Raw genomic sequence first — 72,089 nt, forward strand, 5'->3', positions numbered from 1 at the left:
CCACTATCATCTCGCACTTTGTGTACAGGAGCACTTCTATTTCTAGGCTTACCAGACCTGCAAGCCTTCTTGATATGTCCCTTTTTATTACACGCGTGACAAATCGCGTCCTTGAAGTGACAATCATCTGCTTTGTGTGCACCCTTACAACGGTAACACTCTGTCCCATTATTTTTATGAACAAATGGTTTCCGTGCAGTCTGTGGCTTACTTTTTTATTTTATGAACAGGGACCTTCACGTGCTGTTTCTGTAGCTCTACCGCATCCCTTGTTCCTGTTTCCATGGCGATAGCAACCTCTAACGCCTTCTGGTATGTTAAATCAGACTCGGTTAACAACTTTTTTTGTATGTGTTCTGCCTTCAGTCCACAAACTAACCGGTCCCTCAGAGCATCATTGAGGTTATCCCCAAACGCACAAGTTTTCTCAGGGCTGCGTTGTAATCCCTAATATTCTCCCCATCCCGCTGGTCCCGTTTGTGAAATCTGAACCTTTCTGCTATCACTAGCGGTTTTGGAGAATAATGTTCTTGTAATACCTTGGTCAACACGGCGTATGTTTTGGTGGCTGGGAGCTCAGGGGCGGTCAAATCACGCAACAACCCATATGTCCTTAAGCTGAGGAGCGCTGGGACTTTTTTGTCTCCTTCAATAGAGTTTACAATGAAATATTGGTCTAGCCGCTCCTTATATGCATCCCACCTTTCAATACCCTCGTCAAAAGTGTCACTTCTTCCCACTTTACCTGCCATACTGGTGTAATTTAATGTTGGGGAAATTCACAAAATCCCGCACCGACACGTGGTCCGACAAATGAAATCTACCTCAAACAGAAAATACCTTAAACCAGAGGTATCCGGCAATAATGGAATGTCTGTACTCAGCGGTAACTTCGCTCACACATTTCCTGAACGATTTCCGCCATCCTCGTCGCCAATTTGTCGTGTCTTGACCCAAAACGGTTTTTCACAGAACATATCACACATCATGGCGGTACAAACTACTTTTTTTATTATTGCGCTGGGCGGGACTATTTTCAGGAGCCGGACAAGGAAATTCTGGATTTACATGCATGATATAGTAAAATACATCACAATAATACTCCTATTTTATCAAACCATGTTACTCACGTCTCACACACAAACACACACGAAATAGTATACATTACACAAGTCTGATCTTTTATAAGGGTATCGAAGTATGTATTCGTTTGTTTTTAAAGATAACTCTATTGCAGTATAAAACAACGCTTTCAGTATGTGTTTACATTTTTCGTGATTTACGTATAATCGTTACAAAAGCCATGAATTATTTTTGGACCACGCATTATATAAAATGTCCACTCAGTTAACTGTTTTCAAGACAATTGGTTCAATTATTTTTATCGCCATCATCATCATCATCATCATCATCATCATCATCACATCGCAATGGTCAAAGTAAGTGCCGATGAATTCACAATATCTAATCTTTGTGAAATAACAAATATGTGATGCATATTCCAAATATTCAGTTACATGTACATAATTTCAGTTTCATCTTTGTAACTCTTACTTTTTTAATAAAAATTGATGTTTGAACTCTTTATTTTGTAACATTTACAGCATATCTAGCATTCACATCAATCACAATAAAGATATATTTCTGTCGTTTTGTCCTCAGTTTTACAATAATTTGTATTTCACTGTATGTTATCGATCTGGACGAAGGGAGATAACTCCCAGACTCATTGTTAACTCTATATTCTGTAAACGGAATATGGACTCATCAAGTCCCCAGGCAGCGGCTTTTCGCCTACATCTATGAGGACTTGCCCTTAGTGGTCTGGAATATTTTCAATATCAATATATGATTTCAAAAGGAATATTGGTGCCAGTATATCCCCATCGTAGTGGCAGAGAGCCACATTCCAGAAAAAAATGGATACAACTGTCCTAGGTTTTCTCCGTCTGTGGCGAAATTCGTGGTTGTGATGTTACTTTTGTTCTGACGCATCACTCAAGAATTCTAGGGAGTGCTGTAGATACAATATCTTTACACCGTGGACGCTACAAGCAACCTCACTTGGCCGAATATTTTCTAGATTTTACAGACAAATAACAAAAGGGAAACTTGACGATGATGCTTTGTATTTTGCTGTTCATTATCATTATTACAAGATGACTGATAAATTCTGGCTAAGTGTCGCAAATGACACATTTTTCGGCAAGATCACGATAGAGTACGAAGATTTATCAACAAAACAAATACGAAGTTCAAAAACAATCCAAGAAATAAATGAATTATTTGGTATTCTTCAGTTTGACAGTAAAAAAATGCAATAGATTCGAGGAAAAAGTCGGTAGATAAAAATGAAACAAAATGATAACAACAAACGAATATGAAGTGTCCCATATAAGCTTCGAACCCTCAGCAATAACAAAGTTTATTGTTTAAAACTATACAGCTGAGGTTCCGTACTCGCTACTTAAGGAAAAAGTAACCGATAAATTTCTGGAGTAACTTCCGAGTCGTTTAAAAGCTTTGCATTACTGATTCTTTCAAATCGCGCATATGATCTAGTGCATGGTGTAGGATTTTACAGTAGACATTGAAATTTAATAGCGAATATTTCGGCAAGTAAACCTTGTACAAAGTCCTCGAGTGGTCAGATCATCTAATTTTGTCAATAAGTGCCCGGATCAGGTGGTGTTTAGTCGCTAAGATCATTAACATGAAAAAGTATTTTGATATAATTAATTATTAGTTACTAAAACGAATTATAAATCAGACGCAAAGACTGACCTTTTCAGATCTTCGGGTACCAGCATGGCTACCAAGGAGCGTCGTGGAACATACAGTGCCGTATCAAAGTCTGTCACCTTCTGTTGATTTACTGTATATTCTTTGTATATCTAACTTTTTATCAATTGATTTTCCTGACTTCGTTCATGGATCGTATCCTGTTTCATCTCATATTATTTCCATTGTTTCCATTGTGTATTACCAAGGAAATAAAAAATTATTTGCAACATGCGATTTTCGGGATGCCGTTTTGATGTCATTTTGGTAAGCGTACATAGGAAAATGATGTCACATGGAAATTAGCAGTTTAGATGATTTTGTATCACTCGTTGAATAAAAATGGAACATTAAATGCATATTCTGAGAAGAAGATCTGGATATTGGTGTATAAGATGACTAAATATTGTCAAATCCTTTGCTAAATTTTATCAAGAAAATTCAAGGAAAGAAGTTAGAAATATGATGAAGATATAAATAAAATAGAAAAGAAAAGAAAAAAACAAGGAAAACGTGAAAGAAGAAACGATGCATTTGTAAGTGATCATGACATCTAATTAAACCAAGACAAGTCTTTACATTATGTTAGATTTTCAGCTTATATGACGCAATGACAGCTGTAATTTACGGAAGCCTGCTAGCGTCGCCAGTGAAATATTTTGTGTGGTGCCCGTCACTTATTTCTCTGGTGGCTGCCACAACATTATCCGGCTGTGGCACATACTTATCTATCGGCTGAAACACAACATAATTATCTAACGGTCGCCACTTCACTTGCTATTAGCCATCACATGATTATCTTGCGGTCCCCAGATAATTATGTGTCGGCCGCCAGATATATATTACGTTATTTTCCTGTCGATATTCGGCAACTATAATGCAAGCGCATATTGCCATGGATCAGCCAGAACGCATGCTTATTTCCATACCTTTCAAACATTTAATTGATTGTTCACTCATCGTCAATTCTTGTGATGTGTCGATAAAAAGGCGTTGAGTCACTTAAACAAAGTATTGCACACGTAAAAAAGTCTGTTTACCTTGATTATATTGGCGGATTTGCATATAATGTTATGCGTTAAAAAACATTTTTTATTGTCTTGTCAATAGCACAGTGTGTAGTGATTGGTTGGTTCCTGCAGCTGACGTAGCAGATGTACTGTAAACATGTAAAACGTAAACGTGGGGACACGGAAAAATCTGAAACGTGCACGTGTTGAATAATACGGAAAGGCTCGACAAAAGACAAATTGTTTTCATAAAATTGTATCATGAATATAAACTATTTAAAACGTGAACTTTCTAGAAATATTGATTATTATAAGGCGTCTGCTGAAAAAATACCATAAATACATTTTAGGTACTTCATTAGTAATTTGGAAACTGTCAGTCATATTATTGAAACTTGTTAAGAGGCTGGTATGCCTATTGCAAAATTTCGAAATTTTGAGTAATTGAAATAATAAATCTTTGGTAAATAAAATCCGAAAGTTCTGACAGCGATAGTGTTGTGATCATGTCACCTGTCAAATGTGTGTTGATTCCGACTGTACGCATTAATTACTTATACTTTACCATAAAAATATAAATTATTCCAATAAAAAGAATTACGCTTGAAAAATGAAAATTACACAAAAACTGTAAAACTTCCCCAACATGTGTTTATTGACGACTTACTCCAGGTCAGTGGTATCGAGATACACGTATATAACCTATATCACGTGTGCAAATAACTTCTTGAGAGGTGACAGGTGACATCCTTATTGTAATTATCCTTAACCTGCGGTCATTGCTTCCAGATGTACATGCACCAGGTCCTCCGTTACGTAATAGCTATACAGGTAAGTCACCCGCCATGTAAACCTTGGTCAATCCAAGTAAGTAATGCCACGTTCTCAAATGAGAACAAGGTATACAACAACGAAACCAACAGGCAAACTAACGAGCATCAAACACGTCCAGCTTCACATCACACAAAGAATTAGAATATTTGTCAATAACGTCACTTATTTAATTATCATTCGAAAGTGCAATATGCATACATCAGAGGATGGGCATCTGGATGCACCAGTACTTAAAAAATTCGTTTTATTTTCTTTTGGAGTTGAGAGTTGGCATAAAATCTCCATATCATATATATATATATATACACACAAACACAAACACATACATACATATATATTTAATACTAATTGATGTAGTGATGGACAGCTTTGGAATTCTACATGAGGATTTGGTCCTTTCCGGTAAAAAATATGTTTATGTGTATTTTATCAACTTTTGCTAAACATTCATGACAGATATTGCTGTTAAGAAATTAATACAATATCCTTTTTATCACCCACGCGAACCAGTATCTAATATTTCTGTGCTTTCTGAAGCTGTCCTACTTGTGTGAAGGGAAGTAACTCGTCCAATCTTATAAATATAGATTTCTTTTTTTCACTAAAGCGGGGTAACTCTACTTACTTTATGGCACGAGATAAATTATGTAATTCGATAAATTATATGATATATAGTTAAAATTCCAGTGATCAGTGATACATAATGGTATCAATACACTCCTGTTCAAGCCAAAACCCAAGCACCACATCATGATATATCGGGAAGTACAATACCTGACATTATATGTTTCCCAAGCTGTGTTTCATTTGAAGCAATTTTATTCTGACGTGAATATAATTTTGCTTTTAGAAAAAGAACTGTGTCAATTGTGTGTTAAGTGTTATCACCTAACACCCGACCATGAGTCAATGTTTTAGATCTAAACAACACAAATATACGTGATATTTTACCTATAACGATTTCGCAACTACCATCCCACACGTTTTCACTGACTTGTCTGTGACTCAGTCAACACAAGACTGACACCACATTTCGAGTGACAGGTTATTTATACCATACCAAATATAGACAACTCATTTGCATGACATTAATTCCATAAGGGGATGGATTACGTGTACTTTCAGCCAATCACCTTATTCGATACGTACAACTCTCATTGCTTGTACGGTCAATGAACATTCCGAGGATTTTTCTTCTTGAAACGAGGAATATGATTGGTTAGTACAGTATATCTTATGCCCTGTAAACAACATATCCTGCAAGCGTGTGTTCGACCCTGTTTCCCGAAACTGAAATCGCTATCTTGCCTGAATGAAGAAGGTTTTTGACGTGAATCGTTTGGATGTTTTGCAGCAGTGTTTGACCAACGTGCGTGACACCGCTAAATAGTGTCCGTCAGCACGACGATAGAGACCTAGGCAGAACACATAATATTGCAAACATGGACGTTTTACCTAGTGGAAATATATTTCGGGAATTACAAGTGGTCCATGATACCGGGTACTTCTCGGCTCAACCTTCTCTGGAGGACCGATGGCAACAGGTATGTCCATCATATAAAACTCGTTAACAATTTAGTAACTAATAGGATGTTGATGGTGTCGTCTTTTATGCATATTATCACAAATACATAACTTAGTTTAAACAGAGGCCGATACGTGAAGAGTTCCCCCTGGCTCACCCAATAAATAGACTAATAAAGCCTTGACATCTGTCAAATACCCAACAAATTTATTTACATGCCCAAGGCAGTCTGTAACACATATGTAGAGCTCGTGAACAAGCAGTTCGATTTTGACGCTGTATGTGTTGCACTGTGCGTACAGGATATCCGTTGGTTGACAGAATGACATCACGTTTGGTTTCCTGTACTGTGTACTACACATGTAGAAATATATTCAGGAAATAATGTTTCAATAGTGAAGCATACCGTATACATCAAATGTTGTTGCATCATTTATAGACAGGGTGTCTAAATATCAACCAAATTGTATTGATTTTATTATGCATTGTTGCCTATAAATATCCATACACAAACTCACATTATGACAAAATCAAAACCTGCACACAAACACTACAAACTAGAATTGACAATGTTGTACAGTCAACAAGCCATTACAGCCCTTTGTAATGTATCTGCGGAAAGGAGTACCATTCTACTCTCAGTTAATCAGATAGTTGTGACTGATCAAGGCTTGATACAAAAAAAAAAACAGCGTAATGTAATGGACAGCTAAAAATGTCACTAAGATGGAGAATGATGTCAGACATTTGATGTCAGACAGTTGACAGTAAATAAAGCCAGACATTGATGTAGAAAGGAGATGGACGAAACTGATGTCAGACATTTAATGTAGACTAAAGATGACACTGATCAGGAGAATGATGTCAGACATTTAATGTAGACTAAAGATGACACTGAACAGGAGAATGATGTCAGACATTTGATGTCAGACAGTTGACAGTAAACACTAGAATAAATCCAGACATTGATGTAGACAGGAGATGGACGAAACTGATGTCAGACATTTAATGTCGACTAAAGATGACACTGAACAGGAGAATGATGTCAGATATTGGTGTAAACAAGAGATGATGCTGAAGATGAGAATGATGACAGACAGTTTCATGTCGATAGAAGATGATGATGATGAACATGAGAATGATGTCAGATTTTGACAGTAAACACTAGAATAAAGCCAGACATTGATGTAGACAGGAGATGAAACTGGGCATGAGAATGCATTCAGTATAGACTAAAGATGACACTGAACAAGAGAATGATGTCTGATATTGGTATAAACAGGAGATGATGCTGAAGATGAGAATGATGACAGACAGTTTCATGTCGACAGATGATGATGAACATAAGAAATGATGTCAGACATTTGATTTAGACAAAATGACACTGAACAGGAGAATGATGTCAGACATTTGTGTAAAAAGAAGATGATGCTGAAGACGAGAAGGATGACAGACAGTTTCATGTTTACAGAAGATGAACCATGAGAGTGATGTCAGACATTTGATGTAGACAGTAGATGATGTGGAACATGAGAATGACATCACTCAGACATCAATGCAGACAGAAGATGGCTGAACATGAGAATGATGTCAGACAATTGATGTAGACAGAAGATGACACTTAGATGAGAATGATGTCAGACATTTAATGTAGACAGAAGATGACACTTAGATGAGAATGGTGTCAGACAGTTGATGTAGACAGAAGATGACACTGAGCATGAGAATGATGTTAGACATTTGATGTAGACAGACGATGACACTTAGATGAGAATGATGTCGGATATTTAATGTAGACAGATGACACTGAACATGAGAATGATGTCAGACATTTGATGTAGACAGAAGATGACACTGAACATGAGAATGATGCCACACATTTGATGTAGACAGAAGATGACACTGTTCATAGATGTAATAATATCATATATATGTTTTTGTCATTATTTGAGTAGATTTAATTTATTATCGAAGCTAGGAATTATAAAAACCTGATTAAGTAGGGCTTCTGCTGATATAAGCCACTTGATTGCTCTCTGCCCTTATACCTTATTTGGTTTTCCTGCCAGGTATATATCCTTTTGACATTTCCAGAATTGTTATTCGAGAATGAATGTTTTGTAAACACTCTAATAAGATATTTCTTGCCATTCAATTGGAACAATGAAATGTATTTCTCTAGCTTTTGTTGTCCCGAATTCCTTTCAACAATCGAGATCAGAGATAATTTGAAATTCGAAACTTGCTCTGTTGAAAAGGTTTAGCTGAGTGATTAGCTAGGAGCATATATTTCTGTGAACAAAGAGGCCCATTATTAGGGTATTTTGAATGTTTGATGAAGTCATATGAAAAAAAAGCTGTTTTGCTCGAAGAAGAACTCATGAAATATACAATATGTTTATATATTTCTGACTTAGCAAATTCTTTTATCTTTGTTAGTTTCACACTTGCATATCAAAGAAAGATCTTCAGAGAAGTAAAGGACTGGCTAGAGATGCACTGGATATATACTGGCAAACTGTCAATGTTTTCATCAGCCTATGTACTATGTAGTGGCTGGCAGACAGTGATACAGTTGCAGGCTTCTGGCCAGTAATATCAGCAGTATGTAAACCTGAGTATGTCCATGTAACTATTATAAAATCATAGAAATTATCAAAGACCAGGAAAAAAAGTATGATTGGGAGACCCATTCAGACATTTTCACTATTATGTATTTTAAATGCCATTGATGATTTGTAAAAGATAAAAACACAAAAGAGTTTCCTACATTTTTGTTTGCATAATATAAATAAACTGTTGTTAGCAGAGTGAAAGGCCATTTCAGCTCATTTTCAGGAGTGACCAGGCAGTGTTTCCATAGTGATTCTTCCCAGATCTGTAGGTATTGATAGACACGACAGGTTATAGAATAGCAAAATCCTGGTGACATTGCAAAGTTAGCTTGTATATTTGTTGCCATGGCAATGGCTATGACAGTATTTGTATTTATGACCAGAGTGTCTCTCTCTCTCTCTATATATATATGGTGCATTTTGTTGATCGATGTGATGCACTTGTGTGTGAGATTGTGTACATGAATGCTTGTGAGAACCAGAGTGTAAGTAAAATACACTTCCTTCCACCCCATCAAGTAGATTGTTTTGAGAACATATACCTCACTACCTATGGCAGAGGTATGCTCTGTATTACAAAGCTAACAACAGATATGACTAAAGAGTATCCTAGCAGTTATTTATTATGTGGGATCTCTGCATTAATTGGGGTATAATTGTCCTTCAAAATTCACTTAACCTTGGAATGAATAACCTTCAGTACGAAAGTCAAAATTGATGACAGGAAAACTGAGTAGATTTTCTATGCAAATTATTTACCATTCTTTTTACATCAATTTTTCATCTGTCAAAAATCATAAAATATTAAAAAAAAGTAACTCAGTATTATAAATATAAGATAATGGGATTTTGTGAAAAAAGGGAGCTGTATAGTTCTTGTAGAATTTACAAAAGAGATGCATTGTATAGAAACCATAGAAGAAATTGTTTGTATAGTACAATATAATAATAGTTAAAGAGAAGTTTTAAAGTATTAACTTTGAAGGATGACAGTAATTTTGATCCGTCAGATTTGTAATTTTTCTGTGAAATGTTTGTATAGTTTAAGGAATATATGAACTAAACAGGCTAGTATGAATTTTTTGAATAAACATTACTTTTTCATTTGAAATTACCATCTATTAGAGCAGAAAAAAGTATTTGTTGTAAAATGTTTCAGGGCAGATGCAGTTATGCGTGTATATATAGACAGTTTATGTCATTACAGTAGAAACTTATCCAGTGTCCATATTTGGTATTGTGCTAGTGTTAAGCATGCCCTTTAAAAATGATCACTGTAGATTTGGCAGGAGGCCAAGTTTCCCATGAATTATTGTAATACATCATTCAATTCATAGACAGGAGCCATAAAAATGTTGATAAACATAATGATATGTTAAGTTTTGTATTTAAAGTTGTTGTGAAGAGCAAAGGTTTATGTGAAATTGTTTAATTTAGATTTTGTATGAAATTCCTTAATGATATGTACATGTATATGGTTTTGTAAGATTTAGAATGATGTTTGGATTTGTAAGAAGTTGTACAATGTCTGGTTTTGAAAGATTTTGTATGATTTTGTAAGAAGTTGTACAATGGTTGGATTTGTAAGAAGTTGTACAATGTTTGGATTTGTAAGAAGTTGTACAATGTTTGGATTTGTAAGAAGTTGTACAATGTTTGGATTTGTAAGAAGTTGTACAATGTTTGGATTTGTAAGAAGTTGTACAATGTTTGGATTTGTAAGAAGTTGTACAATGTTTGGATTTGTAAGAAGTTGTACAATGTTTGGATTTGTAAGAAGTTGTACAATGTTTGGATTTGTAAGAAGTTGTACAATGTTTGGATTTGTAAGATTTTATATGATTTTGTAAGAAGTTGTACAATGGTTGGATTTGTAAGAAGTTGTACAATGTTTGGATTTGTAAGAAGTTGTACAATGGTTGGATTTGTAAGATTTTATATGATTTTGTAAGAAGTTGTACAATGGTTGGATTTGTAAGAAGTTGTACAATGTTTGGATTTGAAAGAAGTTGCATGATGTTTAGATTTGTAAGTGGGAGTTTTAGGATGTTTTGCTCTTTATAAGGTTTTAGATAAATGTACCCAGCTTTGTATACATGTACCGTACAGAGCTAGAATATTTAATCCAGACACACCTGAAGGTTTTACTGTTGATGTAATTTTGAAACACAAATGTACTGATTAGAATGTGTATGCCTATCCATTAGAGCAATTTTTCTTACAATGATTTGTGTTCTATACCTTTCAGACCATTCTGTAGAAAACTTACTGATGTAAACAGGCAGTTCTGCATTATTAGTTATAATTATCGTTGTTGATGTGTAGAAGATGGTTGTAGAGTCCAGAATGATGTTTTAAAGTGTAGCAAAGATACTTTTCTCTACCATGGGCCAAAATATTTATTAACAGAGAAATCCATGGCAGAAACATTCAAATTAAAATTAGGGTCAGTGGAGATAATTGTCCATCAATAGTTAGGATTCTGTGCATAATGACCAGTACACAGATACCTTATCTACAGCCAGGGAAGTGATATATGATGCACACAGCCAAGTGTGCAATGACCTTGACTGATTATCATTGACCCTACATTACAACACTATGACTCATTCAACAACATCAAAATAGAAAGAGCTAGTAAAGTTCCTCCGATAGGTTTCATTAATTGGTAAACAAAAATGGAATGTTGAGGATTTGATTTTGGAAATATAGAAAATGATCTAGGTTTGCCTGACATCTGTGTTGTGTGTAGTATCAGTGCCCTGCAGGTCAAACATAGTACACACCAGGAATGTAGCTATCCAATACACATCAGGCAGACCCAGCTGTAGTAGCTACACATCGAGCCCAACCAGCTGTAGTAACTCCTATACATAGAGTTATGTCTGCAGTTAGGATCTGCGAGAAAAAAAATTTCTTTGATACACAAACTCATCACTTTGTTGCAAATATAAAATTACTGCTGATAATAACTTAATAAACAGCATGCACGATAACTCAAAACTGAAAATAAAACATCAAAACGTAGAAAATTTTGCCCAACGTGAGTGTACCCAATCGAGAAAGGATCAGAAAAATATGCAGTCTATGCTTAGTGGATAAAGGTTTGTGTGGCTACCCTCTGTCCTCATCATTTTTCAGCATTTACACATGTTTTTAATAATGTGAATCAAATGTTAATGTTTGTCATTTATCATTTGATATTGAAGAACCTTGTGTAGTCTATGTGTATATATTTATGTAATATGTACATACAGAAAAATGAAAAAAAAATGAATGATAAACTGATATGAAGCAGCTTTATTTAGAGTATGTGAATTACATTTCCCTGACCTTTACTGATGATCCTGGCTTATTTCTCAACCTTCATCAATCCTGGCTTATTTCTCAACTTTCACCAATCCTGGCTTATTTCTCAACCTTCATCAATCCTGGCCAATTTCTCAACCTTCATCAATCCTGTCTTATTTCTCAACCTTTACCAATCCTGGCTTATTTCTCAACCTTCATCAATCCTGGCTTATTTCTTAACCTTCATCAATCCTGGCCAATTTCTCAACCTTCATCAATCCTGGATTATTTCTCAACCTTCATCAATCCTGGCTTATTTCTCAACCTTAATCAATCCTGACCTATTTTTCAACCTTCATCAATCCTGACCTATTTCTCAACCTTAATCAATCCTGGCCTATTTCTCAACCTTCATTAATCCTAGCCTATTTCTCAACCTTCATCAATCCTTGCCTATTTTTCAACCTTCATCAATCCTGGTCTATAATCCACTACATATTTTCACATTCCTAACCTTTACAAATTGTGACCTATTTTCCTGACCTTCATCAGTCCTAACCTATAATCCACCACCTTTGTGTACTACATTTTCCTGACCTTCATCAATCCTGACCTATAATCCACCACCTTTGTGTACTACATTTTCCTGACCTTTATCAATCCTTTGTGACCTATAATCCACCACCTTTGTGTACTACATTTTCCTGACCTTCATCAATCCTGACCTATAATCCACCACCTTTGTGTACTACATTTTCCTGACCTTCATCAATCCTGACCTATAATCCACCACCTATGTGTACTACATTTTCCTGACCTTCATCAATCCTGACCTATAATCCACCACCTTTGTGTACTACATTTTCCTGACCTTCATCAATCCTGACCTATAATCCACCACCTTTGTGTACTACATTTTCCTGACCTTCATCAATCCTGACCTATAATCCACCACCTTTGTGTACTACATTTTCCTGACCTTCATCAATCCTGACCTATAATCCACCACCTATGTGTACTACATTTTCCTGACCTTCATCAATCCTGACCTATAATCCACCACCTTTGTGTACTACATTTTCCTGACCTTCATCAATCCTGACCTATAATCCACCACCTTTGTGTACTACATTTTCCTGACCTTCATCAATCCTGACCTATAATCCACCACCTATGTGTACTATATTTTCCTGACCTTCATCAATCCTGACCTATAACCCACTAAATATTTTTATTACACATTCCTAACCTTTACAAATCGTGACCTATTTTCCTGACCTTTACCCAGACCCTGGGGTCTGATTCATTACTTGGAGCTACAGGATCCATTTTCATTCAACAAGTCAATTTGACATCATGAAAGTGATAGAGATGTTTGATACATAATGAAATAATTAGAAAACACAAAACTGAAAATTAGCTTGGCTTTTGTTTCAAGAAGCCTATGTGTAGTGATGTATTTGATAATTATCTCAAACAACCCTGAAAGCATCCCAGTTTTAATAACATATGGCAAAAAAACTCTTATTTTTCTGGATGAATTGTCAATGGCTTATAAATAACTCGCAAGGCACTGAAACATTTATTTTATGGCCATTAAGAAGATCAGTGAAGCATCACATCAGACTCCAACCTGACAAAAGACTGATTTGAAAAGAATTATGAACCAAAACAAGTTAACTGTGGGAAAATGTCCTCTATGAGGGATCCGGAATGTTTGGATCGCTACTGCTCTGAATAGAAAATGCTGAGGTAGTGAAAAATCTAGAAAGTATAATTTTATGAGCCATGAATCAATTAGACTGTAGGTATAGAAATGGTATAATTTACATCAAAATTTAACATTGCATAGTGGAATTAGTGCATATAAACTGATTGTGAAACATGTCCCATCATCTATATTACTAGGGTGAAAAATTTTGAAAAATTGAAAAAAAAGCTGAAGAAATAGAATGGATATAATTTATGTGGAAATTTAACATTGCACAATGAAATTAGTGAATATAAACTGATTGTGAAATGTGTTCCATCATCTGTTTTACTAGAGTAGAAATTTGGAAAAAATCAATGTAATTTAGGATCCATATGAACGTGACAACAAATTTCAAATTCAGGTAATGACAGTTTGTAGTAATGAAAACAAAATTATGTCGATATGGATCAATATTCTAGAATTCAGGCCTAATGATATCATACATATGACAATTATTTGTCTAGATATATGATCTCATTCAGGTTTGTGAAAGTAAACTTGAATTAGGATCTAATTTTTCAATGTAGATAAGAAGGCTCCTTCCTACATCATCTTAATTTGTCTTGATTTCTTAATATTTAAGTGGGTCAGGTTTCTGACGTCTGTTTCCATGGACTGTTCGATGTAAAATAGATATTTAATTCAAACTGTAACAGTTTCAGATTAAGATTCAATTGTTAAAACAGTTATGTAAGAGATATTAAATTCAGGATTTAGATAACAAATGCACATCTGTGATAACCTACAGCTGGTCATATTAGGAACAGCAGAAACCACACTACCACAATAGAATATGTAATATTTGTTGTTTCTAATCAATATTGTTGTAGAGTCACTACAGCATCACTTTATCCATTAACAATGGCTGGCGCCAGTGTTGTGTAGTGGTTGACAGACTCAGTTAATGGTTCGGTATTGTCAGGGATCCGAAAATATAGAAAAAACAACATGGAAACAGAAAAAAATGAAATCTGTATGACTGATAATGAAAATATTTGTTTTAACACGCAGTGAGTGTCATTCCAAGATCTACAGTTAATAACCTGCACAGGAGACACTCTATATTTTCTCTCTGTTGCATCTACTTATGTCGGGCTATACATGTCATTACTACAGAGTAACACGAGAGAGAGATTGGAACCAGGTCAGATTCAGACCTTGTAGACAATATTTACCCCTGAAGTCTCCTCAGATCACCTCTACCACATTGAGTCACCTGGCCTCTGACCTCTAACCCCACGAGTGAGGTGACCTCAGAGCTGTGCCTATTACATAGATTAATGATTCTACTGAGAAAACTATATTAGTATGTAGTAAACATATGTATATTTATATAGGACCTATATAAAGTTTAGCAATTATCAGCATGTATGGAAAGAATTATATATACTGTATGGGGCTGATAGAGCTGTTTAGTCCAGTAGTCAGTAGTGTGAGAAGATGGCTATTTTAGCCTGAGGCTCCAGCCCAATCTGGACCTGTATCTGGTGGTAATTGGTCATTTTATCTGATACCATGGTGGTGTTTACATAGGTCAACTGGACCCAAGCTGTCTTTAGCAACAGCTTCAGGCCTAAATCTACATGTAGCTGCCAAAATTCCATCCCAGGCACTGATGGAATGCTATTGACAACACAGATTTGTACTACTATACTACAAGCATGTTGTGGATAGATGGTATATATAAGTAGATCAAAGTCTTACTCATGTGCAATGCAGTTTTGTATGATTAGAAAATGAATTATAATAAACTAAAATAAAACAAAAAACAAAATTTCACAAAGTATACCAAACTATATCAGAAGTTTTGACAGTATTTTGAATGTGGTTTAAATATTATGCAAATCAGAAGAACTTTGAAGTAATAGTTTCATCATACCGAAACTACATGTGCTCCATGTTTTATACAATTTACATACACCAGATCCAGGCAGTATATGGGTCAGACAGGAAAACCGATTGTGTGGGGGAGAGGATCATACTCATACATCAGCATCTGTGATAAAAGCAATACAAGAAAAACTCCACTGAATGGCTGGGCGAGATTGTGGAATTTTCTGAGGAACACATGTTTGAAAAATTGATAAGCCATGAGTTAGATCTGAGCGACTATTGTTATCTTGTGCTGTACTGCAGGCTGTCAACACTGATAATCTCCTCCACTTGGTGATGATACATGTTCTAGCTTTGTGAACTTGTGCACGCAGTTGTGGACATTTGTTCTCTGGGCTCCGTCATCTTGTTATTTTGTATACTCACCAAATGTTTTGTGAACATGCATGTATACAGAGTTGTCTTGTTAACTTGTATACAAAGTTGTCCTGTTAACTTGTATACACAATTGTCTTGTTAACTTGTATTCAAAATTGTTTTGTTAACTTGTATTCAAAATTGTTTTGTTAACTTGTATACACAATTGTCTTGTTAACTTGAATACACAATTGTCTTGTTAACTTGTATACAAAGTTGTTTTGTTAAATTGTATACAAAGTTGTTTTGTTAACTTGTATACAAAGTTGTCTTGTTAACTTGTATACAAAGTTGTCTTGTTAACAATTTTTTGTCCGGGTCTTGTCAGAACTTTAAGTTGGCGTGCATGTGTCAGAATTATGATATCAATTTTTTTCATATACAATCAAGAGAATTGTCTAAAAGAGCCCATATACAAGCAGATCAGATTTCCTGTCATGTACACTGCTGTTCTTTTCTGTTCAGACACATTTTTTTTCTGCATTCTTCAGAAATATTTTAAGAATTAAGAAGTAGCAATGGTATGTATAATGAAGAGCAGTGTTTTGGGTTGAAGACAGAACTAACCAGACATGACTGTGGCATTGTTACAGTCCACGCCCATTACAGGAAACACACCAGTAAGACTATCATATCAGACTTTGAAGTTATGCCCAGAAACAAAAGGTTGGTCTTGTTTGTGAGCTACAGGAGGCTTGACTTGGCAGCCATCACAAGGGATACAGATAGCCTTCATACCATGGAACCCACTCTGATACTTCTCCTTCCCACCCAATGTACAGCTGACAGTGTTCTCCCTTGCATTTTGAAACCTGGGGTACAATTAACCCCAAACATTGATGTATTCATATAGGAGAGCCATTGAAAAACAGGTGTACAAGACTTTGAATTTCACCACTATGGTGGATATTGTAATCTCATTCAGGGGTAATGGGAACACTTGTTGGTGATCACTAAGCCATGGAGGTTGGGGGGGGGGGCGCAGAAGTCTATAACAGAGAGGATACTGCACCATGTATTCTGATTTCTGCTTAACCAGGGTATCAGCCCCCAATGTTAATTACACTGCTATGAAATCCAGTATCAGACCCTGGTGTTGGTAACACTGCTATGAACTTCAGTATCAGCCCCTGTAGTTGGCTACACTGCTTTGAACTCCAATATCAGCCCCTGGTGTTGGTTACACTGCTATGAACTCCAGTATCATCCCCTGTTGTTGGTTACACTGCTATGAACTTCAGTATTAGACCCTGGTGATGGTAACACTTCTATGAACTTCAGTATCAGCCCCTGGTGTTGGTTACACTGCTATGAACTACAGTATCACCCCCTGTTGTTGGTTACACCGCTATGAACTCCAGTATCAGCCCCTGTAGTTGGCTACACTGCTTTGAACTCCAATATCAGCCCCTGGTGTTGGTTACACTGCTATGAACTTCAGTATCAGCCCCTGTAGTTGGCTACACTGCTTTGAACTCCAATATCAGCCCCTGGTGTTGGTTACACTGCTATGAACTCCAGTATCATCCCCTGTTGTTGGTTACACTGCTATGAACTTCAGTATTAGACCCTGGTGATGGTAACACTTCTATGAACTTCAGTATCAGCCCCTGGTGTTGGTTACACTGCTATGAACTACAGTATCACCCCCTGTTGTTGGTTACACCGCTATGAACTCCAGTATCAGCCCCTGTAGTTGGCTACACTGCTTTGAACTCCAATATCAGCCCCTGGTGTTGGTTACACTGCTATGAACTCCAGTATCAGCCCCTGTAGTTGGTTACACTGCTATGAACTCCAGTGTCAGCCCCTGGTGATGGTTACACTTCTATGAACTCCAGTATCAGTCTCCAATGTTTATTACACTGCTATGAACTTCATTATCAGCCCCTGTTGTTTGTTATACTGCTATGAACTCCAGTATCAGCCCCTGTTGTTGGTTACACTGCTATGAACTTCAGTATCAGCCCCTGTTGTTGGTTACACTGCTATGAACTTCAGTATCAGCCCCTGGTGATGGTTACACTTCTATGAACTCCAGTATCAGTCTCCAATGTTTATTACACTGCTATGAACTTCATTATCAGCCCCTGGTGATGGTTACACTTCAATGAACTCCAGTATCAGTCTCCAATGTTTATTACACTGCTATGAACTTCATTATCAGCCCCTGTTGTTTGTTATACTGCTATGAACTCCAGTATCAGCCTGGTGATGGTTACACTGCTATGAACTCCAATATCAGCCCCTGGTGTTGGTTACACTGCTATGAACTCCAGTATCAGCCCCTGGTGTTGGTTACACTGCTATGAACTCCAGTATCAGCCTGGTGATGGTTACACTGCTATGAACTTCAATATCAACCCCCAATGTTAATTACACTTCTATGAACTCCAGTATCAGTTCATAGTGAGGGCTACACTGCTATGAACTCCAGTATCAACCCTTGGCTTCAGCTCTGTATTTGTTGTCTAACTGTACTACACACTCATCAGTCAGCTCTAATCTGCCAAAACATGTCTGAATACACATAGTCATCATTACATCCATTTTACCATTAGATATATATACACAATCCCCAACTACTGTTTTATTGATCGCGCAGGATCCATAGTACTTTCTGGGGGTCAAGGCAGCCTACAGACCACCGGAAATGAGAACCTGTAAAACATTGCATTTAGGAAGTGACTTCCCGCGGCAGATAAATGAATACTCAACATTTGATAGAGCCCTAATTAGCATGCATTGTGGCATTTCAAACAGTCCCCACCAGTGCTCCATACATCAAACACTACCATGGCATCTATTCTATAATGAGTTGTAAAGGTCGTCTGGATATATCTTCACTCAGGCTGTATTGCCAGCCTGATTTGTAAAAAGTTACAGATGGTTGGCCAATATTACATCATAATCTTTATTTTGATACAGTACATTTTACTGAAATGGAAAACAAATAAATGTGCTTGAATCTAAAGGTTGAGATTGGTGTAGGGATAGATGGGGCTATGATAGACATTGTATTGGCTCTGAATATATTGTGGTTTGGTGGGAGTGTGCATGATACCAGGGGATAGATGGGGTAGGGGAGGAGGATGGCATGAAGAGGATGAGGATGGGAGAGATATGAGGTTGGATCAGAATATGGATTGGGATATGGTAATGGGAGGATGGGAGATTGGGTTGACCCAGCAAATGGATAGTGTGTGTGGAATGGTAGATGGAGAACAGGGTAGACTGAATATTAGGATGAGGGAGGGAGATGAGGGAGGGGGATGATGGGGGATGGCAGGAAGAGGATGGAGTTGTAAGAGACACAGAGTTGACTCTGAATGATTAAGGAGATAAGGTGAATAAGATTCTGAATGTGAGATTTCACTGGGATAGAGGATGGAAGGAGGAAGGATCAAGTTGGAAAAAGGATGGGGGAGGGGTGGGGGAGGTGTTGGATGGTTGGGGTTGAGGGGGGTTGTGTTTGTGTTGACTCTGTTTGTTGAATTTGCCAAGAGTAAATATACAATTTGATTTTCTCCTTACTTAGCAGATTTTTAATGTAAAATGTTTACTTTGAAGGCATCCGTTTTTGAAACCATTAATTGGCAGTGTTAAATAAATGTTAGGGGTGAAATGAAAAAGACTTGAGCAGACATGTTTAGGAAGTCCAGTAGCCCCAGGAATGTGCTGTCCTGAACTTTGAATACAGAGGCAGATATCCCTGAGGTTTAAGGCCTCCCCGGGTGTGAGATCAGCCAGGATTATCAGGTACATGATGATAGAGTAGCAGGTGTTCAACCAATCTCTACACCCCCGCAAAACACACATAGACCACACCCTATTTTGGATCTTTGGACTGAGCTATTTCGTAATAGGTGTGAGATTCCACATTAGATGCATTCCTTCAAAACCTGCAAAGATTCAGCCATTGTGAATGGTAGTTTACGGTAGAGTTCTGGTGACCTTGTACTGTAGTGACTGTTAGTAATGTAATTTGTCGTATTGCTTTAGACTTCTGTATAAATCAGGTCACAGTGGCTCGGTTCAATGTACATCATTATGTTTGTATTGCTACATTTCACACCTGTTCTCTTTACCTGTGTTGCATGTCTACTGTGCATATGATGTTGACTCATAATAAAGCAATGCAGTTTTACTTGTTTCTGATACAAACATGCCATTGACATTCTCATACTAGTATGATATACAATATTATAGAGGCGGAGACATATCACTACGTGTTTGCCTAGGTTTATATGACATAAGCTCAAACATGGTGTGTTATTAAATGGTGATTATGGAAGTATTATGATACTTCAATTTCCAATTGATAGCTTTGAGCCCCAGAGTTGTCTCCTCTTGTACAAAATACTATTGGAGTTTTACATATATTCTCTTATAATGATCAATCTTAACCCCAGGAGTTGTCTTCTCTTGAAATGATAATTTGAGCCCCTTGAGTAATATCTCATCTTGTTAGGTCCTATTGTGTGTATTGGCATTCATATCTGGTGTAATTGCCGTCTGAACAGGGAAGTACAGTGTTATCAAATTGTTATGCTTTGAATTTAGAATCTCTTCATCCTCTTAAATATATCATCATGAATTAATTGACTGACAGGTCTAGCTTCATGGTGATTTCCTGATTCACTCCAACTTTGACTGTGAGACGACAAGTATCATACTGTACAGAAAATATTACTAGGCCTACAGAGGGTTAAAACTTCGTAGTGTAATTGTTTGCTCAGGTTTGTCTGGTATTTAACTTATATATGATAAGGCTCATGTCAAGTATGATGTGTTATATAATTGTCAGTTAGTCAGATATCCTGTTTTCTCTGTACAGTCTTGGATAGTCAGTTAAATAGTGATGTAAACTGTGAGTGTTTACCATAGATACTCTTAAATTTCGTTACAGATGATGTAAAAGAAAACCATTAGCCTTCACAGTATATAGTGTAAACTAGGTTTAATCATTAACCTTTACTACATATAACCTACAGTATCAAAACTTAACCAAAAAAATTAAAAAAAAAAATAGGTTTTAAATGGCATTGTTCACTAGCCATTACTACAAATACTCATAAGTTTCAGGAAACAGTAAACTCAACTATTAACTTTACTCTAAAAACTCCAAAAGTATCAAACAGAAAAATATTTGCATTTTCTTCTAAATCAAGATTAAAGTGTTGGGACAGTACTTTACTATGAAAAACTTTTGAAAGATGAAACATAAACAATGAATAATCATCCATTACTGGAAACTCAGTTTGACTCAATTTGGAATCATTATACAGTGTCGACTCAATTTGGAATTATACAGTGTCAACTCAATTTGGAATCAAAGTACAGTGTAGACTCAATTTTGAGTCATTGTACAATGTAGACTCAATTTTGAGTCATTGTACAGTTTAGACTCGATTTGGAATTGTTGCACAGTGTCGACTCAATTATGAGTCATGGTATAGTGTAGACTCAATTTGGAGTCATGGTACAGTGAAGACCAGATTGAAACCCTGGTCAGAAATGGTTCCAATCAAGCAATAAAAGTGAAAACCTTTTTGTACCTAAATAAGTATAACTTTTATTAATAATTTTTTAATAATGTATAGATCAGATTCTTGATATTTGGAAGTCATCCCAGAATTTATTGAATTTCTCACACAATGCCCCAAAATTTTTCTGTTTCTTCTAGGAATCGCACTTCATGGCCATGTAGTCTTTACAGCTGTGTCTCAATTAGCATTGCTTTCTTTGGTACATCTTCCTGTAGTCTGTAGCTAGGCCCATCACACATCACAGAGGGTCAGACAGTAATCTAGACATTTATTATATCACAATCTTCCCAGATTGTGTGAGGACCAAAGATTTCCACCATCTTACGATCGTGTTGTAAGTGATGGTGAAACTATATTATATGAGGCTGAGTGCTGGTCTGGGACTGGTGTAAACAAATGTTCACATAAATTAGAGATGACACTAGCTTTGCTGACATACAGATAAGATAGTTAACATACCAATCATACCATAGTAAGTGTGGCCTACATAGCTGTGTTGTACCGCCTCTTTAGTCCCACTACTTTCTATTACTACAACTGCTGCAACCTCCACATCAGTTCACCAGCTAGTTTTCTTGTGTTTATTTAATCTGGAATTTCCTTTAATCTGGAAGAGTCCAGATTTTGGTAAATTATTGGTTAAAATTAGTTATAGTGCCACTTAAACCAGGGCACCCCCACCGACTTGTGCCAGTCTAAAGAAGAATCTGCTAGTCTGTTGGGGTCAGGTCATAGATAACAGTTCTAATGAATGGCTAGTAGGATGTCTGGGTGACACTACAGTTTATCTGTGTTAACATTCATAGCAGGATTATTTATGTTATAATTAGGTTGACATAGATGTTCACTGTAAACAATAGTTTATCCAGGTCTTTCTGACTTAATCAAGGTAGGTGGAAGTGTAGGCCAGCGAATTCAAAACAATTTCTGTTAGACATTTACTTGTGTTGCTGCAGATGGTTGTGGCTGGCATCCATCTATAACCAAGGGAAATGTTTGTGGTCAGCTTGACCATTAACTGATCAGTTCAATAGAAATTTGCTGTTTCTACTAGAATACTGCCACATGCATACTAGTACTAACAGGACCCAAAACATCACTTACATTCAGACTTCCGATTGCTGGCTCTGCTACGTGGTTGTAATGAGTAAAAAGATATAAAGGGGCATGTCACTAGAAGTCATTTCATTTTTTGAAATTTGAAATGTCTTTTATTAATTCTTTAAATCAATAGGAAATCAGCCATTTTTTCACATCCCACTTTTCCTTCTCTTGGTCAAACATTATGACATGTGTGAGAGGAGTAGTACAGACTGTGACACAGTGGGTCAGGTTGTTGACACCTGTGTGATCACTTGACTGTGAATGACAGACATCATCAAACAATCTCACTGAGTTAATTACTACTGAAAGTTTAGACTTTCACACAATGCCTTGTTACAACAGTGTTTATCTGCAGCTTGCTGATCCTGTTTTAATCTTCATTCCGGACCAGTTGACATTCCCTTGATATATGATAATGACCATTGTAATTCGGACATGGTTCATTGAGCAATGACAATTACAAATGTATGTTGTATTTTGATATTTGTCATGGTCCAGTGACCGTGGTGACCAAGTACGTTATGCCTGCTTTGGCCTGTGGCACATACACTCTTGTTGTGACCTGTCCAGCACTTGACACTTTCTGGTTATTTGATGGACTTTATGTCAATATACTGGTACCTGTCCTGTGTGCTGCCTATCGGTAGGTTGACAGACTATGTACATTGGATCAGATAGGTGTTCCGGGCCCCTTCAATGAGAATATTTTAATATATGTGCTGTGCATGTATATTATTTCTATGCGTATCATGGGGTGTGTTTAAACTTTATCCTTGAGCACATAAAAGAAGAAAGTGTTTATACTATTGGAAAAAATTATCTCACTTTCTTCCAAATACTGTGACCTTTTTGTTTGTAGAATTCCAAGCTGTAAGTCATAAGGACCATTTAAAACCCCCACCCCACTTACTGGAAAGATCCTTTTAACTCCCAAACTTGCATATTAAAGTATTATATAGCCCTTGACCCCCTCCCCCTCCTCCACCCTGTTGTCTGTATCGACTCCTTCATGTCCACTCTGCATGCATTAGCTGCCCTTCGTCACCTACTCCTAGAGAACTCCAGCCTCACACCCTGTTTTTACTTAAGGTTCTCTGCAACCCCTTCCCCCCACTGCAACATGTTGTTGGGGCCCTTGCCCCCTAACCCCTACCCCACACTTGCTGTAGGGCATTAATTAGCTTATAGCCCTGACCTCGCATGCTCTAGGAACCCTGAGGACCATCACTTTTGTTCAGGAAACAGTCACTCGAAGCCTGTGTTCTAATGAGATCTCTTGTGTCTCAAGGAGCAACTCACATTCCAGGTTTTTGGTGAAATTTCATTGGCTCGAAGGATCGACTCGCATGCCAGGTTTCATCGAAAATCTCACTGCTATAGAGGAGCAACTCTCCTTTTAACAATTTCTCATTGATCCGGTAAAACAAATCGCATCCCAGGTTTTAGCGATATTTCCTTGATATGGAGGAGTGACTCTCTTTACAACTTTTTAGTGAGATCTCATCTGTCTTGATGAATGACTCGCATTCCAGGATTCCTTGAACTTGTCTGGTATGAAACTGATATTAAGATTGGTTGAATTTGTGTAGTGATTTTAAACATGTTAACAAGACATGCATTGAACTACAAACATTCACACCATTTTCAATTTCATCTGTATCAACAATACCCAATACACCATTGATATTGTGTATTCACCGTGATAAGTGGTCCATTATTGTAGGGTGGAACAACAAACACCCGAGGCAAATTCATTACATTTCTTCCAGTGTCCGTTCTTGTTTAATTAGGAATTCCTAAGTACTCTGACAGGTGGTGTAGACAGGAAGATTACAACAGACACTAGGATGGGTATTATATTGTGTTATTTATCACCTACCCAAAGACTTAATCCAGCTGATACAAGTGCTATTGTTGAACAGCCCTAAAGCTGATACCGTCTCTGTTTACATAATCTCTAGATAATCTGTGTCTCTTGTTTAATCCCCCCTGATTATAAAAAATTCCATGTATAATAGGTATTTATTGATATCCCCTACTGGGAACAAACATTACCAAGGTCACTGTTGCGTCCTCTGTGAGTCCAACCCAGGACCAGATGACTGAACACCAGTGCTTGACTTCAGTTCATGATTCATCGTCAAGTCTGTGTTTATGGACATTTCATTCCCCATTACACCACTTAAATTCACCAGTACACTTGTATTGCGTGCCTTTTATAAGGTGAGGCAGTGGTCCACAAACCTTAGGCATGATATAGGATCATAAATTACTATTTATTACTATTTGTCTAACAAAATCATTGAAATTTTAACAAATAAACAAGATGTATCTTGTGAAATATCTGGAATGTGGATCTGCCAGTGGCGCTTTTTATAATTTACATTAGCATGAAGGACAAACACCTATCATTCAGAAACTGTCACGGCTTCACGGTGGCTAACTACATATATCAGTAAGCTAAAATTCAAGACAGCACAAGAGGTTATTAACCAAGTTTGGTCTTCTCAAGGGCAGCAGTTTATTATTGTTTAAATAAAGGGTAAAACTCCCAAAGGAGCAGAGGAAAGGGGGCCCATTGGGGAATAAAACTTCAAATGATAAATCTATTGTGTAAACTTGTGACAGACAGTGTTAAATAATTCACTTTACTCCAGATATGACATATGCTTCCTTAGTCATCATCACACCAGGATTAGTCGGGCTATATAAGATATGATGACAATTCTCTGTTTGTATGATTTCTCTCAAACTTCAAGTCAAAATAAAGGCTAGTTGACTGCTAGGCCTCCATGTGATCTATGTACAACACAAATGAAACTTAAAACTTGCAGAGAATGAATAAAAGTCGAAAGGGTCAGTGACCACAGCAGTATCCAAAAAAGGTTGTTTACACCAGGTAGGAAACACCGACAGTATGTTCACCCGACTAAAACATTTAGCTGGTGATCACATTGTCCCAGCCTCACATCAAAATAACCATAATCATATCCGCCCAACCTCACCTCAAAATAACCAATATCATATCCGCCCAACCTCACCTCTAAATAAATGGGATCACGTTGTCACAGCCTCACTTCTAAATAACCAATATCATATCCACCCAACCTCACCCCTAAATTACAGTGATGAGATCGTCACAGCCTCACCTCTAAATAACCAATATCATATCCACCCAACCTCACCCCTAAATTACGGTGATGAGATCGTGACAAAGTCACCTCCACATAGCTGTGATCATATTGTCCCAATGCAAAGATCAGATTAAAACATACTTAAGCTAAGAAGTATCTATTGTGGGGATATCAAAACAAATAAAATTTTGTAAAAATAGGTCCCACTTAAATTACAATACATTGCCATACAAAGTCCAGAATGCCGTCACGAAAACCCATGTGTCCAACATGATCAGTCTGCATTCTCAAGTGTTTAAAGTGTGATGTCGCATATGCTGTGAGCTTTTTGTGACGTCAAATCACAGGTAGAATGCAGGTCTATAGTCAATGAAGGGCTTGTCATGTACTTTGAAAAGGGCATATATGTGTTTATTGTAAATACCAACCTCTCACAGAAATGTCTCAAAGAATTTCTGAATTCGGTTCTGTAAAGATCATAAATGGAATCATGCTTATAAAAAGTCAATATTGATAAAAAATACCAGTGCATGATTTGTCTTGATATTTCAAATAGTCTAGTTTTACTTCAGTCAATATCACTAGAATGTATTTTCTCTTCACTTGTTTAGTTAAGTTGTGTATATAATGGCTTTAATCGTCTGTGAAAGTATGACATGAGTGCTGTAAACTGAAACCAACCATTTATCACTGTATATAAGTATCTAAGTATTTGAGATTTTGATAATAGTGAGAAGGCAAAGTTAGGGAAGGTATCAAATATTCTTTTCATCAACTGACTGGATGTTTTTTAGCAGTAAACTAAGAAAGATAAGTTCCTAGCAAACTTTGTATAATATGTGAACACTGAGTTATCCCATCTACTGGTTATCTATTAGGCTATATAAAGTCCTGATCCTTACCTACCAGAGGGCTAAATGATCATGTTTAACAAAGGGGTTTTCTTATAAAGAATAAATGAGAAATACGAACAGACATGCTGCAATAACACCAGCAATCCTACTAAGTAGAATAGATAAGTTTCCTTCAGTCTGTACAGAACGCCTCTGTAAAGTTTGTGTACATACAAATATTGCACTGTATTTTCAGGTTTATATCAACAAGGACTTATTTATACTGGTGTCATTTCAAACTATATCAGATAGAATTCCAGCTATTTTTGGCGCGATTGATTGCTTCTTCATCAGCTACCCTGTTAAATTTCGTTTTAAGATATCGGATAAATCTATTCTTTATTTAAAGTTAATTCACTTTATTCCGCTGCATTTTAAAACTTTGACATGATTGTAATACTTAAAGGGAGTTTTACAAAGAACACAAATCATTGCTCCTTGTATTTCAATTTGTGGTCTCTTTTTTTTGGCAACTGAAATTCTGTACATCAGCTTTATCATTGTACGTGTGATATTTATTTTTTTCACACTCAGTGCTTCATTGTGTTTTTTAATTCTTGGCTATTGTATAAGGTAGATTTATGTAGGTGTATTGATGACTCTAGTGGAATGCTGATATATCTGTACAAGATATGTTTGAAACATTCCTTAATTGTTTTGATTTAGACCATGGGTCAGGCTGTCAGATATAAGCAAGGATCATACTCATTACAACAATGGCATTTCAAACATCTATGTTCAACATAGGATCTATTATGTAGAAAATATTCAGGTGTGTGTTGCAGATTAGGATTAACAATTGTAGTGGACGGAATCAGACTACATATTAGTCACAGGGCGAACTGTGGCCGGAGTATTAGGACATGCTGCCCGCGGGACACCCAGTATACGGTGACCCTAAGCCGCAGATTAAAGCTGTAATCACCTGATTGGTGCTTATACATATAAAAGTGTAGTTATTAGTAGGATGAGACTTGGCCTGATTGTCTCCATTGATGATAAGCCAACACCACATGCCTCAACCATATAACAGAAATGTTTTGTCATGAATATTAAACATATCTCTTATTTTGCATGTCGCTTTTCAATCATTGGACATTCCTATCCATGTGAATTCAATTGCGTATGATTTTGACTGTAGATAAGTATTGATTATGCTAGTTAAAGCCGAGACCTTCATTGAAGTCTCAAGGTATTTAGTTATTGTGATATGGGGATAGACACTACACAATTGAATAATAATGCAACAGTTTTGCCTGCCACTTACATAATGACTTAAGTATACCAATGTGTCAAAATATGCAAATGAGATAGTTTTGTATAAGATGTAAGACAAACCTCAGAGATATCCGAGGAAAATTTCGCAAAATGAAGTACGTATATGATAGATGCATTTTGCTTTAGTTGTCTTGATACCATTGAATATTTTTTTAAAATAAGTTCCCTGAATTCTTGTGTGATTGTGGGAATATTTTTCTGTCGTGTTATATGAATAGTATTGTATTACAGATAGTTTTGAATGCCAAACATGGCTGTGAATAGATATTATAAACAGGCACACCATTCACTATAACACAAAAAGTCCTCCAAAGAAAAGAAAACATTTTTCTTTAAATGCATAAGTAATTCTAAGCCCGGGGTCCCTGTAACCTCATGACCAGCCTGTTTCTGCCTATTGTGAAACACCAGCATTGCTTAGATGTGACCCCAATTTATACATACATGGCATAATATTGAAGCTCAATACCCGAAGTCTGTTAAGAATCTTGCCGACAGACAATTTCTATAGGTTTAAAACTTGTATGGGTGAACCTGAATGGGTTTACCTGTATCAATCGACCCATCACACATGCTCGTAAATTTATCAGATTTACCACCTAGCTGTTTTGTTTACTTTATGATAATTTATTAAGAGGTTTCTTTCCAGGATAAGTGTCATAAATTTTAAAATTCTGATTTTTTTGCATTTGAATTTGTGAAAGTTTTTCATGAAAATCTTCACATTCTGTGCGTGGGCTATACACCTACATTTGTTTGTTCCGTCTCGGTGATTCCACAAGGTCTAGTTTGTGGGTCAAGTGTAGTGGTAGGTCGATCTGTGTCTGTCACTCATTGATAAACAGCTAGAACAATTTTTGCCACTGTGTGTTTGAACATCAGATTAAAATTTTTGGTTTTGCTTGTACAAAAGGAGTGCCAGCAACATACAATAGGATTTCATAGTTATTCCCTAGTATTTCATTGAATGAATTTCACTTGAAAGGCATAGTTTTGTGTCTGTGGTTTGAGTGTATTTTGAGTATGCTATGTATATGACATTTACATAAAACCTTTGAGGAAAGTGTTTAATTTATAGTTCATTCGTTACAATGTCCAAGTAAAACATGATTGTATAACGTAGTCACGTGAATAAAGTCATCTGCTTCTGACAAAGTCATTATAAGGTCAGATGTTAAAAAAACACCAACAGCTTTCAGAGATAGTAAAATAATTGATTGGAAAGTTACAGCGGTCAGATGTGCAAAGTTACAGCAGTTATGTTCAAAGTCACAGAGGTCATAGGTTCAAAACCGTAGGGGTCAGACATGTCTGCAGTCATAATGGCCAGATATGTCCAAAGTCACAGTGGACAGATGCCAAATGTCACAGCATTAAGACAAGTCCAGTCATGCAAAGCGGTCAGACATTTCCAAAGTCACAGCGGTCAGACATGTCCAAAGTCACAGCGGTCAGACATGCCCAAAGTCACAGCAGTCTGACATGTCCAAAGTCACAACAGTAAATGTCCAAATTTACAGTGGTCAGATGTCTGTAGAGCGGTCAGATGTCCGTAGTCACAGAGGTCAAGCAAAGACATCACAGTCATAGCATTTAGATGTGATTGAATTATTAAATACTGAAAAAATATGAAGTAAGTTTGTCTAAATTTAGCTTGTTGGTTCTTGAGGTAAAAGTTTATTTTTCAAGTTCATAGGGATCAAATTTGCAGAAATTATTGATTAAATCAATGCACATTTCTAAGACCTCTTTTTCAAGTTTCTATGTGGTTAATGCATATCATCCCATCCTCATAGGCCTCTTGTAGTTAATTCTAAATTTAAAGATGAAAGACAAGCTACAGGTTGAAGTAAAGCCTGTGGCAAAAATCTGATCACAGGTAGTCTGTCTCTATTTGTCAGCTCAGTCAGGCATATCTTGTCACACACCATTTAACACCTACCCACAAATTTGTAAACTTTCTCAGCATTTTCTCATGCATATCAAACCCACGCTGTGAATACATTTGTTGGCTCAGTACACCCCCAAAAATGAGTCAGTGCCACAATCATCTTAAATATTTTGTTTTCATTCAAATTTCTCTTAGAAGAAATGTATTCACTATCATATTGGGATGAGTTTTCCCTACTTCAGTGATGTATACTTTTAGGGTGACCTGACCTATTCATGTATATGGTAATAGGCTGATCTTTATTGATAACTACTAAGACACACTCAACTACTCCAGTTAACAAATTACTGGGACACTCAAATTCTCCAGTTAACAAATTACTGGGACACTCAACGTCTCCAGTTAACAAATTACTGGGACACTCAAATTCTCCAGTTAACAAATTACTGGGACACTCAACTTCTCCAGTTAACAAATTACTGGGACACTCAAATTCTCCAGTTAACAAATTACTGGGACACTCAAATTCTCCAGTTAACAAATTACTGGGACACTCAAATTCTCCAGTTCACAAATTACGGGGACACTCAACTTCTCCAGTTAACAAATTACTGGGACACTCAAATTCTCCAGTTAACAAATTACTGGGACACTCAACTTCTCCAGTTAACAATCCAGTTAACAAAGTACTGGGACACTCAAATTCTCCAGTTAACAAATTACTGGGACACTCAACTTCTCCAGTTAACAAATTACTGGGACACTCAAATTCTCCAGTTCACAAATTACTGGGACACTCAACTTCTCCAGTTAACAATCCAGTTAACAAAGTACTGGGACACTCAAATTCTCCAGTTAACAAATTACTGGGACACTCAAATTCTCCAGTTCACAAATTACTGGGACACTCAAATTCTCCAGTTCACAAATTACTGGGACACTCAAATTCTCCAGTTCACAAATTACTGGGACACTCAAATTCTCCAGTTCACAAATTACTGGGACACTCAAATTCTCCAGTTAACAAATTACTGGGACACTCAAATTCTCCAGTTCACAAATTACTGGGACACTCAAATACTCCAGTTAACAAATTACTGGGACACTCAAATTCTCCAGTTAACAAATTACTGGGACACTCAACTTCTCCAGTTAACAAATTACTGGGACACTCAAATTCTCCAGTTAACAAATTACTGGGACACTCAAATTCTCCAGTTAACAAATTACTGGGACACTCAAATTCTCCAGTTCACAAATTACTGGGACACTCAACTTCTCCAGTTCACAAATTACTGGGACACTCAACTTCTCCAGTTCACAAATTACTGGGACACTCAAATTCTCCAGTTAACAAATTACTGGGACACTCAACTTCTCCAGTTAACAAATTACTGGGACACTCAACGTCTCCAGTTAACAAATTACTGGGACACTCAACTTCTCCAGTTCACAAATTACGGGGACACTCAAATTCTCCAGTTAACAAATTACTGGGACACTCAAATTCTCCAGTTAACAAATTACTGGGACACTCAAATACTCCAGTTAACAAATTACTGGGACACTCAACTTCTCCAGTTAACAAATTACTGGGACACTCAAATACTCCAGTTAACAAATTACTGGGACACTCAAATTCTCCAGTTAACAAATTACTGGGACACTCAAATTCTCCAGTTAACAAATTACTGGGACACTCAAATTCTCCAGTTAACAAATTACTGGGACACTCAAATTCTCCAGTTAACAAATTACTGGGACACTCAACTTCTCCAGTCAAAAATTCTTGGTTAATGCACGATCAGAATCACTTTCAGATTCCCAGGTTAATGAAATACTGAGACATTTTTAATTTGCCAAGTTAGTGAAAAACTGGGCTGCTTTCAACTTTTCTTTATTAACGAACCACTGATGATGAAGGACATAAATACACATTAAGATTTATACAATACTCAGTCAGTGTTTGATAGTTTAAGATACAAGTACCCATTAAGACTTACACAGTATTCAGTCTGTGTTTGATGGTTTAAGATACAAGTATCCATTAAGACTTACACAGTATTCAGTCTGTTTTTGATGGTTTAAGATACAAGTACCCATTAAGACTTACACAGTATTCAGTCTGTGTTTGATGGTTTAAGATACAAGTATCCATTAAGACTTACACAGTATTCAGTCTGTGTTTGATGGTTTAAGATACAAGTATCCATTAAGACTTACACAGTATTCAGTCTGTTTTTGATGGTTTAAGATACAAGTACCCATTAAGACTTACACAATATTCAGTCTGTGTTTGATGGTTTAAGATACAAGTATCCATTAAGACTTACACAGTATTCAGTCTGTATGTATGATGATAGGAGATACAAGTACCCATTAAGATTTTTACAGTATTCAGTCTGTATGTATGATGATACAAGATACAAGTACCCATTAAGACTTACACAGTATTCAGTCTGTATGTATGATGATAGGAGATACAAGTACCCATTAAGATTTTTACAGTATTCAGTCTGTATGTATGATGATACAAGATACAAGTATCCATTAAGACTTACACAGTATTCAGTCTGTACGTATGATGATAGGAGATACAAGTACCCATTAAGATTTTTACAGTATATTATACTTGGGAAGATAACAGTACTCATTAAGAAGAATATGGTACTATGAAACAAGACACCAGCCGTCATTAATATGTATACGATACGCAGTACTGTGGACAGTTATTGATTTGGGGTTTTGTTCTGCACTCTTTGGATGTCGTTCATGATGAAATATACATGTATGTGCCTGCCATATATGGCTGTATGTGGGGTTGTTTATGGCTGATGTAAGAAACGTTGGCTTTTGTGATTATTGTTTTTCTTTTGTCAAAATTAGCTGATTCTGATTTGTTAAAGGAAAGAAGATTTATGACAGACAATAATAAAAATCTTGTCAGGGACAATAACTCTGATGATTATGTATACCACACTGATAGCCAGTGAATCAGGGTCAATGTTCCCATTGTAACTGTTGCTGTAGACTGTCTATAGAGATATCGTAACTGTGGCTGTATACTGTCTATAGAGATATCGTAACTGTGGCTGTATAATGTCTATAGAGATATCGTAACTGTGGCTGTACACTGTCTATATAGATATCGTAACTGTTGCTGGCTGTACGTAACTGTACACTGTCTTTAGAGATATACATGTAACTGTTGCTGTAACTGTGGCTGTACATGTAACTGTGTACACTGTCTATAGAGATATCGTAACTGTGGCTGTACACTGTCTATATAGATATCGTAACTGTGGCTGTACAATGTCTATATAGATATCGTAACTGTGGCTGTACATGTAACTGTGGCTGTACACTGTCTATATAGATATCGTAACTGTGGCTGTACATGTAACTGTGGCTGTACACTGTCTATATAGATATCGTAACTGTGGCTGTACACTGTCTATAGAGATATCGTAACTGTGGCTGTATACTGTCTATAGAGATATCGTAACTGTGGCTGTACACTGTCTATATAGATATCGTAACTGTTGCTGTACACTGTCTGTAGAGATATCGTAACTGTGGCTGTACACTGTCTATAGAGATATCGTAACTGTGGCTGTACACTGTCTATATAGATATCGTAACTGTGGCTGTACATGTAACTGTGGCTGTACACTGTCTATATAGATATCGTAACTGGCTGTACACTGTCTGTAGAGATATCATAACTGTGGCTGTACATGTAACTGTGGCTGTACACTGTATATATAGATATCGTAACTGTGGCTGTACAATGTCTATATAGATATCGTAACTGTGGCTGTACATGTAACTGTGGCTGTACACTGTCTATATAGATATCGTAACTGTGGCTGTACAATGTCTATAGAGATATCATAACTGTGGCTGTACACTGTCTATAGAGATATCGTAACTGTGGCTGTACACTGTCTGTAGAGACATCGTAACTGTGGCTGTACACTGTCTATAGAGATATCGTAACTGTGGCTGTATAATGTCTGTAGAGATATCGTAACTGTGGCTATACATGGTCTATACTGGCACTGACCTATATATATATATACAGACCATAAAATCCTTATTCCTGTACTAATTTGAAGACGTTTAGACAGAAACAGGCCTTAGTAGGTATACTACACTTTTATGTATCATTATGATTTATTATCATCCAGGGAAGATCAATATAATTATTTTATCTACATACTGCTGGTATCTTCATGGTGTTGACTCACATCATCAGCTGATATTGTGGGAAAGTCGCACTGTCAGCTGCTTTTGTGGCTACAGGGAGACTTAAAACTGTCAGCTGATATTGTGTCTCAAGGAAGACTTCTGCCATCAGCTGATAATTTCTGGCTCCAGGAAGACTCAAAGCCATCAGCTGATCATTTGTGGCTCCAGGAAGACTCAAAGCCATCAGCTGATCATGTGTGGCTCTATGGAGACTCACGCCATCAGCTGATAATGTGTGGCTCTATGGAGACTCAAAGTCATCACTGATAACTTGTGGCTCTGCAAAGACTCAAGCCATCAGCTGGTAATTTGTGACTCAGTGGCGACTCACACTATCAGCTGATAATTTTTGGCTCAAGAGAGACTTGCGCAATCGACTGACGATTTCTGACATCATGGAGACTCACACCATCAGTCAATGATTTGTGGCTCCAGAGAGACTCGTGTAAACCGACTGATAATTGTGGCTCCAGGGAGACTTACACCATCAGCTTATATTTTAGTTGATAGAATCTGCCTTAGGTTGCTCTTTTCTTTAATAAAACTAATTAGAAGGCAGGATATTGTGGTATTCTCAGCTGTTACATATATCTATATATATATTAATACATGTTAGTTTTTTACACCTCATGGGAAAAGGGAAGTAACTCTTAACAATATACCACTATCAAATCCAAAAGACAGACTTGTCTTGTGTTGTATAAAAATATGTTACATATGAATCAATAAAGAGTGATATTCTATAATTGGTTTTTGAGACCTTTAAAGGTCTTCCTATATGAATTTGAAGCTATTCTATGTGAAAATATATTTGTATGTGATACCTACCTGTTTTTCATATCAATAATGTTGTGCTGACCTTGAGGCTTTTGTCTATACTATTCTAATGCTGTTCACCTTTTTTTGTCATTATAGAACTGCCTTGAAATGGAGCGTTACCTCAAGAGTGAACCAAAACTGACATCTTTCAAAAAAATCAGTAAGGGATCAGGAGGAGTCCCATGGGAAGGATGTTACCCTGGTAACGCTTTGTCTGGATCTCCGCCTCCAGACAAATTCCTCAGTCCAAACAGTATAAAAATAGAATACAAGGAAGAGGAGGAGGAGTCCGAGATCCCAGAACCTCTTTATCAACAAGAGGAAGATGATGAAAATGATGATGATGAAGATGAGGATGATGAGGATTATGATGAAGATGAAACAGAAGCTAAATTGGAAGAATTAGCAGCACATTTAAATTTGAATGATCAACCATCTGACACAATTAGTTTACACAGTTTTAGTTCAGCGTCTAGTGGTGTATCATGGGATAGCAACAATGGTGACCCTCCATTGTCTCCCATAATACCAAAATCAAATGACCCTTTTGCCCTTAGACTTGTTGCTCAACCAGGTCGAACTACTACTGTGGCTGTAAGATTGAACTCTGCTGATATGATAAATCGCCACCAGCGTATTGCATATGTAGCTGGTCCTAATGGTCGAATGCGTCCGTACACTGCGCAACCTCAGCAACGTCCACCACTTCCTGTAAATGGACGGATACGTCCTGAAGTCAGTCCTGACCTTCGGCGTAGAAATCACAAATGTCCTTATAACGGATGTAAAAAAGTCTATACTAAAAGTTCACATCTCAAAGCACATTTACGAACACACACAGGTATGTCACTTAAATCATCTCAGGTGTTATACATTTAATTAGATAGTTATCATCAACTCAGTATGCTGATTGTGATTATCTGACGTCAATCAACACTCACTCTCTTCGGCCAGAAAACTTAGATTACTGTGTCTATATTTCTGTCAGATGTTTATAGAATAATAACAATATTATGTTTATATAAAGCATTATAGATAGAGAATATATGGTCAGTGTCTTAAAATATTGTTTAAATCAAAATTTCTATCCTGAGCCAAAATGCAGCTTATATATGAAGACACTGACCATGTTTTCTATTTATCCTGCAACTTTGATTGAAAATTAATCAGAACTTCAGCAGTTTTTTAGTCAATAAACTTATTCATTACTACATATAAAATCACTTCATCAGAAATTCATATTAATAAACGCAATTATAAAGCAAATTAAGAAAGTAATTCTGTGAACTTACCACATGTACCGAAAAACAACTGTTTTCCGTCACTGCTGAATACAGCAAAAATATATGTGGCGTGGATATCCCGTCATCGGCACTGCTCTCTCTCTATATATATATATATATATATAGGTTTCTCAGTATTCAGAAGATAAAGAAAACTCTATTTGTTGATTGTAACAATTATTTGTTCATGATATAATTTTCGGGTTAGAAAAAAAATAAAATGTGTCACTGCATGATGATTGTTGAGGTAGAATCTTTGTAGTAGAAAACTTTAAAACATTTGTTTGAGGTGTTCATAGACATATGCAGGATGCCACAGTAAATTGAATGGTGTTTGATTATCATGTTTCTGTCTTGCAGGTGAGAAGCCCTATAAGTGTACTTGGGAAGGCTGTGACTGGAGATTTGCACGCTCTGACGAGCTCACACGACATTATCGTAAACATACAGGTTCAAAACCATTCCGATGTAAAGTGTGTGAGCGGTGTTTTTCACGTTCGGACCATTTAGCATTACATATGAAACGTCACCAGACAGTAGACTTATAGCACTAGTGACATCTAGGCATGTAACCAAGGACACGTCATGTGCTTTTATCGTTTCCTAATTTGGACATCCTTAAGCTTTTGGAGGTTGAGATTCTCTGGTTCAGGATCATCTGGAAGTTTGAATATACATGATCAAGTCACCTTGATGCTTGATTTGTATGTTTCCATTGTGATACCAGACGTCCTGGCTAAATGACATGATAGTGAATCATTTGTAACCAACTTTTCTATGTTTTCTATCAAAGTCCCTACTGTAGCCTTCATGGAAATGGAGAACTATGCATTTCATTTAATTATGTTTCAACTTTCTCATAAACATGTGTTAAACTCAACTTTAGTAGTAACAATTGACATGTTGCCAAACAATGATGTATCAAAGGAACAGCAATGTGTTCTAGGTGTGAAAACATTCTACAGAAGATCAGTTATCAAACAAATACATTTCATATGGATGGATGGATCAAGTATAAAGTTAATTGAGATTTGTGGCACACTGTGTTACTTCACATTCTACCTCTTAAACTTAGAAGACCATTTTTTAAATAGTCTTGTAATGATGTAAAGAAACCATCCATCATTCTGTCTTTATTACAGTAATGTCTGAAAAGGATTAATGGAGGAGTTTGTAGACATCATGTGGCTGTAATTCCAATTCTAATGAATTTTCGTCAATTTTATCGTTTAAATTTCATTAGAGGTGATAAATTTGGCCTATTATTAAAATCCATTAAAATTTATTATGATGATCATCACGTAACACCTATCCTCTAGCTAGCTACTGATGTCACAAGTGTCAGTGATGTCCCCTGGATGGCCTCCGGTGGAAATGTTACATATTACACTACTGAGTTACTGATACATATGTTGTACTTACCCTAGTTTGTTCAAGGATCCTATCATGACAACTCATAATGTATCATAATATCTTGTCCCTTACTTGTACAATTCTGTTGTCTCTGATAATAGCAAGTCGAATGACCTTATCTTTCTTTCCAAGCTTTTTTATGTGAAGAAGTCGCTAATTGATGATCATAAAAGTCTTTCACTGGTGATCAAAGTCACTAAGTGGTGATTTAAAAGTCGCTAACTGGTGAACAAAAGTTGCTAACCAGTGATCAAAAGTCGCTAACTGGTGAACAAAAGTTGCTAACCAGTGATCAAAAGTCGCTAGGTGGTGATTAAAAGTCGCTAACTGGTGAACAAAAGTCGCTAACTGGTGATCAAAAAGTCGCTAACTGGTGATCAAAAGTTGCAAACTGGCGATTAAAAGTCGCTAACTGGTGATAAAAAATTGCCAACTGGTGATTAAAAGTCGCTAACTGGTGATGAAAAGTCACTTACTGGGGACTGAAAGTCACACACTGATGATCAAGTCGCTAACTGATGATCAAAAGTCGCTAACTGGTGATCAAAAGTCACTAACTGGTGAAGAAAAGTCACTAACTGGTGACCAAAAGTCGCTAACTTGTGATCAAAAGTTGCTAACTGGCAATTAAAAGTCGCTAACTGGTGATGAAAAGTTGCTAACTGGTGATCAAAAGTCGCTAACTGGTGGCTGAAAGTCGCTAACTGATGATCAAATATTTGATTGTTCCTTGTTTCTGTATTTTGTTACCCTGTTGTCTTCACTGTACATCCTTTGCTATGTCTATATGGTTTCTGACTTAATCTAATACATGTCCATTCTTTATGCTGGATTTTTCTCGGAATCATGACTTTATTAATGATGATTATCAGATATACGTTATATACTATATAGTATACACATGTACTGCGTTTTAAGTTTGCCTTTGTATACATATGTTCAGTAACTGTGATATTGATGGGGTTCAGCCACTTATATACATGTATAGATATATTTAATTATAAATTATATAACATTATCTTGCCTTATACTAATTGTGATGGCAATCTTTTCGTGTTACACTCTTCATTAACATTCATTTCTGTTACCATAGTTACTAGATAAATAGTAACATCAGATTGTTACCATGGTAACTGGATATAGTGACATCTGTATGTTGCAGTATTAACTAAAATGGTCAGTAGTAAGAACCAATTATTTGTTGTTGGTCATTAAGAGCGTTCACCCAGTGTTTTACCCAGTGTAGATGTTTGGTGTTATTGGAGACTCAAACTATAAAAGATTGCCTTAATATCACAAACAATATTACTGACTATTATTTGTTGCGATTGTTGACTAGAATCATTTGTTTACTTCTAATACCATCCATCTTGTAAGCTCAATATAATTGATAACTATTGAATTCTGGATGTTAACTGTAAGTGCTTTGTAACCATGGCTAGGAGAATGTGTAGGAAATCGCACTGCTTTCCTAGCTGTATGTTCTGTGTGAGTTTGACTTGAACAAGTAATATCGTACTTTAATAGTTAAACCTATGAATTTGATTATAAATTGTTAAAAAAAAAACACCATAGAAATGAGTCACTGATAACCTTAGGCTCTGAATGACTTATATGTTATTTAGCTGTAGTGAACTAAACATGTACTAACATTGTAATCATATACATGTATAACCAGCTGTAATTGAGGAGAGAATAAAACATGACTATTTGTTGTGACTATTTTTAACCCAAAGAAGGTCTCAAAGTTCTTGACATGTACCTGTCATCGCATATACATGTTAATTTGATTTTCATGTACCTGGTAAACTACTTTTTTTTTCTTTGAAAATTTAAATTTACTGATACAATGTGAAATTTGATCTGTAGTGATTCATAGTCTGTTGATAGAGTCACTATATTGTGTGCCAGGACTGATCACAGCAAAAGATTGGATCTATTAGAATATATCTGTATATCTTTTCTCTCTTAGTTTATATAGAATATTGTAAAAATATGCCAAATTTAGTTTTTGTCAAGTCTTTATATACAAAGTATTGTTGTCCCAAAATGTTTTTTTTTTACACCATGCACATGATTTTGTACATGGTCAAATATTGCTGGACAGTTTTACATATACCTGACATAACAGGTGCCAAGTATGTTCACGATAAAAAAACAAAGTTTCAGTTGATAAATTCACAAGACAGTTATAGCCAAAAAGTCACTTTGCTAATATGGAACCCAAAGATAAAGGGAGATAACTGCTCACATTTTGTAGAGTCTTTAAGCTATTATTGGTAACAAGTAATTCATTGTCTCATATGTGTTTAAACGGGCATTACAATCAATATAAGCTATATATGATGTTCTACTGTCTGGTCTACCTACAAGAGAAAAGAAATTTACATTCTATGTTTCAGAATTTGTACAGTACAGTTTCTGGTACTAAATTGTTTTACTATTGCTTCAGAGCTGGTTATGCAGTAATCTTCCCACAGATAATAAAGAGTTAGAACAAAGAAGCCTTGTTTTTGGTGAAAGTTGATTTCTTGTAGTATTCAAATATTTAAGTTTTTTTGAATTCTTGAAATGCCATATGCTACGTTATATGTTGTATGGTAGCTACTCTATTAAAAAAAAAAAAAAAAAAAAAAAAAAAAAAAAAAAAAATGAAGGTGATTCTTGATTCATATATCTCCCTAGTTAATGTTGTTACAGATTTATGAGGCAAACATTCTGAGTAGATATTACCAAATGAATTTGGAATTGAATTAGAAAATTCAGTTTAGCCCTGGAAGACAAAAATCATAGCTTTTTAATCATGTTTAGGAATTCACACCACTTTGTAACATATATAAGACTACAGCAACACTAGATTTTACCTTGTGAGGCCAAAAGTCAGTCTCTGAATCGGAGATTGTCACTAAGCTGGTAGACTGTATAAACATTGTTAGGCTGAAATCGCAACTCTCTATCGCTACCATTGCCCTTCTGTGATTTGTTTGTATGCAAGCTTTCATTCACATTCCATCTGTCCTTACGTATATGATCTGACATGTGAGATGACTAAAACTCATGCGTAAATGATCTGGAATATTGTAAATACCAAAATTTTAAAAAAATTTGAAAGAAAGTAAATTTTAAGTAAATCTGGTATAAATGTTAAAGAGGAGTCTTATGTGTTTTGTATTTTCAGAACATTCAGGTTAAGGGGAATTATGAAAACAAGTTTTAATATACTCTATGATTCTTTGAAGAATGAGAAATCAGAATTAAAAAAAAATTCTGAAAGAACAAAAAAAAAAAAACATTTAAGAAACGAAGACAAAAAGGAAGAAAATTATGAAAGAATCGTTATTATTAAAAATCATTTCTTTATTTAACCATCTTCAATTAAAAATGTAATGGATGTTGTGCTAGGAGAAGATAAAAGTGATACTGTAGGAAAGATAGGTGCCTTTTTGATAGGATGCAAAAATTTTTATTCTCTTATAATTTTATTTGTATACACACAAAGATAGGAGAAACACATGATTTGTACAGTTAAGTTGTTTCCAATATTTGACCTACAATAAACATGATGAGGGGCCTGTTAGCCCAGTCTGACATTGGTCTGCTGGAAACCTGCTAGTTAAGCCTGGCACTGTAAGTCAGCGGCCTGCTAACTGAGTCTAACATTGGTCAGTGAGGCTCGCTTAGTAAGTCTAACGTTTGTCAGTGGGTCCTGCTAACCAAGTCTGACACTGGCCATTGAGGCCTGCTAACCAAGTCTGACACTGGCTAGTGAGGCCTGCTAACCAAGTCTGACACTGGCCAGTGAGGCCTGCTAACCAAGACTGACATTGGTCAATGGGGCCTGCTAACCAAGACTGACATTGGTCAATGGGGCCTGCTAAACAAGTCTGACATTGGTCAATGGGGTCTGCTAACCAAGACTGACATTGATCAATGGGGCCTGCTAACCTAGACTGACATTGGTCAATGGGGCCTGCTAACCTAGACTGACATTGGTCAATGCGGCTTGCTAACCAAGTCTGACATTGGTCAATGGGGCCTGTATATATGATACATGAAATCAGAGCAGGAATGCTGTAGATGTTACAGAGGTCATGATTTTCATGCCTTCATTAGAAATTGAACCCATGACATCTGCTTTATTAGTCTTATGCTCAACTGATAGGGCTAAAATGATCTCTTCAGTCAAGAGATGAATTGCACCTAGCAGGGTTAAAATTACCTGAAACAAAAATTGATAATTTTAGGAACACCTATCCCGAGGCCTGGATATGTAAGGAGATTCACCTCGATATCAAACTGAATGTTAAGTGTATGAATGGACATTCAAAATGATAGTATAATCAGTTTCTGATTTTTGAAGATGTGTATACATAAGTCTATTGACTGTTGTAGTGCATGTTTATATTGATTTTTGTTTATACTGTTTGTGTATATATACTATTCACAAAAAGACTATTGAAATATATATATTTACAACTAAGAATTTGGCGTTGTTGTTTGTTTATGGAATGGTGGCGTTTTTTTTCCCATCCAATCGGTTGTGCTTTCTATCATCTGATGGAAATCAGAAAAAGTGTTACATATATTGAGAAAAAACATCTCGCTGAAACATTATAGAATTAATGATAAAACATGAAGACCTAGTTGAATCTATGTACTGCTTACCTAATATATCAACATGAACGATTGTTATACTGATGTGTCAACTACACAAACCAGCACTCGCCTAGTATGTCAAAACAAGCCATTGCTGACTCAATCTGTCGAAACAAAATCCCTGACCTGATGTGTCAACACAAATCAACATTGACCTGATGTGTCAACACAATCCCTGACCTGACATATCAACACAAACAATCCCAAACCTGACATGTCATCACAAACCATGCCTGACCTGATGTGTCAACACAAATATCCCTTACCTGATGCACTCTATAAAGTCAGAAAACTGGGTCCAGACAAAAACAACAAAGGATGATATTGTGAGACAATATAATAACAGTTAGGTTTAGATATGTTGAGGATGATATTTTGAGATAATAGTATGTCAAAACGAGTCATTACTGACTCCATGTGTCAACATAAACATCACTGACCTGATGTGTCAACACTAACAATCCCTGACCTGATGTGTCAACACAAACATCCCTTACCTGATGTGTCAACAAAAACCATCCCTAAACTGATATGTTGACACAAACCATCCCTGACCTGATGTGTCAACCCAAACAATCCTTGACCTGATGTGTCAACACAAACCATCCCTGACCTGATGTGTCAACACAAACCTTCCTTTACCTGATGTGTCAACACAAACCATTCCTGACCTGACGTGTCGACACAAACAATCCCTGACTTGAATTTGGGAATAATTATTTTTTCAACCTTACAATTACCAGGCATTTTGGGAATGACATATTCATTTTAAACATATGTGAGACAATCTATACAATATATATGCTTGGGATGATATTGTGAGACAAAGTAAGAGTTACGTTTACATATGTTAACCATAGGAAAACTGTCGTAGCTTCAAATAGATTTTGGGCCAAATATCTAATTTACTGATATTTTTATTTATTTATTTATATGTTTATTTTATTAATTTAAGTGTTTTTTTATTTATGTGATTATTTAATTGATTTATGTGGATTTTAAAAAAATATTTATGTGTTTATTTTATTTATTTATATGTTGATACAAGTCTCTAATGATATCGGGGAAATTTCCTTGTTCCATGCTATTCCAAACATATCTCATTTCCTCCATCAAGCGTTCATTCAGATTTACTCCTCCAATATCTACATATTGTTTTCTGCACCGTACAACCAGATTGTCTGGAAAAATGAATCAATACTATAAAATTTTCTACAACAAACACAAATACTGTTGAATGGAAGTAAATATCTTGTTGGAACATTCACCCTATAATTGCATGAAAATAAAAAATGAAAAAAAAAAAATATATATGAAAATATATAGATATATATATTTATTTATAAAAAAGTGTTTAAAGATCATAATTGAACATGAAAACATGGTTAGCTTTTGGCATGTGGACAATCAAAGTGGATTTTTTAGATTTAAGACTTGGCATTGTCTGATTTTCATTGTCCAAATTTAGTAAGTAGAGAAATCAGATGCTAATTCAATTAATAATTTTACAAATTTCCCTGCGTATTTTCGTAAGGATATCGAAAAATAATTATAATTCATCATATTATTTCCTGCAGTAGCAATTAAAACTTTTATTTCTAGAGAAGACGAAGACAAAGTTGTGTTACAAACAGGAACTTTTGCTTTTTATATTTCCTTCCGTTCCGCGTTCCGTTTTGCGGTGACTCAACCAATGCTTTAGTACACATTATGGCAGCTGGGGCAGTTCTCGGGAAGTTTTCGAGGGCCTTGTTGAAGCTGACAGACACCTGCAATTCCTTCACAGTGTCAGGTACGTTGTTGCGAACTAAGTGTTTGAGCTACAGACACTCACTGGTGAAATATTACGATATTGCACAATTGCATGTACTTTCACTTTCTGTATCACTGCTAAGTCTATAACAAGCTTGGCACATGTATCGTGGCCATGTGACAAGGGCCCTGCTAACCCTAAATATCATTAAAACCATCTTATACGGCTTCTACGTATATTTTAACTCTGATATCACTCACAACAGTCAGTGACAACCATAGTAGGCCTTTATCATATCGACGGTCTAACAACATGGAATGTCTGTGTTGTTTTACTGTTTATAGACGCAAAAAAGTATGGCTAATCACACACACACACACTCACACACACATCATATAATACCAAAACAATAAGAAAATGTATTACTTTGTATTTTATTTAGCTTCAACGAAGCTATGAGTTCTGAATGAAAATCCTGATTCTTGATAAACTTGTGCTTGCTTTTAGGCAGTGCCTATTTCACATTATATAGAGATATGCACTGAGACGGAGGCAGATTTTATGATGATATAGACCAATATAATCTACAAGAAATTATCCTCGGCTGATCTCACTTTGATAGTGATAACAGTGTCCTGTTGGGTGTTAGGCCTTGGAATGGAGTAATAAAAATGTCATGTAGGGTGTTACAGAAATTTTTGATATCAGGACTGGTAGAAAAAATAAAATTGCTGAGATGTGGCCAACTTAGATATTAATATAATGAAATATTGATTCTTCTGTTTTTTTTTTTTGTAAGTACTTGTGAGTTTTTTTAACTTCTGATGTAGGTTTCCTTGAATCTGTAGTTGATTTGGGGACTGATCAGACGAAAAAATGGCCAACAGGTGACCATCACAGATTTGATATTTAAGGTTCTTCATGACACACAACAGCATGTAGTATGTATATTTTGATGTTTTTCCCACAGGGTCCTCTCAAAGTGAATACCATCCTTTCTGTGTTGGAGGTAGTCAGGTTGGTCTGATTCCTCGGAATGTTTGGAAACACCTCATCGATTATCCAGATGTATTTACTGTGTCGGGATCTGAAGAATCAGGAAGTAGTCTGGCCATAAAAGACATTTATAAGACGGTAAATGAAAGGACAGATGCTGTCGCTACCGTGTTAGCGGACCTACGTCAAAAAGATGTTTTTGTATGTCTGAAAGGATGGAGGGATGAGGTGGGCACTCATGTTATAGATAAATTGAATTGGTGTGAATTTCTCTCTCGATAGAAAATGAAATGTCGCTTTCACAATAAGATTTCAGATATATTGTCTTTCAAGAACTCATTAAAAAATGTTAAGATTCCATGATGGTGGCATATTAAGGCATTTCAATGTGATGGTACTTTGCTTTTGTCACCATTTGATTGTAGTCGTAGCAAAGACACTAGTTGGTCATTCTTGATACCAAAAACAACAAACAACTTTTGTCATTGATGCTGGCAACATATGACTGTAGTTGTTAGAACTGAAAACATGTGACTTTAGTTGTTAGAGCTGACAACATATGACTATAGTTATTTGGAACTGACAACATATGACTGTAGTTGTTAGAGCTGACAACATATGTCTGTAGTTGTTAGAGCCGACAACATGTGACTGTAGTTGTTAGAACTGACAACAAATGTGACTGTAGTTGATAGAGGTGACAACATGTGACTGAAGTTGTTAGAGCTGACAACATATGACTGTAGTTGTTAGAACTGACAACAAATGTCTGTAGTTGATAGAGGTGACAACATGTGACTGTAGTTGTTAGAGCTGACAACATGTGACTGTAGTTTATAGAGGTGACAACATGTGACTGTAGTTGATAGAGCTGACAACATATGACTGTAGTTGTTAGAGCTGACAACATGTGACTGAAGTTGTTAGAACTGACAACAAATGTCTGTAGTTGATAGAGGTGACAACATGTGACTGAAGTTGTTAGAGCTGACAACATGTGACTGTAGTTTACAGAGCTGACAACATATGACTGTAGTTGTTAGAACTGACAACATGTGACTGTAGTTGTTAGAACTGACAACATATGACTGTAGTTGATAGAGCCGACAACATGTGACTGTAGTTGTTAGAGCTGACAACATGTGACTATAGTTGTTAGAACTGACAACATATGTCTGTAGTTGATAGAGGTGACAACATACGACTGTAGTTGTTAGAACTGACAACATATGACTGTAGTTTATAGAGGTGACAACATGTGACTGAAGTTGTTAGAGCTGGCAACATGTGACTATAGTTGTTAGAACTGACAACATATGTCTGTAGTTGATAGAGGTGACAACATGTGACAGTTGTTAGCTGACAAATGACTAGTTGTTAGAACTGACAACATATGACTGTAGTTGATAGAGGTGACAACATGTGACTGTAGTTGTTAGAGCTGACAACATATGACTGTAGTTGTTAGAACTGACAACATATGACTGTAGTTGATAGAGGTGACAACATGTGACTGTAGTTGATAGAGGTGACAACATATGACTGTAGTTGTTAGAACTGACAACATGTGACTGTAGTTGTTAGAACTGACAACATATGACTGTAGTTCTTAGAACTGACAACATATGTCTGTAGTTGATAGAGGTGACAACATGTGACTGTAATTGTTAGAGCTGACAACATGTGACTGAAGTTGTTAGAGCTGACAACATGTGACTATAGTTAGAGCTGATAATATATGACTGTAGTTGCTAGAACTGACAACATGTGACTGTAGTTGTTAGAGCTGACAACATGTGACTATAGTTATTTGTAACTGACAACATATGACTAGTTGTTAGAGCTGACAACATATGACTGTAGTTGATAGAGCTGACAACATGTGACTTTAGTTGATAGAGCTGACAACATGTGACTGTAGTTGATAGAGCTGACAACATGTGACTGTAGTTGATAGATGTGACAACTTGTGACTGTAGTTGATAGAGCTGACAACATATGACTCTAATTGTTAGAGCTGACAACATATTCTGTAGTTGTTAGGGCTGGCAACATAGGTCTGTAGTTAGAGCTGACAACATGTGACTGTAGTTGTTAGAACTGACAACATATGACTGTAGTTGTTAGAACCGACAACATGTGACTGTAGTTGTTAGAACTGACAAAATGTGACTTTAGTTGTCAGAGGTGAAACAAATAGCAGATTTTAGTATTCAAATGTTTGTTATATGTATCGGCGGTTTTCCATTGTTATAATGCTGGCAATGTTGAAGTACTTGTAATAGTTTTCCATATATACCTGTGTAGATCTGTATGATGAATATCACTTTAATGAATGGAAAACCAAAGACCTCTTGATTTGCATATAAACTAAAGAATTAATTTAGTTTTGATGTCTTCCTGTGTCTGTTGCCCCTCTGTTTCTCCTGTGTCTGTTGCCCCTCTGTTTCTCCTGTGTCTGTTGCCCCTCTGTTTCTCCTGTGTCTGTTGCCCCTCTGTTTCTCTTGTGTCTGTTGCCCCTCTGTTTCTCCTGTGTCTGTTGCCCCTCTGTTTCTCCTGTGTCTGTTGCCCTTCTGTTTCTTCTGTGTCTGTTGCCCTTCTGTTTTTCCTGTTTCTGCTGCATTTTGTTGCCCTCCTGTACTTCCTGTTCCCTAACACTGTGCCCTTTCTGTCTTCAGAATCTACTATCAAGAAGTAATTATTTATTTTATATCTCTCCAGTTATATGATGTTAGAACAACATTTGCTGAAGCCCCATTATTGGCCATAGAGCGTTCTAGTACTGGTAAGTACTAAGGAAACTTCCCATACAAGTATCATACCTATATATGTGTACATACATATGTAACACTTTACCTTGTCAGCTCTCAAGGCTTCATTTTTTGAGTAATTTGGATCAAACTTCAAACAGTTATAGAATACTGTTATACTTTGGTTGAATTCAAATTTCATTTCAGGGGTCAAGGTTGAGGTCTTTGTTACTATTTGTAGAGCCTTACTATTATAGACAAGCTGGATTTTAAAGGTTGTAGGGTCAAGGTCAAGGCCACTTTTACTATTTTGAAAAAAAAAATCACAGTTGGCCATATTCTTGATCTAGGTAAAAGTGGAAACACATGGGGTTTGTATGATTTGTGATGTCTTGTTTACACACCATAGTATAACTGTCTTTAAAGCTGCAATCTCTCCTCTCTGACCTCCAACAATGCTGATTGGTCCATTGACTACATGATACTTTTATCAATGTGTGCTATTTTGGTTGCTTTTTGTCAATCTGGAAAAATCAACATGGTCGTTTCTGGATTTGCTGGTAGACGCCATTGGTAAAACATTGACAGTATTGGCAGAGACGGGGCGTGTTGTCAAGGATATATTGAATAATAAGGGGTTTCAGTAATTAATTGATGGTCTTAATTTGATGTTGGCAAGATAAGCACTGGAGTGAGACATCATGTTGATGAATGAAAATAAATAAATGTTAAGTAAAGATATCGGTGATTGATTGCAGGACTATTTGGAACTGTACAATATGGTGTCCATATCAACGGTTATTGTCGTAAAAATGACCAGCTAATGATGTGGATAGCTCGGAGGTCAAAGACAAAGCAAACCTATCCAGGTCTTCTCGATAATATGGTAAGATAGTGTGATGTTGTTGGCATCCCAAATAGCAGGTGATACTATGCATCCCTTTTTGTGTCTGTCGGTCGGGGTGTGTTTGTCTGTATGTCCGTCTGTGTCTGTTTAACTACCAGTCTGTCTGTGTATTGGAGCTAAAGTTTTTTAGTGTACTCCAGGTAAGTATAGAGAAATGTATTTTATAGTGTAACCAAGGTGTAGGGAAAGGTTGTATATTCATAGTGTACTTGAGGTGTGTATGGGGATATGTTGTATATTTATAGTGTACGGGAGGTGTGTGTAGGGAAATGTTGTATATTTATAGTGTACTGGAGGTGTGTATAGGGAAATGTTGTATATTTATCATGTACTTGATGTGTGTATGGGGAAATGTTGTATATTTATAGTGTACTGGAGGTGTGTATAGAGAGGTGTTGTATACTTTTAGTGTGCTGGAGGTCTGAGTTCTGGGTTGGGTGTACGTGAATGTGCTATTAAGGAGTGCGAAGAAGAAGCTTCAGTACCTATGGAGTTGTTTAGTGGACTCAACCAGACTGGCTGTATAAGGTGAGGTATTCTCTCATTGACCATCATCAAATCACCCCAAAGTGTGTGCAGTCTGTTGATCGTCGGCTGTCCATCTTTTGTCCACTGTTAGTCTTTAAGCAGTCTGCTTGCTAAAGCTATTTCTTGAGAAGGACTTACCGGTACTAGGTCTTTCAAAAAATTTCCAAATGTTCAATTTAGCTCCCAGTCGTGCTCTTTTGATTGTTGAACAGATCAGCTGAAAAAAATGGCTGCCAGGCTGCCATCTTGGATTATGTCAATGAAAGCTTGTTTTGGCTTTCTTGAAAAGTACTGGATGAATTTTTCTCAAATTTAATATAGTCCAGTCAATGTATGGTTATCTAGCACAAAATTTTGTTCTCATAATGGTTGTAATACGTATCATTACAAAACATGTCTACCAAATTCAATCTTTGAGAAAATATTTAATTTTGTCCTGTATTAAAGAGGAAATTATTGTACTAGATTATTGGATCAACTCTGAAGAGAAGTATCTACATCATAGATAACAGAAGACATGGGAAAATGGGAAAATAACAACTTTGCAAGACCAGCCCATGTACAACACAAGTTAACCCCCCCAAAAAAAATCAATAGTGTCAGTTGCATGCAAATAAAAGAGAGAGAAAAAAAAAAAAAAAAAAAAACGAAAGTTGCACCATGACGAATATTGCTTTTAAGCATTAAAATCTTGGAACATATTGGTTTTACTTCATTTCAGACAGAATGTAAATTTGATCAAAATCATTATAAGTATTTGCTGAGCATAGGTGCATTATAATGAAGTAAATATTTGTCTTTTAGTTTCTTACTTTAAAATTCACAGATCTTCAGTGTTGGTCTGTTGGCATGATTGTGAGTAATTTTAAGTCCAACTTAAATGATATCATAATCTTCACAACATGCAGCTTAATCAAATGCTTGAAAACACATGCAATTATTTTCTGTGCAAGTTATTCTGTGCTGAAATTCTATTTTGTACAAGATATATGAAAGTAATAGATAATGGAGTCGGGGTACTAAAATCCCCACATTAACTTACTACATCACCAGGACATTACTGTATACAATTTTTTTGTAATTTCTAGCTACATCTATGAGGATGAACGTGGTTTTTTCCCAGAGTGTGAGTATACATTTGACATGCTGTTACCAGATACCTTTACACCTGTCAACTCTGACGGAGAAGTCAGCCATTTTGAATTGATGTCCATGGAAAAGGTAATGATCCTAAAACTAAGACCAGGTATTATTTAATACGCTAGACCAGCTAACATACTGTACATCACACTAGACCAGCTAACATACTGTACATCACACTAGACCAGCTAACATACTGTACATCACACTAGACCAGCTAACATACTGTACATCACACTAGACCAGCTAACATACTGTACATCACACTAGACCAGCTAACATACTGTACATCACACTAGACCAGCTAACATACTGTACATCACACTAAGACCAGCTAACATACTGTACATCACACTAAGACCAGCTAACATACTGTACATCACACTAGACCAGCTAACATACTGTACATCACACTAGACCAGCTAACATACTGTACATCACACTAGACCAGCTAACATACTGTACATCACACTAAGACCAGCTAACATACTGTACATCACACTAAGACCAGCTAACATACTGTACATCACACTAAGACCAGCTAACACACTGTACATCACACTAGACCAGCTAACATACTGTACATCACACTAAGACCAGCTAACACACTGTACATCACACTAGACCAGCTAACATACTGTACATCACACTAAGACCAGCTAACCTACTGTACATCACACTAAGACCAGCTAACATACTGTACATCACACTAGACCAGCTAACATACTGTACATCACACTAAGACCAGCTAACATACTGTACATCACACTAGACCAGCTAACATACTGTACATCACACTAGACCAGCTAACATACTGTACATCACACTAGACCAGCTAACATACTGTACATCACACTAGACCAGCTAACATACTGTACATCACACTAAGACCAGCTAACACATAACACAAAGACCAGCTAACATACTGTACATCACACTAAGACCAGCTAACATACTGTACATCACACTAAGACCAGCTAACATACTGTACATCACACTAGACCAGCTAACATACTGTACATCACACTAGACCAGCTAACATACTGTACATCACACTAGACCAGCTAACATACTGTACATCACACTAGACCAGCTAACATACTGTACATCACACTAGACCAGCTAACATACTGTACATCACACTAGACCAGCTAACATACTGTACATCACACTAGACCAGCTAACATACTGTACATCACACTAGACCAGCTAACATACTGTACATCACACTAGACTAGCTAACACACTGTACATCACACTAAGACCAGCTAACATACTGTACATCACACTAGACCAGCTAACATACTGTACATCACACTAAGACCAGCTAACACACTGTACATCACACTAGACCAGCTAACATACTGTACATCACACTAGACCAGCTAACATACTGTACATCACACTAAGACCAGCTAACACACTGTACATCACACTAGACCAGCTAACATACTGTACATCACACTAAGACCAGCTAACATACTGTACATCACACTAGACCAGCTAACATACTGTACATCACACTAGACCAGCTAACATACTGTACATCACACTAGACCAGCTAACATACTGTACATCACACTAGACCAGCTAACATACTGTACATCACACTAAGACCAGCTAACACACTGTACATCACACTAGACCAGCTCACATACTGTACATCACACTAGACCAGACATCACAGTACATAGACAGCTAACACACTGTACATCACACTAGACCAGCTAACATACTGTACATCACACTAGACCAGCTAACATACTGTACATCACACTAAGACCAGCTAACACATTGTACATCACACTAGACCAACTAACATACTGTACATCACACTAAGACCAGCTAACATACTGTACATCACACTAGACCAGCTAACATACTGTACATCACACTAGACTAGCTAACACACTGTACATCACACTAGACCAGCTAACATACTGTACATCACACTAGACCAGCTAACATACTGTACATCACACTAAGACCAGCTAACCTACTGTACATCACACTAGACCAGCTAACATACTGTACATCACACTAGACCAGCTAACATATTGTACATCACACTAAGACCAGCTGACATTAATATTGTACATCACACTAAGACCAGCTAACATTAATACTGTACATCACACTAGACCAGCTAACACACTACATCACACTAGACCAGCTCACATACTGTACATCACACTAGACCAGCTAACATACTGTACATCACACTAAGACCAGCTAACATTAATACTGTACATCACACTAAGACCAGCTAACATTAATACTGTACATCACACTAAGACCAGCTAACATATTGTACATCACACTAAGACCAGCTAACATTAATACTGTACATCACACTAGACCAGCTAACATATTGTACATCACACTAGACCAGCTAACACACTGTACATCACACTAGACCAGCTAACACACTGTACATCACACTAGACCAGCTAACATTAATACTGTACATCACACTAAGACCAGCTAACATATTGTACATCACACTAAGACCAGCTAACATTAATACTGTACATCACACTAGACCAGCTAACACACTACATCACACTAGACCAGCTCACATACTGTACATCACACTAGACCAGCTAACATACTGTACATCACACTAGACCAGCTAACATACTGTACATCACACTAGACCAGCTAACATACTGTACATCACACTAAGACCAGCTAACATACTGTACATCACACTAAGACCAGCTAACATTAATACTGTACATCACACTAGACCAGCTAACATACTGTACATCACACTAGACCAGCTCACATACTGTACATCACACTAAGACCAGCTAACATACTGTACATCACACTAAGACCAGCTAACATTAATACTGTACATCACACTAGACCAGCTAACATATTGTACATCACACTAGACCAGCTAACACACTGTACATCACACTAGACCAGCTAACACACTGTACATCACACTAGACCAGCTAACATTAATACTGTACATCACACTAAGACCAGCTAACATATTGTACATCACACTAAGACCAGCTAACATTAATACTGTACATCACACTAAGACCAGCTAACATATTGTACATCACACTAAGACCAGCTAACATACTGTACATCACACTAAGACCAGCTAACATTAATACTGTACATCACACTAAGACCAGCTAACATTGACACTTGTCATCTAACTTTGACCAGCTAACATTAATTTCATTCTGATATACTTGTGATACCTGTGATTGGGTTACAGTGCACAGACAGCAATTTTAAAACTTTCAGTTTTATTATTTACAGGTAAAAGAAATGATAATTGGTGAAGAGTTCAAACCCAATAGTGCATTAGTCATTGTCGATTTCCTGATCCGTCACGGCCTGATCACAACAGATAACGGTGAGTACACTTTGATCTGGTCACCTGGTAATGAGTTTAAGAAAAAACATAGATTTTTCATTGGTAAATCATACATTTAGTTTATACAAAAGGATGTTAGGATTTTTCAGATGTAAACAAATTTTTAAATGAGTAAATTTAATTTACCTGTTTTTCCAGTTCAAAACTTTAATAACTAGTTGTGTTCAGTGATGTGTAAAATCTTAATCTAATAGTTTAATTCATTTCAGAGCCAAACTTGTGTCATCTAATAGAGATGATGCATGTCCCTCTGCAGAAGTTCTACAAGACAGGAAGTGTGTTCTAGCTGTTTACTGCACAGGAAGTATGGATCTAGCTGTTGACTGCACAGGAAGTATCACTATGGATCTAGCTGTTGACAGCACAGGAAGTATGGATCTAGCTGTTGACTGCACAGGAAGTGTGGGATCTAGCTATTTACTGTACATGAGGCTCATTTTCAAAATCCAAAGATCAACATATGCTATCCTTTCTTTTATTATTCTTTGATTTTCTTAATTCTGAATCCAACCAATCAATCTAGACACTGACTGACTCCTTACCTAATTGTACTGTGCTATCATACCAATATGAGGTACTGAATGATCAAAGCAAGCCTGTGATCTGTTTAACATTCATCGGGGCATTAAAGGTCTGTAATGGTCATATTTGTTGAAATTTGCAATCAATAAAAAATATCAACAATATATTTTATGTTTTGCGTTTGTCTTGTGATTGTTGTAATCCAGAAATAACATAACTTGTCCATACTGATGATGTCTTGAGTTTTATCATTTTGTATATGTATATCTATTATCAATTATATATCAATATATACTATTGACCAATACCTGTTCTTACATATTGTGTGTAGAGTGGAACTCATTTCACCGACAATTCATAGCTTCTGATTCGGCTTCTGTGTAACCTTACTTAATGAGAAAGGTTGCTATGGTTTAGGTTATTAGCAGAGAGTGTCCAGTTGTATACGTACAATGATAGATATAATTAATTCCAGTGAAACTTGCCAGGCATTGTCCCCTAGCCAATACTCAACACCTGATCTCATTTATGATTGACAGACAGGTTTTTTTGTCTCGATGACTCTTCCTGTGTCTGGATATCGTCTCACCGATAAATGTCGGCATTCTGGCAACATGATCTGATTCATAATGAGGCTGTTATATATAATGTAGATCACAATAGGTACACTCATTCTGTAGGTAACATAGAGATAGCTGTATCAATTAGACTGTCAGTTGATATGTTGGATCAACCTCCAAACTCTTCAATCTCCACAAAACCTGAAGAGGTCTTGGAGGTATCTTAATGCCACTTTTGTATGACCTTGAAAGGTTCAAGGTTATTAAGTTGAATGCTTTCCCTCTTATTCATCTCAGTAATATTATATTGTTATGACAGTTGAATTTATCACATGGTAACATTGTTAGATATTGATAATCTAGCAATCTATTCCTTCAGTACATGTAAAAAGATATTTATACTTAAAACAATCAATATGAGTCCAAAATCCAAAATGGATACCTATCTCTCAACATCATTTTCGCATCAGTTAAACAATTGTGACAATATTTTTGAAATTATTTAGAATTGTAACTTTGTTTTAACTATTGTTAAATATAAATGACAGATTTAGAGCTGCTATTGAATAGTTCTGTTAGATAATTTCTTGTCAATTACTGATAGAGAGAAAACTATATGTTGCTGTGCATACACATAAACAAGCTCAAAGAATCCACAGAGATACTTCAAAAGCAAGATGTTATTAATTATACTTGTAAAAATATTGGAAGAGGATACACAGGGAGGATACTTGTATCAGGACCAAGGGCTATCAAAGGGATGGGGAAGTAATCAACTAAAATTGTTTTTGTCGCAAAATTCTCATGTCAAAACTTTACATCAAGTAAAAAATATATCAAAACTGGCCCTGCTTGACATTGTAGGATGTTTACATATATCTAGGTATTTAAATGCTAAAAAGTATACTACAATTGATATATTCTCCTTATAAAGGATCATGCTGTTATTTGTGGGTAAGGACTCTCCCAGGAACAAAAAACTGGAATCACTGAAATTAAAAAAAAAGAGGACCTTAAGATTATTTTGAACAAAAATAAGAAAATACCATCATTCATAATCATAATATATAAGCTCAAATTCTATAAAACTAAACAAAATATGAATGAACGATCAATTTACACGGAGACGCGTAAAAAAAAAAAAAGAAGAAGACCAGATGTTCCAGAAGAAGCAGCATCTTCTGCTTGATAGATGACACCCTCCATGTTAACCTTGGTCAATTCAGGTAAGTAATATATCATTCTCAAAGGAGAATATGGTATACAACAATGGAACCAAGAGGTAAACTGACGAGCATCAAGCATAGCCTGCTTTATGTCACTCAAAGAAATAGAATATATTTCAATGAAATCACTATGACTACAATTTTCATTGTGCTGCGTCTTTTGAAATCCTGTGTAATGAGTTTGTCCATCAGTTGACGACTTCTTGCATGAAAATTGTGATAATGAGAACAGGCTCGAAGAAAAAGGATATTTTGTCAATGAGATCACTATAACTACAATTTTCATCGTGCTGAAGTGAAAAGTGAAAAGCTCTTTGGATGAAACTGGACATTTGTCAAAAAATTATACATGATCATGCCAAGAGAATTGAAGATTTTCAGGAACGATCAACTACAATACAATGCAGAGACTAAAATTGGTCTAGATTATAAATCTCTAGTAATTGGAAAACATGTAAAGGGAGATCACTCTTACCAAACTATTGGTGGTAAGATGTTTTTTCCTTTCAGTTGTATATTATGTAATTAGTGACTTTATTCAGGTTTCAATACACATGCCCCTCAGGCCTCTGAGAGCCGAGACCCACCATTTATACAAATTCCCCCACTCCACCCCCCACTTCCCCTAAGGATGCTTTAGACAAAATTTGGTCAAAATCTGCTCAATCGTTCATGACAAGTAGCGATTTGTAGAAAAAGTTGACAGATGACAGACGGTGTGGTAATAGCTCACTTGGCCCTTTGGGCTATGTCAGGGAAAGAATTATGATATCAGGGCTCACAAGCTGGCCCCAGTTTCACAAATCTTGCTTAACTTAAGGAAATCTGAGCTATCATAGAAAAGTATTATGTAAGTTAAGTGAAAACTTTAACTTCTGGAAATTTCTTTATGTAATGATTTCCTATAGGGAATTTTAAGTTCAGGAAAATCCCTTAAGTTAAGGAAGATTCAAGAAACTGGGGCCAGACCCATCCTTTCTCTTCTTGTTTGATCTGAAAGTTTTACATCTCTCTCTTTTTATCTAGTCATTTTGCTCTTTTGTTTTTCTGCATCTTTGTCTGCCATCAACTTGTATGGTCACTATGTGCATAAGGCGGGTTTGGAGGGGTGTGAATGTGTGTGTTTCAATATTCAAGATTTTGTAACCAATTCCAGCTGATGATGATGAATTGATGTTGAAAGATTATGAGATGTGAGGATATATTTAGCGAGGATGTTGTGATTTGGTTAGGATGAAGTTAGGATGTAGAGATGCCTTTAATTATAATGCATAATTGTGTTGATGATGATGATTGTGTAGTTTTATTAGGATAATGGTGAATTCATGTAATCAAAATGATATTGTTGATGACTATTTATGTCATGATGGTGTATTGATGAGAACAATGATGATGATAATTGTTTATAACATACACATGTACATGTACATTTATATTACACAGACTGTACATGTTTGAGCCGCTTTCAATTTCGCGTAACCTGGTTGAAACGGTTCAGGTGGCCTGGAATTATTCCATGATACACGAATGCACATGTACCAGATGTTGGAACTGATATATGTAACTTACTCAGAATGCACAGTTTCAGAATTTCCTGTCAGGTATAAAGCAAAGAACTACAAATTAGATAACATCCATTTATTTCTTACTAAAGCATATTGCTTCCAGAAATATGTGCCTGCAGCGATCCTGCTTCTTGCTGAAATTCTGAGAATTACTGATATTCAGCAAGTTAGTTTTGGATAAGTACGACTGAAACCCCTAATCTGCAAGTATCTAATATTCCACAGTCTAGTCTCTGTCCAGATCTGTAGCTGGGATTTTTCTTGAAAGGGAAAGACACTTACTCTTTTGGAACACCTGATCTTATTCTCCTTGTACTTTTTCAGGAATCGCCTCATAAATCATTCATTTGTTCATATTTTGCCCTAGTTTAATGGAATTTGAGTTTGGATTATGATTATATTGCCATGTTGGTATTTTCTTAATTTTTAAAAACTGTTTCAACCACTTACACAAAGGTGACCCAGATGTCTGAGTGTGGGTCTATGCAAAAATAAAACAAAAGGAAATCATACTGAAAAAATCGGAGTTTCAATTCTTGAAAATTCATAACAATGTGAAATAAATAACGTAGCTACGAACACCTCTTAGAAAAAAAAACGTGTCCGTAAACAGCTCTCATTTTCGATCCGTGTCCGCAGCCATATTTTATATATAAAACAAATATGCGAGGTGTTCCGAAAGTTCGTAAACCATCATTCGAAAGGTTCCGGCATGGCTGCTGATGAGGTAGGTATTTTCTTGAACAAAAATACTTTGTTTACGTGTACATCACATCCTGTTTGATAAATGTTGTTTCACATTCTAATGGTAGTATATGAATTGCATGTTAACTCGAAATGAAAGATGCATGATGGTTTGTATTTATAGAAATTATAAAAAAAAATTTCTAAGTAACATATCTGATAGTCAGATCTTCAAAAAATTCGATTCGTTTGAGCTTTTGTTACAGACTAGATGCGATTTCATATCTCTAAAACGTTTGTATATAAATATTACTATGTGCTTATATATTAATGTCGTTTGCTTCGAAACCTTAAAAACTGGGCAGGATTATTAGAACGTAGTTTGACTCTTAACCCACCAAATGCTATACTAGCACAACTATCAGTTGTCAGTTTGATATTTAGACATTTCAGATGTGAAGTAGCTACATTCACCGGCATATAAGAAAGTACTTACAAGATCCAGTACAATCTGTTGAACAGTCATTACAGTAATCCCATTTGGGATTCTTACTTGCGACTAATTTACATCGGATGTTTGACAATTGACAATCCCAAAAGGGATTAAACCTTTACAGCTATATATACCTCTTTACTATACTAATATTGATAGCCAGCCTCCTCCTACCCCAGAAAGGAATGTAGCCTCATTACTTGTATCAGACGCATGTATAACCGCCATGAACCTACCTAAAGTACCATTGATAATTATTTATCAGATGTTAGGTTGTGATAGCAAACCATCAAAATTTACTGTGATAATTGATGTAACAGAGGTCATTATTTATTTCAATGCCTCCGTTAGGAATTGAACCCGGGACACCTGGCGTAATAGTCTGACGCTCAACCAATCAAGCTAAAGAGAAGTCTTCTCTAGCCGAGTGGTATATTTTACCAGGGTTACATACTCCCCCTCTAGGATATAACTCATCCTCGAGTTTCCAGGCGTTACAGTGATGCTGGTGGGGCATGGCTTAATAACATTCCCAGGTCCCTACATGGATGCCAATGTAACGGAGGTCATTATTTATTTCAATGCCTTCGCTAGGAATCGAACCAGGGACACCTGGTGTACTAGTCTAACGCTCAACCGATCAAGCTTAAGAGAAGTTCTCTCTAACTGAGTGGTATATTGCGGCTAGTATTTTTCCAGGGTTACATCGAAATCATTACTCTCTTCCAGTCTAACATGATCAATTGAAACCTCTAGAAATAGTGATTTCACAGTAACAAGTCATGTATTTGCTTTCACTAAATCAGAATTTTGTTATACTTGGCCTGCATACACACACTTCAAAAAGGGCTGCAGTATACCAGTCGTGGAACAGAAAAGCAAGTTTTACAGCACAAAGAAAAATAATAAACATAAAATGCAGATTTCTGTTTGATTTATTTCAGGATGCAGATGTATTTGAAATCACAGATTTTACAACAGCCTCAGAATGGGAAAGGTTAGTTATCTTTTTCATCAATTTTTGTGAGAATGTTTAACTTTTTCCCTATTTCAGAGGTAAAAAAAGTGATATATGTGAAACCTTAATGTTTTTTATATAAAGACATGTACTCAGTATATATATTTATTTTAATATATTTTACTGGACACTTTGAGTCCAACCTTTACATTTAAATATATATATATATATTTATATACATGTATATAAATATATAAACTCGGATGTCCCCTCCATTTTTTCATCACAAACCAGGAAAGCAACAACACTCGCCACTTTCAAAAAGGGCGTAAGACCCATCTGTTCAGGTGTGCTTTTTCTTAGACTAGTAATTTTTGCTACAGGTACATACATGTGGTGTTTTTCTGGTGATCATGTGGACACAATGATCAGCATATCATACATATATGTAGATGTATAATGTATTATTGATACCATGACTGAAATTTTACATGTACTGTGAAGTGCCTTTGTGAAATTATATAGGGCGCTATATAAATGTTGTATATCGTTATTATGTTCATGTAATTTTTTTTTAAAACCCACTGCAAGCTTTTTAAACTAGTGCTCTCACCTTTTCAAAGACCATTCAGGTTTATTTTGAAAATAAACCCAAAGAGCCTCAGAAGAGGGGCTAATTCAAGACAGCTGTTTGTTTTTTAATTTCTAAATACATATTTTCCAACTCAGCAATGGTTCTAGATATATATAATCTAGTAAGTAATATCAACGGTATGGTCCAATATTGGTACTGTCTCCTAACAAACAAATGTTCACTGGATGTGTATTACTGGAATAGATATATGATCAATGAAGTGACAACGACAATTCACTTGTCTGTACTGTTGTTAGTACTTCATTGATCATGAATATACGGAAATCTGTAATAGCTGTATGGGACCATTGTTATCATCCTAAGTCAGACTATGGATATCAGCATGTGACTAACTAACAGAATCTTGTACCTATGTTTTTAGGTTTGTGGCAAGATTAGAGGAGATCCTTCACGAGTGGAAATTAGTCAGTGTACAGCCACGACATCCAGTCACCAAGGTAAGTAAAAGTTAATTTAATTAATCAGTACACAAAAACACAAACTGTAACTAAATCAGTACTGTACACAAACTGTAACTAAATCAGTACTGTACACAAACTGTAACTAAATCAGTACTGTACACAAACTGTCTGTAACTAAATCAGTACTGTACACAAACACATCAGTACTGTCTGTAACTAAATCAGTACTGTACACAAACTGTAACTAAATCAGTACTGTACACAAACTGTACTGTAACTAAATCAGTACTGTACACAAACTGTCTGTAACTAAATCAGTACTGTACACAAACTGTCTGTAACTAAATCAGTACTGTACACAAACTGTAACTAAATCAGTACTGTACACAAACTGTAACTAAATCAGTACTGTACACAAACTGTAACTAAATCAGTACTGTACACAAACTGTCTGTAACTAAATCAGTACTGTACACAAACTAAATCAAAGTACTATACACAAACTGTAACTAAATCAGTACTGTACACAAACTGTCTGTAACTAAATCAGTACTGTACACAAACTGTAACTAAATCAGTACTGTAACTGTCTGTAACTAAATCAAATCAGTACTGTACACAATCTGTAACTAAATCAGTACTGTACACAAACTGTAACTAAATCAGTACTGTACACAAACTGTAACTAAATCAGTACTGTACACAAACTGTCTGTAACTAAATCAGTACTGTACACAAACTGTAACTAAATCAGTACTGTACACAAACTGTAACTAAATCAGTACTGTACACAAACTGTCTGTAACTAAATCAGTACTGTGCACAATCTGTAACTAAATCAGTACTATACACAAACTGTAACTAAATCAGTACTGTACACAAACTGTAACTAAATCAGTACTGTACACAAACTGTAACTAAATCAGTACTGTACAAACAAACTGTAACTAAATCAGTACTGTACACAATCTGTAACTAAATCAGTACTGTACACAATCTGTAACTAAATAAGTACTTTACACAAACTGTAACTAAATCAGTACTGTACACAAACTGTAACTAAATCAGTACTGTACATAAACTGTCTGTAACTAAATCAGTACTGTACACAAACTGTCTGTAACTAAATCAGTACTGTACACAATCTGTAACTAAATCAGTACTGTACACAAACTGTCTGTAACTAAATCAGTACTGTACACAAACTGTACCCAAAACTAAATCAGTACTGTACACAAACTGTAAACTGTAACTAAATCAGTACTGTACACAAACTGTCTGTAACTAAATCAGTACTATACACAAACTGTATCAGTACTGTACACAAACTGTCTGTAACTAAATAAATCTGTAACTAAATCAGTACTGTACACAAACTGTAACTAAATCAGTACTGTACACAAACTGTAACTAAATCAAATACACAAACTGTAACTAAATCAGTACTGTACACAAACTGTCTGTAACTAAATCAGTACTATACACAAACTGTCTGTAACTAAATCAGTACTATACACAAACTGTCTGTAACTAAATCAGTACTGTACACAAACTGTCTGTAACTAAATCAGTACTATACACAAACTGTCTGTAACTAAATCAGTACTATACACAATCTGTCTGTAACTAAATCAGTACTGTACACAAACTGTCTGTAACTAAATCAGTACTGTACACAAACTGTCTGTAACTAAATCAGTACTATACACAAACTGTAACTAAATCAGTACTGTACACAAACTGTCTGTAACTAAATCAGTACTATACACAAACTGTCTGTAACTAAATCAGTACTGTACACAAACTGTCTGTAACTAAATCAGTACTGTACACAAACTGTCTGTAACTAAATCAGTACTATACACAAACTGTAACTAAATCAGTAAACTGTAACTAAATCAGTACTGTACACAAACTGTCTGTAACTAAATCAGTACTATACACAAACTGTAACTAAATCAAACTGTAACTAAATCAGTACTGTACACAAACTGTCTGTAACTAAATCAGTACTGTACACAAACTGTAACTAAATCAGTAAACTGTAACTAAATCAGTACTGTACACAAACTGTCTGTAACTAAATCAGTACTATACACAAACTGTAACTAAATCAGTACTGTACACAAACTGTAACTAAATCAGTACTGTACACAAACTGTAACTAAATCAGTACTGTACACAAACTGTAACTAAATCAGTACTGTACACAATCTGTAACTAAATAAGTACTGTATACAATCTGTAACTAAATAAGTACTGTACACAAACTGTAACTAAATCAGTACTGTACACAAAGTGTAACTAAATCAGTACCGTACACAAACTGTCTGTAACTAAATCAGTACTGTACACAAACTGTAACTAAATCAGTACTGTACATAAACTGTCTGTAACTAAATCAGTACTGTACACAAACTGTCTGTAACTAAATCAGTACTATACACAAACTGTAACTAAATCAGTACTGTACACAAACTGTAAATAAATCAGTACTGTACACAAACTGTCTGTAACTAAATCAGTACTGTACACAAACTGTCTGTAACTAAATCAGTACTGTACACAAACTGTAACTAAATCAGTACTGTACACAAACTGTAACTAAATCAGTACCGTACACAAACTGTCTGTAACTAAATCAGTACTATACACAAACTGTCTGTAACTAAATCAGTACTATACACAAACTGTAACTAAATCAGTACTGTACACAAACTGTCTGTAACTAAATCAGTACTGTACACAATCTGTAACTAAATCAGTACTGTACACAAACTGTAACTAAATCAGTACTGTACACAAACTGTAACTAAATCAGTACTGTACACAAACTGTAACTAAATCAGTACTGTACACAAACTGTCTGTAACTAAATCAGTACTGTACACAAACTGTCTGTAACTAAATCAGTACTGTGCACAATCTGTAACTAAATCAGTACTATACACAAACTGTAACTAAATCAGTACTGTACACAAACTGTAACTAAATCAGTACTGTACACAAGCTGTAACTAAATCAGTACTGTACACAAACTGTAACTAAATCAGTACTGTACACAATCTGTAACTAAATAAGTACTGTATACAATCTGTAACTAAATAAGTACTGTACACAAACTGTAACTAAATCAGTACTGTACACAAACTGTAACTAAATCAGTACTGTACATAAACTGTCTGTAACTAAATCAGTACTGTACACAAACTGTCTGTAACTAAATCAGTACTGTACACAATCTGTAACTAAATCAGTACTGTACACAAACTGTCTGTAACTAAATCAGTACTGTACACAATCTGTAACTAAATCAGTACTATACACAAACTGTAACTAAATCAGTACTGTACCCAAACTGTCTGTAACTAAATCAGTACTGTACACAAACTGTAACTAAATCAGTAAACTGTAACTAAATCAGTACTGTACACAAACTGTCTGTAACTAAATCAGTACTATACACAAACTGTAACTAAATCAGTACTGTACACAAACTGTCTGTAACTAAATCAGTACTATACACAAACTGTCTGTAACTAAATCAGTACTGTACACAAACTGTCTGTAACTAAATCAGTACTGTACACAAACTGTCTGTAACTAAATCAGTACTATACACAAACTGTAACTAAATCAGTACTGTACACAAACTGTCTGTAACTAAATCAGTACTATACACAAACTGTCTGTAACTAAATCAGTACTATACACAAACTGTCTGTAACTAAATCAGTACTGTACACAAACTGTCTGTAACTAAATCAGTACTATACACAAACTGTCTGTAACTAAATCAGTACTATACACAATCTGTCTGTAACTAAATCAGTACTGTACACAAACTGTCTGTAACTAAATCAGTACTGTACACAAACTGTCTGTAACTAAATCAGTACTATACACAAACTGTAACTAAATCAGTACTGTACACAAACTGTCTGTAACTAAATCAGTACTATACACAAACTGTCTGTAACTAAATCAGTACTGTACACAAACTGTCTGTAACTAAATCAGTACTGTACACAAACTGTCTGTAACTAAATCAGTACTATACACAAACTGTAACTAAATCAGTAAACTGTACCTAAATCAGTACTGTACACAAACTGTCTGTAACTAAATCAGTACTATACACAAACTGTAACTAAATCAGTAAACTGTAACTAAATCAGTACTGTACACAAACTGTCTGTAACTAAATCAGTACTGTACACAAACTGTAACTAAATCAGTAAACTGTAACTAAATCAGTACTGTACACAAACTGTCTGTAACTAAATCAGTACTATACACAAACTGTCTGTAACTAAATCAGTACTATACACAAACTGTCTGTAACTAAATCAGTACTATACACAATCTGTCTGTAACTAAATCAGTACTGTACACAAACTGTCTGTAACTAAATCAGTACTGTACACAAACTGTCTGTAACTAAATCAGTACTATACACAAACTGTAACTAAATCAGTACTGTACACAAACTGTCTGTAACTAAATCAGTACTATACACAAACTGTCTGTAACTAAATCAGTACTGTATACAAACTGTCTGTAACTAAATCAGTACTGTACACAAACTGTCTGTAACTAAATCAGTACTATACACAAACTGTAACTAAATCAGTACTGTACACAAACTGTCTGTAACTAAATCAGTACTATACACAAACTGTCTGTAACTAAATCAGTACTATACACAAACTGTCTGTAACTAAATCAGTACTGTACACAAACTGTCTGTAACTAAATCAGTACTATACACAAACTGTCTGTAACTAAATCAGTACTATACACAATCTGTCTGTAACTAAATCAGTACTGTACACAAACTGTCTGTAACTAAATCAGTACTGTACACAAACTGTCTGTAACTAAATCAGTACTATACACAAACTGTAACTAAATCAGTACTGTACACAAACTGTCTGTAACTAAATCAGTACTATACACAAACTGTCTGTAACTAAATCAGTACTGTACACAAACTGTCTGTAACTAAATCAGTACTGTACACAAACTGTAACTAAATCAGTACTATACACAAACTGTAACTAAATCAGTACTGTACACAAACTGTCTGTAACTAAATCAGTACTATACACAAACTGTAACTAAATCAGTACTGTACACAAACTGTCTGTAACTAAATCAGTACTGTACACAAACTGTAACTAAATCAGTACTATGCACAAACTGTAACTAAATCAGTACTGTACACAAACTGTAACTAAATCAGTACTGTACACAAACTGTCTGTAACTAAATCAGTACTATACACAAACTGTAACTAAATCAGTACTGTACACAAACTGTCTGTAACTAAATCAGTACTGTACACAAACTGTCTGTAACTAAATCAGTACTGTACACAAACTGTCTGTAACTAAATCAGTACTATACACAAACTGTAACTAAATCAGTACTGTACACAAACTGTCTGTAACTAAATCAGTACTGTACACAAACTGTAACTAAATCAGTACTATACACAAACTGTAACTAAATCAGTACTGTACACAAACTGTAACTAAATCAGTACTGTACACAATCTGTAACTAAATCAGTACTGTACACAAACTGTAACTAAATCAGTACTGTACACAAACTGTCTGTAACTAAATCAGTACTGTACACAAACTGTCTGTAACTAAATCAGTACTGTACACAAACTGTAACTAAATCAGTACTGTACACAAACTGTAACTAAATTAGTACTGTACACAAACTGTCTGTAACTAAATCAGTACTATACACAAACTGTAACTAAATCAGTACTGTACACAAACTGTCTGTAACTAAATCAGTACTGTACACAAACTGTCTGTAACTAAATCAGCACATTTTAGAAAATGTTTAACTAAATTGTTTTTGTACACAAAATGTCTGCATCTTAATCAGTTTTATACAAAAAAGGTCTGACTAAATCAAAACTGTTCACAAAATTAATCTGTCCTTGTAGGCTGATCAGAATAATGGAACATGGATAGAGAAAACAGAAGAAATCCTGTTTGCAGACTTCAAGTTCTTAGTGTCTCACCACTATTTAAAACCTGCTTCCTCCCCTGATCAGACACCAGACATGAGACAAAGTCCCGATGAGGAAGGGGAGGAGATGGAAGAGGTGGAGGAAAAAGAAGGTAAACATGCCTGAAGGACAAGTGAGCTGATGCTTTGGCTGTAAAGTAGAACTGTATGGGATTTGTTGATAGACAAGACTGGCTTCATACAATATACACAAAATTTATTTATGATTTGTACAAAAGCATTTCTATACTGAAACAATAACACACATACAACACAGTTTAACATTCCATAATGATGAATAATTGGGAATTTTTGAAATATGCATTAAGATAATATGTAGGACACCCTTTACAAAAGTCGGACATATGGAAAAAGTAAAATTCATTTCACAAAAACTTCTGACTCTTACTGGAATCAGGAGCCTAACACTTGCTGTACCAATCTTATCAGTAGCAAAAAATGACATCATTAGTTTGATCATACTGATATGTGAACATCCGAAGTGTTTAAACAAGCTATGAAATGTTATTGGTCACTATTGTGTAAGGCTCTTTAAAAGAATAATAAAAAAAACATTTAATTGGATAAACCAGTCAGTAATTGGTGGGCTGTCAGTAGACAGTTATAATAGCTGATCATCGATGTTGAAATCTCAACCCATCTTACTGAAGACAAGAAAATATTCAATGGATTTATGAACATTCACTACTTGAAACCTTCAATGGCCTACACCGTGATCTACACTTCAAAATGTGCAAATTTCAGAACCACACTTTACAAGGCATGATCAGTTATTACCTCTCTAATCACACTCATCCACCACAATGACCATCTTAATTTATCATGACTTTATGTCTTGAACCTTCCTATGATATATATATATAATCAGCATGACCAATCACTAGAGATCATATGTCATTACTTACTGAAATATAATTTCCTTTATTTCAATACACATACCACACAATTTCTATAAGAGGCGTCGACACTTTGATCTTTAGTTTCAATGATAAAATTTTTCAGATGTGATACCTACAGTTATGATGGACATGATGAACACGGAGAATGACTTCCCATCTAAAGCTCATTTCCTGTCTAGATTGTAAGTATAAAAAGCGTCACCAAACGATAACCATTAGCGTCATGATTCTAATCAGTAATTCAATTTTTGAAAGATATTACTGAATCAAAGTCAAATAAGAATAATCTACATCAATATGTTGCCGTCCTACTTTTGCCCGTACAGACATCAGAATATATGAAATAGGAAATATTTCATTTTCAAATTTTATTCTTAATTGTTACACGAAAAACCCTCATTCTGTGTTATTATATCTCCTGTAATGAAGTTTGAGAAACTAAGGGGGCGTGGAGGAGGGAGGGGTTGTAATACTGGACTTGCCTAGTGTGTATGCCGTTTGCAAATATTGTCTGGAGAACTCCTTCCAAACTGGAGAACTGATTCAAATGAAACTCCATATGGATTGAAAGGACCATATGTGCATGCAATTTTTGTTTGCGAATGTTTGATTGCTATGGTAATAGTACAAACTTATAAAGGGGAATGCCAAATATCACTGTATGTGTTTCATTGCCATGACTACCATGCTCAGGCAAATGCTGGTCTCTGATTGCTTGAAATTGAGATATTGCTTGATATGACCAAGTCTGGTTAACAAGGTCATTAGGGGATGTCAAACACCACTGTATAGATTTTATTGTCATGACAACAATATCATATGCTAGGGCAAATGGTGGCCTCTGATTGGTTGATACTTAGATCTTATCTGATTTTTACCTTATTTTGTATATAGAAGTATAAGGAAATGCCAAAATTAATTTTTAAATGTTTTTGACGCTTTCATGGAGTTTTTACATCTTTGGGGGGTATTAGTCTTTCTCAGGATGCAACTGCATCTGAAAAAAAAAAATCTTTCATTAAAATGTAATAGTGTGATACTTGGAACTTAAGAAAAAAAGGTATGGCTTTCAGTAACTTGTGTTTATTCAAACTGCAGCATGGCTTATAGGAATGTGTTGTTTTCACATTGCAGGTACGGTTTACAAGAATTTGTTGTGATTGCACCCTCCAGTAAGTCTGATGCCATCGATAGTGAGAGTCGAATTAAACTACTGCTCAGCTCAGTGTCCATAGCATTAAGTAATGCTGGATGGTAGGTTTACATTTCCTAACTTATCAAACCACCATATTATGTTCATATATTTACATATTCAGGGGAGAATGAACGAAGTCATTGTTTTGTTAAACATTTGTTAAACTGTCGTTTTTGTAGTTTATCTTTCAGTCCAGTTTCTGTACTATCAGTATTGTACTTCATCTTTGAGTCGAGCATCTATACTGTCAGTATTGTACTTTATCTTTAAGTCCAGTATCTGTACTGTCAGTATTGTACTTCATCTTTCAGTCCAGTATCTGTACTGTCAGTGCTGTACTTTATCTTTCAGTCCAGTATCTGTCTTTTATCTTTCAGTCCAGTATCTGTACTGTCAGTGCTGTACTTTATCTTTCAGTCCAGTATCTGTCTTTTATCTTTCAGTCCAGTATCTGTACTGTCAGTATTGTACTTTATCTTTCAGTCCAGTATCTATACTGTCAGTATTGTACTTCATCTTTCAGTCCAGTATCTGTACTGTCAGTGCTGTACTTTATCTTTCAGTCCAGTATCTGTCTTTTATCTTTCAGTCCAGTATCTGTACTGTCAGTATTGTACTTTATCTTTCAGTCCAGTATCTTTACTGTCAGTATTGTAATTATCTTTCAGTCCAGAATCTGTACTGTCAGTATTGTACTTTATCTTTCAGTCCAGTATCTGTACTGTCAGTGCTGTACTTTATCTTTCAGTCCAGTATCTGTCTTTTATCTTTCAGTCCAGTATCTGTACTGTCAGTATTGTGCTTTATCTTTCAGTCCAGTATCTTTACTGTCAGTATTGTAATTATCTTTCAGTCCAGAATCTGTACTGTCAGTATTGTACTTTATCTTTCAGTCCAGTATCTGTACTGTCAGTATTGTACTTTATCTTTGAGTCCAGTATCTGTACTGTCTGTATTGTACTTTATCTTTGAGTCCAGTATCTGTACTGTCAGTATTGTACTTTATCCTTCAGTCCAGTATCTGTACTGTCAGTATTGTACTTTATCTTTGAGTCCAGTATCTGTACTGTCTGTATTGTACTTTATCTTTGAGTCCAGTATCTGTACTTTATCTTTCAGTCAAGTATCTGTTCTGTCTGTATTGTACTTTATCTTTCAGTCCAGTATCCTTACTGTCAGTATTGTACTTTATCTTTCAGTCCAGTATCTATACTGTCAGTATTGTACTTTATCTTTCAGTCCAGTATCTATACTGTCAGTATTGTACTTTATCTTTGAGTCCGGTATCCTTACTGTCAGTATTGTACTTTATCTTTCAGTCCAGTATCTGTCTTTTATCTTTCAGTCCAGTATCTGTACTGTCAGTGCTGTACTTTATCTTTCAGTCCAGTATCTGTCTTTTATCTTTCAGTCCAGTATTTGTACTATCAGTATTGTACTTTATCTTTGAGTTGAGCATCTGTACTGTCAGTATTGTACTTTATCTTTGAGTCGAGCATCTGTACTGTCAGTATTGTACTTTATCTTTCAGTCCAGTATCTGTACTGTCTGTATTGTACTTTATCTTTCAGTCCAATATCTGTACTGTCAGTATTGTACTTTATCTTTCAGTCCAGTATCTGTACTGTCAGTAGTGTACTTTATCTTTCAGTCTAGTATCTGTACTGTCAGTATTGTACTTTATCTTTCAGTCCAGTATCTGTACTTTATCTTTCAGTCCAGTATCTGTACTTTATCTTTCAGTCCAGTATCTGTACTTTATCTTTCAGTCCAGTGCCAGTGTTAATACAGATCCAACAGTTCTGGCGACAGATGTATTCAGGGATATGTCTGATGTCGGGGACCACTATTAACTTTGACGTCATACAGTTTCAAAAGATTCCTCCCCAATACAACCATCTTGCGGGTTTGTTGGACGTGTTCAAAGCTAAACTTGTAAGTACTTAAGAATCACTCACCAACCAGGAATTAATCTAGACAAACTTTACTACTGGAAAAGGGTAGTATTCCCCAAGTGGTATACTTTCCTTTCTGAATATAAACAGAACTTCCATCAAGAAAATATACTGCAAACATGGAAAAATTTCCCCAAATTAGAACTAATTAGTATATTTATACTCAACATGTTTCTCAAATCATGCCATCATGAAAAAGAAATCTCAATCTAACCTCAACATTATTTCATGTAATCTTCATGTATGTCATATAATTTAAATATATCCCTCTTATGAATTCCAACCAGAAGGGGCTATCTGAAACTTTTCATTTTTTCAAAACTTCCCCAAAATTCTCCTTTTCCACATTGGGTGGTATTTCCCATATTGAAGGGGTGGGGGTGGGGGGGTGGGGTCTGTTGGATGTGTTACACTAAATACTTGTAACTAATAAAGAGTCACTCACCAATATAGCCATTCAGGGGGATGGGGATGGGTGAGGGGGAGGTCTGTTGGATGTGTTAAGCAAAATTTTAAGTACCAAAAGGTCACTCCCTGTAGAAGTCACAACTTTTATAATAAGATTTACTTTGTACCATGATATGAACTATCTCTGTAGAGGGTGAGATATCGCACAAAAGAAGATTAAGACCATCACTGTCCTATAGTTTACGTGGTGATGAGGTCTGTGTCAGAAATTGGTGTTTAATGTGAACTTTCACTCTCTTTACTTTCTGTTCAAAGGCTACCCAAATAACTCCAAGACCGAAGGTTACTGTTGCTGTCAGATTTACCTACTTCCTGCAAGAGTGGGTTAACTCCCCTTGGCCACAAGAACCACCCGGTAAGAAATGACTTCATGGAAAAGTGGAATAGTATCAATCTTTTAAAAACATAAATCGTGTTTGACATGTTATTTTATCTTTTGATATGTCTTATCAAACAATACTAGAACAATCGATAATCTGCTGGACCAATTTTAAATATATAAATAAATTTTGTTTGGTAAGGGAAACTAAAATATATATAAATTAGGGGAATTAGGTGTCGTATTGGATGAAAGGAAAACTCTTTTGAAGTTTGTGTCAGTATAGATTTAAGTTCATTCACATGCTTCTATTGACCTTATAAAGGGG

General features: G+C 35.9%; 3 protein-coding genes across 3 annotated transcripts in view; all 3 read left to right on the forward strand.

The window, feature by feature from the left end:
* Positions 1 to 5,952: 5,952 nt before the first annotated feature.
* On the forward strand, positions 5,953 to 42,121 carry LOC132553993 (Krueppel-like factor 6). Its single transcript, XM_060218288.1, has 3 exons — positions 5,953 to 6,169; positions 35,075 to 35,819; positions 36,622 to 42,121. Exons 1-3 carry the CDS (start codon positions 6,068 to 6,070, stop codon positions 36,807 to 36,809), a joined length of 1,035 nt encoding a protein of 344 aa, XP_060074271.1. The 5' UTR covers positions 5,953 to 6,067; the 3' UTR covers positions 36,810 to 42,121.
* Positions 42,122 to 44,040: 1,919 nt separating this feature from the next.
* Positions 44,041 to 54,495, forward strand: LOC132554015 (uncharacterized). The gene is made up of 8 exons (XM_060218309.1): positions 44,041 to 44,122; positions 45,054 to 45,307; positions 47,801 to 47,864; positions 48,588 to 48,715; positions 49,146 to 49,264; positions 50,353 to 50,485; positions 53,690 to 53,786; positions 54,017 to 54,495. Exons 1-8 carry the CDS (start codon positions 44,041 to 44,043, stop codon positions 54,091 to 54,093), a joined length of 954 nt encoding a protein of 317 aa, XP_060074292.1. The 3' UTR covers positions 54,094 to 54,495.
* Positions 54,496 to 66,865: 12,370 nt separating this feature from the next.
* The window catches only part of LOC132553987 (rab3 GTPase-activating protein catalytic subunit-like), a 26,690-nt gene continuing 21,466 nt past the window's right edge, over positions 66,866 to 72,089 (forward strand). The window contains exons 1-5 of the mRNA XM_060218280.1: positions 66,866 to 67,017; positions 67,928 to 68,006; positions 68,959 to 69,078; positions 70,789 to 70,954; positions 71,698 to 71,797. Of these exons, the coding sequence (XP_060074263.1) occupies positions 66,960 to 67,017; positions 67,928 to 68,006; positions 68,959 to 69,078; positions 70,789 to 70,954; positions 71,698 to 71,797 (523 nt within the window). The 5' untranslated portion in view covers positions 66,866 to 66,959. The remainder of the gene's footprint in view (positions 67,018 to 67,927; positions 68,007 to 68,958; positions 69,079 to 70,788; positions 70,955 to 71,697; positions 71,798 to 72,089) is intronic.

This window comes from Ylistrum balloti, unplaced genomic scaffold, assembly GCF_031769215.1.
Source record: "Ylistrum balloti isolate Yb309-2 unplaced genomic scaffold, AGI_CSIRO_Ybal_v1 Utg370370, whole genome shotgun sequence".
In the NCBI taxonomy this organism is placed as follows: Eukaryota; Metazoa; Mollusca; class Bivalvia; order Pectinida; family Pectinidae; genus Ylistrum; species Ylistrum balloti.

Excerpts from the sequence above, each read along its gene's own strand:
- LOC132553993 (XM_060218288.1), top strand. The coding sequence starts at position 6,068 with ATGGACGTTTTACCTAGTGGAAATATATTTCGGGAATTACAAGTGGTC. Across the intron at positions 6,170-35,074 it reads TGGAGGACCGATGGCAACAG|AACTGCCTTGAAATGGAGCG; the intron begins GTATGTCCATCA and ends TTGTCATTATAG. Across the intron at positions 35,820-36,621 it reads ACATTTACGAACACACACAG|GTGAGAAGCCCTATAAGTGT; the intron begins GTATGTCACTTA and ends TCTGTCTTGCAG.
- LOC132554015 (XM_060218309.1), top strand. The coding sequence starts at position 44,041 with ATGGCAGCTGGGGCAGTTCTCGGGAAGTTTTCGAGGGCCTTGTTGAAG. Across the intron at positions 44,123-45,053 it reads CAATTCCTTCACAGTGTCAG|GGTCCTCTCAAAGTGAATAC; the intron begins GTACGTTGTTGC and ends TTTTTCCCACAG. Across the intron at positions 48,716-49,145 it reads CAGGTCTTCTCGATAATATG|TGTGCTGGAGGTCTGAGTTC; the intron begins GTAAGATAGTGT and ends GTATACTTTTAG.